Genomic DNA, 67,140 nt, shown 5'->3' with positions numbered 1-67,140 from the left:
AGCAATTAATTAAAAAATATTTTTCTGCTTCACCATAGATGGAAGAAAGTCACACACATTTGGAACGAAAAAAATGAGAATGTCAGAATTGACATTTTTAGCTCAACTGTCCCTTTAACATACCGGTGGGTCTAGAAAATAGAATGTGGATGGTTTGAGAGACGGACTGGATTCACAGTGCCCTTTTAAATTAATTCGATGTGGAATAGCCAATGAGCAGTGGTGATGGTGTCATTTAGCAATCGGCTGGCTTTGCCGTCAGTAATTGAAGGACCAATACAGATGTTTATCTGCCAATTAAAAATGGCAATTTTTGCCATGGAGACACTGTGCTCTGTAGTTCTTTGCACTGCTGTGGGCGGGGCTGTGATGTCATGCAGATGTTCTGATTGATGTCTGCTCAGGTGTGATCAAACCACACCCCTAAAGATGGGGCCGGTTGTCTGAAGCCCCTCCCCTCACTGCCATCCCCATCACACAATCCAAATCTTATTTAATACACATGAAACCGACACAGAGACACTCTTCAATGTAAACCGTGTACACATGCACATCAAATACAGGCACTTTTCAAAAATTGTATCTGCACACGCTCACATGCACATGTACAAAGCTGGCATCCAAGTAAAAAGCATTGCCTTGGAGACCTGGGTTCACTGTGACTTAATAAAAGACTTTAGGGATGGGCTTAAAGGTCAGTAGAATGATGTCATATAGGTTTGCAATTAAATGAAGGTAGAAAAAATCCTACTAACATAACTAGAAATTGCAATGAAAATACACAAAAATGTAGTAGTTAGTGGGGAAAGGTAAAAGACCAAAATCAGAGGGGTGCCTCAGTTCTGCAGACCCCCGGAGATGCAGTACCATAATTTACCAGTAGATGGCAGTGACAGTATAGTGTTCTTCATATGCAGTGCATTCCAGTTTACTGTGTGCTTCAAATAAGTACTTTTGAATTTATTACATTAACACACTGTGTATTACATTAACATTATAGGAATAGTTGACCCACAAATGAAAATGTACTCACCCCCAGGCCATCCAAGGTGTAGATGTGTTTGTTTCTTCATCAGAACAGATGGACTGATGGACTTTTTCACTGAAAAAAAATAATAAAATCAGGGATTATGGATGAATATTTTGGCTCGAAGTGTCAGTTTCATGTTAAAATGACTATGGATTTGTTTCTTACAAACGCCCAGCTTTTCACCTCACAAGGAATTAACTGATGGGCTGGATTTGTGTGGATTACTTGTTAATTTTTGCGATGCTTTTATCAGCTGTTTGGACTCTCATTCTGACAGCACCCATTCACAACAGAGGGACCATCGGTGAGCAAGTGACCTAATGCTGTATTAATCCAAATCTGTTTTGATGAAGAAACAAACTCTTGGATGGCCTGAGGATCATTAAATCACACTCATTTTTGGTGAACTTTTAACGTTTAGCTAAATTCATAAAACCTTAAAGCTGACTTGCAAGGGATTGTGGTCGTATTAGAAAAAAAGCATGCATGGATGTGTATTTTGATGTATCACCCAATAACGCTTTCTAGAATACAATGTATAGTACAAATTGAGATGCAGAGATAAAATCCAGAATTCCATCATGTTGTTATAGTTAATCTAGCCATGTGGCTTTTATAGTTTCTAAAAGCTATAAAGATGAAAAGCCAAAATGGGAATTTTTCAGGTTTCTGGGGAAATCTGAAACCATTCAGATCTTTGTATTGCGAGTTTAGAAGAGTTAGATCTCTCAGTACCAGATGTATATCACTCAACACAATGATTTCCCAGAGTCACATTCATGGAACCTGAAACGCAAATGTTCTTTGATTCATTCTGATTCTAATGTGAAATGTCGTGAAACATAAAATGGTCTAGAATACGGGTTTTTGTGGCATACTTTGAGAATGCTTCGGGGGTTTGTTCTTTTACCACCTACCACAAAAGAGCCAATTATTGTTCCTCCAGAGTCGTTTGCAGTAATTTTCCAGTGCACATATATTTTACCCATACAAAGGGATCTTCTGATATACGAAATGTTTAGTTTCCTAAAAGTTTGAGAAAAAAAATAACGAAAAAAAAATGGGTCAGTATGTATACATCATAATTAAATGATGATATGTAAGATAATATTAAAATCAAAAAAGTTTAAATAGTGGCTGACACACAAACACTCTCATTCACACACAATCTTTTTGCAGTTTGGGGTTTTTGCAGTGTGTAAATATTCTCTAGTTTAATCAGTGGACGCATTTGTTGCACTATGGAAGTGTAACATAAGCACAGTGGTGTCCGAGTGTGTGTGTGTGTGTGTGTGTGTGTGTGTCTCTTTTGCACTCAGAGTGTTGCAGTCTTTACCTTTTCTAGTATTTTTATTTTAGAATGTCAAAAAAAAAGTACAAATGAATAGGGTTTGCTTATTGTATCACTGTTTTTTTTTATTTTATTATTATTTACAGAGTATGACAAAAATAAATACATATGTTTTTGCATATCGCTGTTGTATGTCTAGTCATTCAGGTCTTAAGCTCTCTAACCAATATTCTTCCCAAAGCTGAATTTAATTGACACAGTAAAACAGTAATATTGTGAAGTATTACGATTCAAAATAACTTTTCTATTTTAAAATATTTTATTTAATTTATCTGTGTGAGCTGAATTTTCACCAGCCATTACTCCGGTCTTCAGTGTCACTGGACCTTCAGAAATCATTTTAATAAGCTGTTTTTATGATTTGCTAAGCAATAAACATTTCTTGCTATTATTAATATTTAGAACAGCTGTGCTGCTTATATTTTTTATATTTTAAAACTGTGACTCAAAAAATTAGCATCCCCCAGTGCTAACAATAAAAGTGAAAACAGGCCTACACACTGTTTTGAAAGGATATTCCCAAAACTTAACATTTATACATGTTAGAAACATAAATATGTGAGAATCTAATAACCTTGTCTGGGCAAGAAATATTAAATTTTTAATCAGTCGTGACCATAACTAGGTGTTGTGTCAAATATATTGAGATCCTCACTGGTTGACTCAAATTATTTTGGGTACCGTCAATTTATTTAGTGAATAGAAAGTCCGGAATATTACTTACTGTGCTTTCTTAACCAATAAAATGTCAGTGTTTTAGAACAATTCAAGCAAGCTACCTAAGTTAGCTCAGCATAGCCTACTGTTATGATAGTCTGCTAATTTAACAAAGAATTCTCCTGATTAACATCGCATTAAATAAACTGCCTGATTGCTTAGCTTATCGCCAACGATAACGATAAGCTCAGCTTTATGTCAGTAACCACAAAAAATGCATACGATATACATTTTTTAAATGATATACTTTAGTTGATTTATAGCCTTTATAATATACTTTTATCCACAGAGAAACTGACAATGCTCAATGCACATTTTAAAAGCATAATTAATGTAATGTATTTTGCTTGTAAATGATCAAAACACGTAACAGTTACGTATTTAATCGTGAGTTATCTTCATGAATTCAAGGTTAAATGTTTTGGGCATCAACAACACTGCCAAGATGGAACACAAGATGGCGGTGTACTTTATCCATCCGCTTTATTCTTAAACGTTAGACGATATCACCGTAGTAAATGCATGTGAAGCGCGCCAGTGAGCGTTCGAGCATGCAGTCTGTGCTGATATGAGCACCAGGTGTAGGTTACACGGAAAATATCCTGTCAGCAATCACATACCAGCATGCACGTTAACAGCACACACTTATTTCCTGCAGAGACCGAGTGTCCCATCAGATGTGCATAGGTGTGTGTGACCTCAGGGCAAAAGCCTGTTATTCACTTTATAAGGGCATTCCTTCACTTACACCTCCACCAGTAGAACCTATTCATCCATTCTTCCATAGGTTACCTCTCTTTCTCATTCTCTCTTCCTTTCTTTTGCTTCTGACCTCTCTTTATCTGTTCACAGCATGTCTGTCTCCATCCCTTTCTTCTATTATTTAGCTCTCTTTCATTCATCACTCTCTCCATTTTTTATCCAGCATTCATACCCCCTCCCAAGTCCCCATCAGCAACCCAAAAACCCCATGTGAGTGGAAAAAAGTGAGAGAGTTTGGGGCAACGTGAGGTAAAGGGACCGTTTCCCCCCGCCTCAAACTTCAGTTCTACCCCTGAACCCACTGACCCCCTCATACCCGCCCCACACACACCCGGCTGACTAATCCAGGCATTTATCAGCCCAAATAGAGGCGCAGATAATCATTCCACCCCCATGAGATCACCTCGCTACCACCCCTGTGAGTGTGTGCGGATGCATTTGTGTGTTTGTCTTCCCCTTGAAACTCAGAGCGCCACACAAAGGACACAGGAAGAGACATGACATTTCCCTAAAACAGAGCGAAGGGCCTCCAAATGAGCCTTAGACTCCTGTATGAGTCTGTAGAGAGAGTCTAAAGAACAAAGACGTGGCTTATTCACTGGGAGTTGCAGAATTCTTCTTGGGTGTCTTACTGCACAGAGACAATATGAAGACTCTATTCATACTGGGAACAACATAATCTTACTTTTTTCCCCTAAATAAAACATATTTATAACTAGCTAAATTGAACTTAAATGCAAAGTTGAGATGTGAGTAAATGCAGAGTAATATGTCTTGTTGAGACTCTGTCTCTATGTATTTAATGTCTTAAATAGAAATAATGTAGTTATTAAGAACTGAGATGAGTGCCAATCGTGCTGGAAAATTTCTTAATTAAATAATTAATATGATGTTTTTAATTACATTTAGGCTATTGTAAATAATATGCAAATTTTTATGCGTTTTTGCAATTTATGATTTCATTTATTTGTATTATTTTAAATATTATTACATTATTTATTATTTAATCAATAATCTGAAACATGTATTATTTATATTGTTCATATTTATTATTTACTTTTATATTTATTAGAATGAATAATGCATCATAAACAGGCTACATTTATTACACAATAAATCTGGACTTTAAACACTAAAACTGACTTTTGGATTTGAGAAGATGCATGGTTAGCAAAAAAAATTCTTACATTTTAAGTGTCCTTAAATGTTTCAATTTAATATTATTGCTGTTAAAGAGAAAGAAATTAGATATTAAAAAATTTAGATATGAGATATTTTATCATTTATATATATATATATATATATATATATATATATATATATATATATATATATTTTCTTTCCCACTCATAATGTCTTTCCATCAGTTCTTTCTTAATATTTTCATTCAGTCATTTGTTGAAAGCATAAACCTTACAGTGTTGCACTGTAACTTCATTAAATGCATGATTTTGTTTTTTTATATTATGTTATACACATTGCAAATGTATAAAATACAGAAAAAATATTATATTTTGTCGTATATATAATTGTGTGATTCCCAGCACATTTCCCTGTGACATGGGTGCCATCTGTGCCTAGAAAAATATTTAATTTTAAGAAATTAATATCCACATGATGTCACATATATCCACATATCTTTTTATTTTAAATATCCATTTGTTTTCATTATTATTTAATATGTATTATTAAATTATAATTATTTACATTGTTATACCATAATATAAAAATTCATATTTATTTATTTACTTACTTATTTTTTTATTCTACATTTAATTTAATGATTATCTTTAATCCTAACCATAAAATGCAGTTATTTCAACCTCACTAAAATAACTTCAAACAACCACTAAAAGTTACCTTGGCACCACTTGGTTTGCAACAAAATTAAATTTGAAGTGTCTTAAGTGTCTCAGTGCTTTTTAACCCACTGTAGCCACTGGTGTGAACTGCTAGCTGAGGAAGGGCTATAAAACACATTGGACAAAAGTCAGTGAGACAGTGAGCATGTGTGCATGAGTAAAACGATTGAGGGAAACACTAAAGGTTTTACTTCCACACAAACAAGTCTCTCTGTTGCTCATAAACACAGACACTTAAAAACAAAAACACTCAGCGTTGCCAGCCAGAGGACTCAGTCTTTTGTAAGTCCTCTCTGTCATCTGCTGGCGAGCTCCCTGCCTCGACATCACATTTTATTAGACAAAGCTAACCCCCCTCACACACACACTGTTGAATGGTCTGCCTGCGCTTTGATCTGTTAGGCTGCCAGTGCCACTTGTCCAGGGTTATGGGTGGAAGTAATGACCACAGAGAGTTCACTCCAGGAAGGGCACCCCTCTGCCCCGTCCACACACACTCACATCAGCGGGGTCATACAGGACAATGGGGTCAGCCCTACCACATCCACACACACACACACACACCCACACCCACTTCCAAAACATGGAACTGACTCCCTATAAAAGAGGCTGCGGGCCTTGATGAGGAAACTCGTCAAACACTTCCAGATCCCACACTGAGACTATTTCTTTATCTCATTATGACCAATAACTGAGACAATGGATGCTTTTATACAATCTCAATGTTTCTGGCCTCATAAAAAGCTGCAGTCTAGAATTATCCACACTTTTAGTGAAATAAGGAAAGAAAACACATGTAGAAAATGTGGATGACTGTAAGTAAATGAAACAAAGTAATGCAATATTATAATAAAAAAGCAGTAATACTGACTAATACAATAATTTAAAGCAATATGCTTTTATGTTATTAAAATCATTAAACTATCATTAAAATATAAAATGCACAAATAATAATTAAAAACAAAATGACAATTATTACGACTATTAATGAATATTTAAAAAATGACAAAAAATGACTAATGTGATCATTAAAAAATGTATTATTGACTAATACCAATACTTAAAAAAATTATTCTGTTCATGAAATAATATAAGTTCATGAAATATTTTCAACGATTTTAAGGTGCTATATAAATTCTCTAGAGGCGCCAATAGACAAAAAAATTATTAAATAAAAAATATGACGTTTCTGACAAAATACATTGCTAAAACAAAAATACATCACAAAACTAATCCTAATTCTGAGAAATACATTAAATCTAATATTAAACAATAGAAAAATATGACTCTGAAAAGCATTAATATTGAATACTGATCAATAACTTTTAAAACAAACAAATATTGACCAATAATACCAAAATGAGCGAATGAACGAATGAGTGAATGAATGAATGAATGAATGAATGAATTAACAAATGAGTGAACGAATGAATTAATATATGAATGAATGAATGAATGAATGATTGAATGAATGAATGAAACACTCATTGACCAAAAGCAGTACGGTCATCAGTATTTCACGTTTCTCTTCTCTTTGACTTTTGATAGCAGTGCAGTTTGTCTGATAAGACACTCTCTCTCAGGAGAAAGATCTAAGCAGGAGACTTCAGCAGCTGCTGTCACAGAGAAACAACTGAGATATCAAACATTTCTTTCCTCTGGGACACTGAGACTTTCTCAACACTCTCTTTGACCTTCTTATGTTCAACAAGGAGTATCTACTATCGCAACTAGCATCCTTTCTTCAGTCCTCCGCTTTTCCCATGGTCAGAATCTTCTTACATTTGTCCTCAAAAGCTCTGTGATTCACCTGCTGAATTACAGATGTTTAAAAACACAGACACATCTTCACACCCACCAGTCGGATCCTCTAAAGTGGTGTGCGTTATGTAAGAGCATGTGTGTGTGTGTGTGTGCGTGTGTGTTTGCAGGTCAGTTGTAGCCCGTCTCCACATGGCGTCAGACTGTGTAATGCGTCCTGCCATTCTGTCTGTACTGGGCATTACATCATCCCGAGCTAAGCGGCCACACACAAACAGACTTGCTCATGTCTGCTGTCCGATCATACGTCCAGTAAACAGGACAGCACTTGTTGTTGTACCTTTGAAAATGTGACGCTTGCTCTCGATTGGCGATTACACCGTAATGCACATTGACTAGCAGTCGTACCGCATGGGTTCATGTGTATTTATTAGTATGAATCCATAAATGAAGGTTGTGTTGTGTGTTTGCACGTGCATGTGTATGTGTGTGTGGCTGCTTTGAAGCAAAACACATGAAAATGAATGTCAGAATTAGGGTCAGGGTTCAGAGGTCATAGGTGATGGGGCACGGCAGGTCTTTGATTGGTGTTTCTATTTGAAGCACCATGTGAAAATGCAGAGGAAACTCACACACACACACACACACACACACACACACACACACACACACACACACACACACATTCTTTTCCCATGCTTTCATTGTGGAAGAAAATCACTTAATAGACAGTTTCATATAATTGGCAGCAAACTCTCTTTTTTTTTTTATTTGCTTGCTTGTTTGTTCATGAAATATTTTCAACGATTTTAAGGTGCTATATAAATTCTCTAGAGGCGCCAATAGACAAAAAAATTATTAAATAAAAAATATGACGTCCGACACACATCGTGTCTGGTTTTGACCACATACACATTGATTTTGCATTCACAGAACATATACACTTACAGTTTAAGTATTTCCTTTTCAATATACCGTTCTTGAAAGGATTAAACAGGATTACTTACAAAGTTAAAACATATGCAGAATTCTTCAGAAAGTTCTGCAGATTTATGCCTGAATTTAATGCCCAGTACTAAGAAGTTTTGCTATGCACCATTTTAGGATCATTCATATACTATTATAGTTCTGCTTTTTCAGTTTATTTTTGATAATTTCTTTATTTTTTTGTCATTAAATTTTAATTTAAAATAATATCCATATATATTTTAATTTTAGTATATTTAGTATATTTTTAGTATATTCTTTTCCCATGCTTTCATTGTGGAAGAAAATCACTTAATAGACAGTTTCATATAATTGGCAGCAAACCCTCTTTTTTTTTTAAATTTGCTTGCTTGTTTGTTCATGAAATATTTTCAACGATTTTAAGGTGCTATATAAATTCTCTAGAGGCGCCAATAGACAAAAAAAATATTAAATAAAAAATATGACGTCCGACACACATCGTGTCTGGTTTTGACCTTTATAAAAACTTTAATTATAATGCTTTGATAGCGATAAATGTTTTGCTGCGTATTCCCTTGCTTGATAAGTTTTCAGCACACATAAATTCACAAATTTTGCAATGAATCCAATTTTTGTTTTTTGTTTTAGTTTTTTACATAACAGTTTCAATTTACAAATACATGAAATGGTGAATTGCACATGAAAACATAACAGATACACAATTTACATGTAAATTAATTTTTTTTTTCAGTTTACAAAAAAAAAATATACTCACCCTCAGGTCATGCAAGATATACGGTAGAGGACTTTGTTTCTCCATCAGAACAGATTTGGAGAAATGTAGCATTACATGTGTTGCTTAATGGATCCTCTGCAGTGAATGGGTGCCGTCAGAATGAGAGTCCAAACAATTGATAAAAACATCACAATAATCCACAAGTAATCCACACCACTCCAGTCCATCAGTTAAAGTCTCATGAAGTGAAAAGCTGCATACATTTATACATATTGCTTTCTCCAGTGAAAAAGTCATCTCGTCTGAATCAGGAGAGAAAAATGCACTGATCAAGCACCGCTTACAAGCTGAAATATTCTAAAACAGTTTTATACAAACATGTCGGTGGATTTTGACATGAGAGGACAACAGAGGATGGACTTTTACACTGGAAGAAACGTTATTATGGATTATAGGCTCAAAACGTTTTGATGGATTTGTTTATGACAAACATGAACCTTTCACTTCAAATTTTCAACTATTTCTTCAAACATTTATAAAACTTATATAAAAATGACTTTATAAAATGTATCAATGTTTTAAAATGTACTTTTAAAGAAGAAGGAGAAAAGGTGAAAAAAGCACACAAGCACTTGTGTGGGCCTACTAATAAGTCATGACAAAAACAGCAGTATTTATTAACAGTACTTAACGGTATTTATATAAATGCCTGAGTAAAGACATAGTGAAATCATTGTGTTTCTAGTCATTAGCTGACCGTATCCCTCCATGGGTCACCATCCTGCATGTATTAGCCCATTTATTGAATTCTAACAGTGAGTTTGTTTTTGAGTGGACACGTGAGCATGTATGTGTACGTGCTGGAGGAAGTGTCTCCACCAGGAACGTGTTAAAGGGTTAAAGAGCCGGACTGTGTTGTTGGCATGAAGGTTGTCATGGTAACAGGAGTGGAATGTTGAGACCCGCTGTCCCTGTTGGGGCCACACTCAGAGCAGCCGTGTGTGTGTGTGTGTGTGTGTGTGTGTGTGTGTGTGTGTGTGTGTGTGTCTGTGTGTGTGTACGTTACTGAAGTGCACAGGCCAGGGGTAACACATGCCTGGCGGTCGTCCTGGAAATCGTCCCACCATCCCGAAGGACTCCCGAAGGACTTACACATACACATTGATTTTGCATTCACAGAACATATACACTTACAGTTTAAGTATTTCCTTTTCAACATACCGTTCTTGAAAGGATTAAACAGGATTACTTACAAAGTTAAAACATATGCAGAATTCTTCAGAAAGTTCTGCAGATTTATGCCTGAATTTAATGCCCAGTACTAAGAAGTTTTGCTATGCACCATTTTAGGAACATTCATATACTATTATAGTTCTGCTTTTTCAGTTTATTTTTGATAATTTCTTTATTTTTTTGTCATTAAATTTTAATTTAAAATAATATCCATATATATTTTAATTTTAGTATATTAAAATGTAATAATTTTAGTTCTTTAATGTATTTATATATATATATAATAATTACAATAACCCTAACCATTTAAACATTTGCATATTTAATATTTTCAATAATTTACGTTTTATTATTTTCTCTATAATTCCACATATTTCCCTAGCACAGAAAATATATGTAAAAAATATTAAACAGTCCACGGTTGCGATTAAAAAAAGAGTTGAAAGCACTTTGCAAAATAAAATTACACAGCACAGTCCCAAAACAGATCAAAAACAGATAAAAAAAAAAAAAAAAAAAAAGATTTACTTATTGTGCTTTATGCACAATTATGCACCTTGCTTAATGTGCATTTGTGTTTGTTTCAGAGTGTAGAAATACACAGATGTTGATCAAATATGAAAACAAACCCAAATTTCATTGCATTGTCTTGACTTAACCCAGAGAATATCATGAAATATAATATAAAATAAATTATTTTACACTGAGTGAAGAGAAATGTTTGCATACTTTATATGACTGGATTTTCTTTAGATTTTTATATTTAAAATATTATATTTCTATTCACATCTTCAACATATGTTGAACATTATTTTGGAATTTTCCTCATATCATAGAATGGCAGATATAAACAAAGCAAGTATTATGAATTGTAAAAATGACATCTATTACTATGAAAATGGCATTCAGAAACATGGATAAATAAAAAACAAATACATCAAAGATACCCTCATACCGAAACAAAAGAATAACTTTAATATATTTACACACAACTATAAAACATTCACCATGTTCAAGTCAACCGCTTTACTCTGGCAACATTGTTTGTGCTAACTCCTCCTTTCCCCAAGGGCACCATTAAATGTTTCCCTGTTCTTTCTTGTTCTCATGACACCTTCTTACCTGTCATGAGCGGAAGAAAGTAAACTGAGAATTGCTATAGACACACACTGCATGGAGGGGAATGTACAATACGTTTGATTACAGGGTCTCAAAATAAATTTAAACTTAAACCCAGTGAAATAAAAAATGACCTTGTTTTCAGCTACTTTTAGACCTAGTCTGTTAGCTTAGAGGTCATCTATATGCTAGTGTAGTCTTAAAAAGTTGTCAAAATAAAAGCTTAGCGCATACGTTCGCATGTAAAATTGACGTACTTTGCTTTCCAAGAAAAATGGACCAAAATATTGATGATTCTTGTTCTCAGAAGTGTACAAATATTTTCCAATGGAATGTTCTCTAGAACAATAGCATTAGCAAGAATATGCTTGTTTGATTTATCCCACCCCAAAACTTAACTTAAAAACGTATAACTTTAACTTAAACTTAAAATAAATAATATAAATATTACACAATTATGCCGTGGTGAGTTCGTGCTCACCAAGACTGCATATATTTGATCAAAATACAGTAAATAGTTTAAAACACGTTTTCTATTTGAGTACATTTAAAAATCTGTTTTAATTTTATTTTATTTCATAAAACCCTTTTTCAGGATTATTTGATGAATAGGAAGTTCAAAACAACATGAGTTTGAAATATTCATATTTTTAACAATGTAGCAGTCTCCATTGTAAGTTTTGATCAATTCAATGCATCCTTGCTGAATAAAATGTTTAGAATAGTAGTGCATAAAAGGTATTATAAAACTGATCTAAATATTTTCCCTCTAACATTTTACTTACTATTTATATACTGATATATCTCATGAAACTAAACTTAACCAGTGTTCGAAACGAAATCTTGCTGAAGTGTTTTTGCGAGAGTGTGATATATAAAAGCATAGCTTCTGCTGGCCTGGCTTATACCCATCAGTGACTCAAATTACCCTCATGCTGTTTGACCACAGCCGTCAATCAAATACACCCACACGCTTATACTAAAATTCCCATCTCTTTCTCTTTCTCTCTCTCTCACACACACACACACACACACACATACTGAGGTGTGGAATGTAGCTTGTGATCAGATCAAAGAGTTTACACTCACTCAGCAACACACACTACAGTGCTGTATGTGTTTGCTCTGTATACTTTCTAACATCATGACCCAGAGAACACAAAGGTCAGTAGATCACACCACCCCTTAGATCTGTTATACAACACACGGTTACCAGAGAGCGTGTGTATATTAGTTCATAAAATGTCAAAGGCAGTGCAACATGTCCCAAATGTCACTGTGTGTGTATATGTTTATCTGTGAAGGCTGAGGCTCAGTGTTAAAGTAATATTTAGCTAATGATATACGGCAACCATAGTGCCAAGAATAACAGTATGCTACATGCGCTCATATACGTATGCTGTGATTTCACTCTCATGCCTTGCTAAATTAAAGCATCTTAATGACCTCTCTAGGGCAGAGGTCAATGACTTATAATGCAGATTTTGTTTTTAGTTCTATTCCAGACATTTCGTTTCTCTCGCCCTTGCTTTCTGTAAACTATTGTGATTTATCATGTCTTGAGAATTCTTAAGGAGTTACAGTAGCTTCTGTTTGTAACAGTTACCCCTCTTTCTGTCTCTGACAATTTCTCTTTGTTCAATCTCAGTACAAAAATATCTATACTGGTAGTAATATTAATTACTCCTATTCAAGTAAATGAAAACAGAGGTATAAAGACATGCATTTCTCAAACAATGGTAACCTTAGTAAAAATTGTGCTTGCACTTGTTACATTGTATAGGCAACCTGATTCACCTTCATTCACCTTCATTCACCTTCAGAACATAAATTAAGATATTCTTGATGAAATCCAAGACCCTGACCCTGACCCTGCATGGACAGCAACTCAACTGACACGTTCAAGGCCCAGAAACGTACTAAAGACATTGTTAAAATAGTCCATGTGACGTCAATGGTTCAATCATAATTTTATAAAGCTATACGATCAAAAGCACAAATGATTAAGATTTGACCAAAAACACAAATGATTCAAGAGGATCATCAGTGATCAAACTAGATGGCTTAAAATTGACTTGAATTTTTAATGCAATTTCAACTTTTTCTACATTTTATAGTTCAGTGAACCTTAAATATATTCTAAATAAACTACAAACATAAAATTATATACATTTATTTTGTTCTCACATTCTTTCTTGTAACTCCTTCCTCTCAGCGGCACAGATGACTGAATGGCTCATTATGCAGCTCATTATGCGGGCCTTTGTCTTCTCAGGTGTAAATCACAATGGTATTCATGATAGTTGACGCCTACTCGCATATGACTTTTACCAACAAAAAGTGTCTTAGAAAATGTAAATCAATATATTGTTTTCTGTAAGTGAGTAAACAAGATGATTTTCACATAATTTAGAAATAAAAATTCTAGGCTACAAGCTCCAGTTCTCAAAAATCCCGGGAACCAATGTTTTCTATGTGGTTTTTTTTTTTTGCCTTTTTCAAGTGTTTTAACATTTTTAGTTTTTCACTAACCACGCATAATTTTTTTTTCTTAAAAACACAATCATGTACATACATGCATTTTACATATTATTATAGCCCAGTTTGTGCTGTTTACAGTGAGATTAGACTTTACCCATTCAGATATTGATAAGAAACTGAAAAAAGCACAAATGTCAGGGCATGACAAAACTTCTCCAGGCCCCAAAAATACCCTTAGACTCCAGAGGGTTAAAATAGTTTTTGTCTGACAAAATGCAAGTTTTCCACTGTGCATATATTCACTCAAGATTTTTGATTTGTAAATATATGGATAAGTATTTTGAACAGGTTAAAGTATTTTTTTCTGTAAGTATTATGAAGAAACGTCTCAGTTTACGAATGTAACCATGGTTCCCTGAAAGGGGAAGAGACACTGCGTCCTCTAGGGGTCGCTTTGGGGAACACCTCGTCGTGACCCGTGTCTGAAGCATACTTTGAAAAACGCCAACGTGTTGGCCGGCGACAGCCTCTGACATCACTACCGGCGCGACTATAAATACGCGCCTGTAGGACCCGTCACTTATCTTCTTTGTGAAGCTTGCGTCCGAAGCATGGCAGGGAGCTAGAGGACGCAGTGTCTCGTTCCCTCTCAGGGAACCATGGTTACATTCGTAACCTGAGACGTTCCCTGTCAAGGGAACTTCGAACTGCGTCCTCTAGGGGTCGCTTTGGGGAACAGTATACCCACACCACCATGCTGAGGAGAGTGCAGGCCAGAATCATTGCAAACACTAAGTACCAACTCTACCATTTCACTGCGAGTCGCCCCTGGGACGGTTAGACGACTGTCCATGACATTATCCCTTATGGCCAAAGGCATAAGCTACATACCCAACTTACCTGTAGGGCCTCGGCCCGGGGTAGAGCTGAAGGCTTGGAATCACGAAAGATTCCTTTAAAGGGATACGGCTAAGAACCTAGCATGTTCTTTACCAAGTCTTGCCTGTCACACAGGGGCTACCGCTAGCTTTCGCAAAAACCTGCTCTCAACGGTTGAGCTGTCTCAACAGTTCTCTAGTAGCAATGCCCTGTTCTAGATAGGTATCAGAGGATACCTGGATGGAGTGGCGCTCAAGATGAACAGGGCTTTAACCGACTCAAGAAAGGGCACGAAGCAACCGCGCGAAGCCCTCACCATATAGGATTTTAGAAAGAACGCAGAGTACTAGCGTGCGAACTTACCACAGTGTGGATTTCAGAAAGTGTGCAAAGACTTCACGTGCACACTTACCATAGCATGGATTTACAAATACTGTTCTTAGGAGGGGCTCTCGTGGCACTCTGATAGAGCAGCTCATAGATGGAATGGCCCGGGAGCAGAGCAATTGGAGGAAGAAATGTACAGATGAAGCCTCGGCCACGCCTGTATCATGGCGTCCAGCCCCAGTGGAGCTGGATGAGTCAGAGGAAGCCAGAGGGGATAGTGCGATGCTCTCTCGAGTCGCAAACTGATCCACCCAAGTCTGGCCAACCTCTCCAACTCTGCTTCATCACCTTGGTGCGAAGGCGCCATTCCCCGAGCCTCAGCTCCTGCCTCAACAGGATGTCTGCTCTCACAGTGCATCTCAAAAACAGTATGTAGTACTGGAGCGCTCTGGTGAAAAAACCGAGAATTCAGTCTCATATGAGAGGAGGACTCCGAGCTCAGAGTAGCACGCTCATAGGCGACCCTTTTTCTTTTGTAAAAGGGGAGCGCTGCTAAACTACCACGAGAATTGCCCAAACAGCCCCTCATGTTGAGGGAAGCGATGCTTGAGGTGTATAACAAATACACACTTGCTGAATGAAGCCCAAAGAATAGCCCAGGCCTAATCATCTTAAGAAAGGGAACGAAGCGGAGCGCGTAACCCCTACCGTACAGGATTTCAGAAAGTGCGCAGAGTCTTGCGTGCACACTTACCACTTACGTGGATTTCAGACAGTGCGCAAAGTGTTCACGTGCACACTGACCACCATGTGGTTTTGAGAAAGTACACAGGCTAAGCGTGTGTAATGAAAGGTTCCTAAGCATCGCAGAGGCGCTGGATCGCACAGGAGAGGCCAGCTCCAATTTTCCAAACCTCAAGCGAGGGGAGCATCACCTGAGGCAGTACATACAGAAAGACTTCCGTAACTACCACCTCCACCTTCCCACTGGACGTCGTTAAGCGGCCAGGAGGCCCCTCAGGGTGACCTGGTCGGACATCCATGAAATTCCCTGCAGTGCTGCAAGGAAACTCACAGAGTTTGTTAGTAGACATATAACCACCAGCAATATAACACCCATAAGCAGATAAAAAAAAGGGGCGCCCCCTTTTGGTCCGGACCATCAGTAAGGTGGTTACTATGAATATAGGACCAACCAAAAACATCATAGGTCCAGCATAGGAGACTGTTATGTGAGAAATTTTCCACCTAACCTCGATCAGGTGGAGAGCTGGTGGTTACAGGGGAATTAGGCAGGGGAGGATAAAAGCAGAAGTTAAAAACATCCAAAGGAAGTGAGTAACTACTCAGGTATCGCTCCGATCTGGACGAGAACGCTGCCTCGTCTGAATCACATCCCTTAGGTCCTGCTTACCTCTTCGTGACCCACGATTCCTCTTGCCCCTGCCCTTAGGCGGGGGAGGAGCGAGCCACGACACTAGCCTTCTGTGCCCGTCTTTGATCCTCAGATCGAGATGGGCCAGGACCCCTTTGTTGTTCGGGCTCAGACCTGGACCTTCGTGGAATGAAGGATTTAATGGCAACTGAGCGCTCCCTTGCCTCCCTGAACTTTTCGACCACCTTCTCGACGGAGGTACCGAAAAGCTCAGAAGGTGAGACCGGAGCATCGAGAAGAAACCCCCTTTCTTCCCTCCCGATGTCTGCCAGGTTCAATTCAATTCAATTCAAGTTTATTTGTATAGCGCTTTTTACAATACAAATCGTTACAAAGCAACTTTACAGAAAATTATGTTTCAACAATATTTAGTAGTAGCTAGTAGTTTGTGCACGTTTGACAGGATTTTAGAAAAATAAAAATAATAATAATAATAATACAAGACGTAGTCAGCTAGATGATGAACTATCAATATTATTAATTAATAGTAATTATAGGATGCAGTCACACATGTAGCAATAATTGTTAGTTCTGTTTGTTGATTCAAGGTTAGCATCATCTGGGGTCCTCTGAGGGTCAGCATCATCTCTTCTCAGGTGTTCTGGATCCAGACTGGAGCTTGTGTAAATCCTAGTTACCACGGGATGTAAATCCCGTGGCAAAACATAGAAACAAAATAGAGACATCATTAGCATAGCTGCTGATCCAACAAAGTAAAATTAGTTTAACCCAAGCTAAAGAATAAAAATGCAGATGCAACTACATTCACAATTTAAGAGATACATTATTCGAATGCTTGGCGAAAGAGATGCGTTTTTAATCTAGATTTAAACAGAGAGAGTGTGTCTGAACCCCGAACATTATCAGGAAGGCTATTCCAGAGTTTCGGAGCCAAATGTGAAAAAGCTCTACCTCCTTTAGTGGACTTTGCTATCCTAGGAACTACCAAAAGTCCAGCGTTTTGTGACCTTAGGATGCGTGATGGGTTGTAGCGTGGTAGAAGGCTAGTTAGGTACGCAGGAGCTAAACCATTTAGGGCCTTATAGGTAAGTAATGATAATTTGTAACTGATACGGAACTTAATAGGTAGCCAGTGCAGAGACTGTAAAATTGGGGTAATATGATCATATTTTCTTGACCTGGTAAGGACTCTAGCTGCTGCATTTTGGACTACCTGTAGCTTGTTTATTGACGAAGCAGGACAACCACCTAGAAGTCCATTACAATAGTCCAGTCTAGAGGTCATGAAAGCATGAACTAGCTTTTCTGCATCAGAAACAGATAACATGTTTCGTAGCTTGGCAATGTTTCTAAGATGGAAGAATGCGGTTTTTGTAACATTGGAAATATGATTTTCAAAAGACAAATTGCTGTCCAATATAACACCCAGATTTCTGACTGTAGAGGAAGTAACAGTACATCCGTCTAGTTGCAGATTGTAATCTACAAGATTCTGTGTAGTGTTTTTTGGTCCAATAATTAATATCTCTGTCTTATCCGAATTTAATTGGAGAAAATTATTTGTCATCCAATCTTTTACATTTTTAACACACTCTGTTAGCTTAGATAATTGGGAAGTTTCATCTGGTCTCGTTGAGATATATAGCTGAGTATCATCAGCATAACAGTGGAAGCTAATTCCGTATTTTCTAATAATATTACCAAGGGGCAACATGTATATTGAAAATAGAAGGGGACCTAGGACGGATCCTTGTGGCACTCCATATTTTACTGATGATAAATGAGATGACACCCCATTTAAGTAAACAAAATGGTAGCGATCGGACAGGTAGGATCTAAACCATCTTAGAGCCTGCCCTTGAATACCTGTATAGTTTTGTAATCGATCTATGAGTATGGCATGATCTATGGTGCCGAACGCAGCACTAAGATCAAGTAAGACTAGAAATGAGATGCAGCCTTGATCTGACGCAAGAAGCAGGTCATTTGTAATTTTAACAAGTGCAGTTTCTGTGCTATGGTGGGGCCTAAAACCTGACTGAAATTCTTCATACAGATCATTTTTATGCAGGAAGGTGCTCAATTGAGCAGACACAACTTTTTCTAAAATTTTAGACATAAATGGAAGATTTGAAATAGGCCTATAATTTGCCAGTACACTAGGATCTAGTTTTGGTTTCTTAATAAGAGGCTTGATAACCGCCAGCTTGAATGGTTTTGGGAAGTGACCTAAAGATAACGACGAGTTAATGATATTGAGAAGCGGTTCTTCGGCTACAGGTAACAGCTCTTTTAGTAATTTAGTGGGTACAGGATCTAATAAACATGTTGTTGGTTTAGATACAGTGATAAGTTTATTTAGCTCTTCCTGTCCTATATTTGTAAAGCACTGCAGTTTATCTTTGGGTGCGATGGATGAAACAAGTGTTAGACGCTGTAGAATCTACATTCGCTATTGTATTTCTAATGTTATCTATTTTATCAGTGAAGAAATTCATAAAGTCATTACTATTTAACGTTGGTGGAATATTTGAATCAGGTGGCGTCTGGTAATTTGTTAATTTAGCCACTGTGCTAAATAAAAACCTTGGATTGTTTTGGTTATTTTCAATGAGTTTGTGGATATGCTCTGCCCTAGCAGTTTTTAGAGCCTGTCTATACCTGGACATACTGTTTTTCCATGCAATTTTAAAAACTTCCAAGTTAGTTTTTCTCCATTTGCGTTCAAGACTACGAGTTACTTTCTTGAGAGAGTGAGTATTACTGTTATACCATGGCACAGTACGTTTTTCTCTAACCTTTTTCAATTTGATGGGGGCAACAGCTTCTAATGTATTAGAGAAAATAGTGCCCATGTTGTCAGTAATTTCGTCTAATTCATGTGTATTTTTGGGTACAAATAGCAGTTGAGATAGATCAGGAATGTTATTTGCGAATCTGTCTTTGGTGGCTGGAACAATAGTTCTGCCCAGACGGTAACGCTGAGACATATAGTTAATATCAGTTATACGCAGCATGCACGATACAAGGAAATGGTCTGTAATATCATCACATTGGGGTACAATATCTATAGCAGTAAGATCGATTCCATGCGATATAATTAGATCTAGTGTATGATTAAAACGATGAGTGGGCCCGGTGACATTTTGCTTGACTCCAAAGGAGTTTATTAGGTCAGTAAACGCAAGTCCTAATGTATCATTTGCATTATCAACGTGAATATTAAAATCTCCCATGATTAGCGCCTTATCAACTGTAACTAGAAGGTCTGAGAGGAAATCTGCAAATTCTTTTAGGAATTCTGTATACGGCCCTGGTGGTCTATACACAGTAGCCAGAGCAAGAGATACATTAGACTTCTTTTGCATGTCTGGCAGTGTAACATTTAGCAGAAGTATTTCAAAAGAGTTAAACCTGTATCCTGTTTTCTGGGTAACATTGAGAATATCACTATATATTGTTGCAACACCTCCTCCACGACCAGTCTGACGGGGCTCATGCTTATAACAGTAGTTTGGTGGAGTAGACTCATTTAGACCAAAATAATCATTTGGTTTTAGCCAGGTTTCAGTCAAGCAGAGTACATCAAAACTATTTTCTGTGATCATTTCATTTACAATAACTGCTTTGGGTGTGAGTGATCTAATATTTATGAGCCCAAACTTTAAAAATTGTTTTTGTTCATTTACTTTACATTTTTCTGGTTTAATTACGATAAGATTTTTTCTAGATCCTACATTATATTTTGACCTCACTATTCGGGGAACAGACACAGTCTTAATAGTTTTTACAGCACAAGTACTTTTATCATTTAAGCGGGTGGAACAAAACTCATCATAATAGTTATTAGAGAATTGTCTTACTAGTCACATGGAGCGAAGTGTCCTGGAGATGTTGTCAGAGAGCAGCTCCGCTCCGATTCTGCTGGGGTGTAATCCATCAGCGCGAAACAGCCTAGGACGCTCCCAGAAAAGATTCCAGTTATTAACAAATAGCAGTTTCTGTTCTTTACACCATGACAACAACCATTCATTTAAAGCAAAAAGTCTACTGAACCTTTCGTGTCCTCGTCGATACGTGGGCAGTGGTCCTGACACGACGATCGTCGCCGCGGGCGTCGTGCTGCGAACCGTCTCGATCAGGCTGCTGAAGTCCCTCTTCAGAGTCTCCGTCTGCCGCAGCGTGGTGTCGTTAACCCCGGCGTGAAGCACGACCGCTCTGGGGCTCTCGTCGACCTTCAGGATCGCGGGTATCTGCGCAGAAACATCGAGAACACGAGCACCAGGCAAACAATGAGTGTGCACTTTACCTTCGGCTAACGTAGCACTTACGTGTCGGACGATGGAGTCTCCGATGATCACAGCGTCGCGTCGTGTCTCGCGGAGGGGAGTGAAGCGGTTCCGGATGGAGATGTCAAAGGCAGGAGGGGCAGAAGTCGTCGCCCGGGACCCGGCTCGCGTCCTCCGCTGTGGATGCACCCAGGGTCCGTGGTGTCCCGGCGTCGCAGTGAAGGACATCTGGGAAGATCGCGTCCTGGGTGCACCGGGCCTGTGCAGAGAAACACACGGAGTAGACGTGGTGGGACTGTTAGCAGATCGCTGTATACTTACCCCGGACTTGTGAGCGTCAGCCCGGGATGATTCCAGCGCGGCTCTCCGCTCTCTCAGCTGGGCCTGCCTCACCTCCAGGTCGCGAATCTGCTTTCCCACGGCCTCGAGCTCGAGCTGCACAGAGTGGAGACATTCATCCGCCATTAAAGCAAGTAACAGTGAGTACAGCAGTGGTAATGTGTGTGAATAGAGTATTAGCAATGTTAGCGCAGTTAGCTGCAACCACGCCGCTGATGCTAACGGGCTAAAAGCTAATAGCGAGATCAAAATAAAACTAGTGATAGCGAGGCGCTCTGATTGTTTTTGTTGTAGAATACAATAGAGGATATATTCACACGTTATATAAACGGAAACGATGATGTATAAAATTGATTTTTGAGTTAAAAATAGTCAATGAAAAGAATATAGTGACGGAGCTCAAACGCAGTACAGCCGCCAAATGCAGTACATCTCTGTCATGTTAGGTAAGTTAAGTGTCCTGTGTTTCACCCACAGATGTCTCTCCATTACCACCATGGCCGCCATAGACCTACCCATGGCGGAGGCGGCCTGCTTGGTAGCACGGAGAGAGAGGTCTGTGGTGCGGCGCAGCTCGGCTACCTGGTCAGCTGAAAGGCTCTTGCCTGTATCCAGGTCCTTCAGCAGGTCAGCTTGGTAAGCCTGAAGCACTGCCATCGTGTGCAACGAAGCCACAGCCTGACCTGCTGCTGCGTATGCTTTACCATTTAAGTGGGATATATCCTGGAGGGGCTTAGATGGCAAAGAGGGAGATTTAAGAGAGGATGTTTCCCCCACAGAGAGATAGCTAGCCAGCGTCTCTTCTAGAGGGGGCATCCTCTCATAGCCGTTTTCGTGCATGCCCTCGATATTAGCATAACTAGTATGCTGAAACCGATTGATGCGAGAGGAAAACGGCCTCTTCCATTTCTTTTCGACTTCTGCATGTAAGTCAGTCAAGAATGGAAGGCTCACCTGGGCTGGAGGGCTATGGTCAAACAAATAACGCTCATCGAGGCGACCTCGCGGCGTCACTTTTCTGGCACGCTTCCATGGCTAGTCTAATTTTGCCGTGGCACGATCCACAACCTCTAACAGCTCCCCATACGCAGGGCAGGAGGATTGAGAAGGCTCAGCCTCAGCTTCAGGTATGTTAGAAATAGAACGGAGCATCGGTTTACTGTAAACAGTATCACTGATTATAAAAAATATTAAAAAAAAGATCTCTTGCCTAAAAGTATTAAACACACTGTATATGTTCACATCTTATTCTTTACAGGCTATAGTAATGGAGCCGTAACCGTCGAAGACTTCACTGGCATTTCTACTGCAGCACAAACACATTCACACAGAAGATTTATTGTGCACATGGCCTACTGACTCGGCACCCTGTGTGCCCGGTAAATCTCAAAAGCTCACAACCGCTGAGGAATCCTTTGGCATTACAGAGCTCAGAGAGGAAGTCCAGGACAGAAGGTCTCGGGTATTTCAATGACCCTTAACTAACTAAGATATAGACGCATAACATACTGTGACCTAGTGTTCTTTTACACATTTCGTATCAAAGAACTGATTTTAAAAATATAATTGTTCACAGAATAACACAATGACGTCATATAGCATGGTACTACTCTGTTTTTCATTGCACTATGGTACCACCAGTACTAGTCTTAATCAGCTTACATTTTTGCATGAACCATCAGCAACCATGAAGTAACTAGTTCATCAGTAGCTCACTATAAAAAAACAGTTCAAAAGAATGATTCATTTGTGAACTGAACTTCTGTACTGTGTGTTTCTGCATGCATTTGTATTAATGCAAATTTGTAGTCAAACCAACGAATAAGCTTAATTATATTTCTTGATCCAGATATTAGTATTAATATTAATATTTTATATTGGCTATATTGTGCTGTGATTATGAATGGGAAATGCAGGCCTTTTTTGAGTCCAGAGTATAGATTAATTATTATTCCTATACCATATTAGGTGTATTAAACAAATATATAGGCTAGTAGAAAAAAATAAATAAATAAATAAACACATTCTATTGCATTCTATTTAAAAAAAATAATGAGTTTATACTGTGCAGTACAACATATAATTTTTTCAAAACTTGAAACTTGAATGACCCTTTATGCAGATGCCTTTTCATCCCTCATAATGAAAGAAATTGGCTAATATGTCATACAGCAGGGGTTTAAGGTCAGATGAGTCTTCAGCTACACACAGGATATCTTGGATTAAGCTGGATGGTTTTGTTTCTCTGACCATGAAAGGTAAAAGAACATCCCGTCTCTAGCATATAAGCGTCTTCTGTCCTCAGTGCGATACATATCACCAATTCAGACTACGCACTAATCCAGTGTTTACGATTTGAGCTGAATGCTCGCATTCTACAGCGTATCCCTTAGCCTACCTAATCTGAGTCACACACACTGAAACTGAATTACCCCCAAATGTCCCGCGTCCTGCTTCAGATGAGGGCCGCATGACCGCTGCTGTATTTTTGGACTGTTTGTACCCAAAACGCACCTGATTAGAATCCGAGTTCACCAAGCTATATTTAGAGACAAGCACACAGAAAAGGGAGTTTGAGTCAAAGATCACATACGGGTTGAGGGAAAACAACACTGAGCGAAAGGAACTTCACGACCCACTCCTCCTCTACCAAAACCACATCTAACGTTCATTCAGAGAAAAGCGGCAGCAAAATTACTGGCGTGTGCATGTGCAGCTGTTTCAACTGTATGTATCAAAATGATTTAAAACGCCTGACAGCGCAAATTGTTTTTGTTCCCGCCATTGAAGTGTGCTTTAAAACTAGCGGAGGCCTGCCTCTAAATACGTCTGATTGTTCTGAAGATACATGTGGCTGCAAACTGATTCGCTCCAAACATTTTGACTTTTAAAGCTAGCTAGGAAGCTAGCTGTCAGTGCAGAGATCGGGCTGCTAACTCAAAGCTTAATGACTGTTTATCAGTGGTTTCGGCCTCACTGTTAATGAAAGGGTGGCCTACCACCTCAAGAGCCTTGTCATCTCTTCTTGGCCACTGATAAAAGCACCCGACTCACTCGGCTTTGATAATTTTACCCTAAAAAAGCTAAAATGTAGGACTTGGCAGACAAAGAAGCAGCACAACAGACTTTGTCAGACCACTTGTTGTGCCTTCAGGCTTAAAAGGCATTTTAAGAGGCCAGATACTTGGCTGAATTAATGGTGCATTTGGTGTCGAGCCTCTGAGGTGACCCGCCGACTTACTGGAACTGTCTTTGCTCCCTTTCACGTTTAATTAGCAATTAGCAGATTGGGAATTCTTTGAAATTTTGATCCGATGTGCAATTATGTGAAGCCCGACCATGAAACGCTCAGTTGGTCATAGACAGACGCAAGCACGCAACGCTCTCTCCTCCATCTGAGTTCAGTGCTACCCTTCTCAGAGTCAGATAAGGACACATCTGCTGAGTATTATCCCCCAGACTGCCGTGGGGCCCCTTTATTCATCAACCCCTCACAGTCTGCACACACACATACTTGTACATGCACATACCCCTAGTGGTTTTCTTCCACACTTCCCGTCTTTGTTTTCTCCATTTCTTTGTTGCCTCCAATACATCGTTCATATAAACCTGTATGAGGTCTTTTGCTAGTTAGCTATGTTTTCTCTGCCTACTTTTCATTCTTCCCTCATATCTCCTGCCTCCAGGCCTGGAGGCCCAGCATAGTCCTGGCCCACCCAAACTTGAGTTCGACCCACCCTGACAACCAGCTCCTTCTCTTACAGGAGGTACTGGTGATATCATAACAAATCAAAACAGAACTGAATAGTATTTGTCCAAAAGAAGAAAGTAATATACATCTAGGATGGCTTGAGGGTGAGTAATACATGAGGTCATTTTCATTTTGGGTGAACTATCATTTTAAGCTGACTAAAATTACTCAAACTAAATCATTTTAATTAAATATAAATGAAGGCTAAATAGAAATAATAATAATAATAATATTAATAATAATAAAAACGAATAAAAATGAACTAAAATGAAAATGCTACTTGAAAATATTCTTAAATACTATATAGCATTTAAATAACACAGAAATAACACTGATGCACACTAACAGGAAAACACAGACTCTGACTCTTTCAGTTTTTTGAGAGTGAAAACTTACACAGCTGATATCTGATACAAGTTCTTTGTGTTTATCTGCTGGATAATATAAAGCTAAACAGAAAGATGATTTTGACCGTGTTTAGTTTAACAGCTGGGACCCTCTGCTCTCCGAGTGCTTTAAAACCTTCGATATCTGTGGATTCTGCAGAGTAAGTGTGTGTAAGTAAGTGTGTATGCCTGTGATGAAGATTACATTTTACCACAGCAAAGCAGAGAGATATGATTATAACACCCTACAACAAAGACAACACTGAGAACATGTGCTTTAAAAAAGCCATTGTGTGTCCGCATGTTCTGGTATTGGACCTCTGTCATTCTCTCTGCCTAATGAGAGACCTCAACGACATGTCTGGCATTCCTGTCAGTCAGCTACCTGGTAACCTATAAACACTTAATAAACCAGGTGTGTGTGTGTCTGTGAGGAGGAGGGGGTTTAAAGACTTGCTTTGTTACTGCATGTCGGCTTGATTGTTTCAATATTGCCCATTGCCCTTTGTCAGATGCTTTTGCCAGAAATGTCTTTGAGCACCAAAGCAGCATATTAGATCCTAGCAACATGGCAGTGAGTTTTGTACAAGCGAATACCAAACTTGCATTGAAATACTGAATAAGGTTACGAATGGAAGTAAACTAATAGCTTTTATTTGATTATACTACCAAAATATACATAGACCAAGCAATTGAGAAACAGTTATCAGTTTGAAGTGCATCAGTTTCGCTTCTATTCACAGTTGCTTTAATATGTCTGAACCTGTCCATCACTAATCTGAAACAGTGAGTGGCACATAGACGAGTTTATTGAGGCTAATTGAGTTACAGGGGGGTGTCTGAGGACACCATCCTTAGTGAGAGCACTCACAATCTGGGCGGATGAAAGTAAGGATACAGCCTTCTCAAGCGGGACTTTTTGCCAGGCTGCATGCTCCAATCTCATTAAATACTAAATGCAATCAGGGTAAAATCCCAGCAGCTAGCAGGTTAAGGTCTTGAATGTATATCTACCTAAGTTTCTCCACATAAATAGATCCTCTACACACACACACACACACACACGCAGAGTAAGGATATCCTTTTGTCTGCTGCTGGCCCGTCACTGAGCTCCTGCTGAAGGAATGTCTGTGAAGAACTCCATTGACGAGGTACAACCTCATGTCATTCTTTCCTTCTCCACATTCTGAAAGACTTTCCATATGTTGCAGGCCTCTAGAGTCCAGTCTATGTGCCGCAAATCCAGACTCTCCCGTTGAGCACCTGACTATGGAAACAAAAAGCCAAGACGTAGTAAAATCTAACTACAGATGTATAGGTAAAAACCCACTGTTATGCCACCACCATTGAAAAGTTTGAGGTCTGTAAGATTGTTTTTGAAAATGCTTATCAAGGCTGCCTTTCTTAGATCAAAAATCAAGAACAGTAATATTGTCAAATTGTTTTACTTTAAAATAACATTTTATATTTTTATAGCAAAATTAAATGTTCAGCATCATTACTACAGACTTAAGTGTCATATGATTCTTCAGAAATCACTACATTATGTTGATTTGCTGCTCAAGAAACATGCTAAAAATGTTACGGCATAAAAGTTAACTATGCGATGCATCGATTTTGAAAAAACTGTGCTAGGAATTCATAGTTTCTAACATATTTGCATCAGTAAATACAATTTATTTATATATAAATATTAGTAGATGCACTATGCTTTTATTATTTAAAAAGTGAACAACAATTTATATGTAGATTGATTTCTCCTGTTTCGTGCGCATTCTCTCATCATCACTCCAGCTACATGAATATTACATAACACTATGGAGACTGAGGCGTTAGAAGTCAGAAGGCACTTAATTTATGATTTGCTGTCTGTCTTAAGCAAATAAGTGAAATGAATATATGTATTATTATATAGCATATGTTTTTCCATTGGATTTGAATTATACTGAAATAGTGTTCCTGTAGCTCAATTGGTAGAGCATTGCGTTATCAAGCGCAAGGTTGTGGGTTCGATTCCCTGGGTACACATGATAGGTAAAAATTGATAGCCTGAATGCACTGTAAGTCGCTTTGGATAAAAGCATCTGCTAAATGCATAAATTTAATTTAATTTAAATAGGGTTGAGCTGTATGGCATCACATCAGTAGCAACTTCATAGGCATTTTTAATGTATCACTGTTGGCTATGCATCAAGATGTGTATTGTCTCTATATTTATATATGTATATATATATATATATATATATATATATATATAAACACATATATATACATACATACACATATATATACATACATACACACTTACTTTAGAAAGAAATCATTTTAAATATAAGGCACTCTGAGCCATGCTATATTGTGAATATGATCATGATGGAATGGGTTACTGCTCTTTAACAAAAAACCCTGTTTACAATATAGCCTCTCATGTTGCATGCCATAAAGAGCACAGGAAACAAGAGGTTCAGAAAAGATAAGCGCTTCTACTTTATTACACGTCAAGGTTCCAGAAGATACTATTCTTCTAAATAGGGGGTGGGGGTTTACACAGCCCTCTTTACTGCTGGCCATTTCATTCATTGAAAGCAAACATATTTGTTTACATGTCCATTCATTTGTACATACACTCATATTGTTTACATGTTTGAATTCATTCATTCATTCATTCATTCATTCAAGAGGACCAATCATTTGCTTGCTTTGAGCATCTATAAAACCAAACATCCCTGGTCAGTCCAATATCCACCAATCATCGGTTTTCATTTATACAATACATTATTTACAAAGGAGAACAAGTTTGGTTGAGATGTTGAAGGTTTGGCCACTTAATGGTGGGAAGAGTGATGCCCCACACCCTGTATCATAACACAACCGCAGGGTGCTAAATCGACAACTGTAACATATCGAATGACAGGCAACCTTTAGAACAGCCTATCAGGTTTCAGGGACACCACTGTCACAGCCAATCAGAGCTCAGGAAACCGCAAGTGTAACAGGTTTCCAAAAGCAATTCCATCCGGAGTTGGTGGGAAAAGTGAAAAAGTCCCTGATGTGCATGTTACATTAATAAGCATCTTTTACAAAATTAAGCAAACTCTATAGAACCGTACCATTCTCTCAAAAAGGTTGGATTACACATTTTACTATAAAAGCAAATAATCCCCACAAAAAAAGATTGAACTTAAGAACAGTGGACACATTTTAAAAACATGTCGAGATTCTGAAGGCAAAAAAACTATAATGAAACACCAACCATGAAATGTTAAATACTTTAACTCTTAAAAGAGAACCAAGAACATTTCTATATATTCAATAATTTACAGATTGTTCATTGTTTGTTTCATTTCAGCAGCACACATGAGACGTTGAGTTTTTTGTTTTTGAAACCTGTTGCTGTGAGCTTACCATTGCCCCAGCAAGAGTTATTATAAGAAAAAATAAACCATATGAAATAAAGATATAACTGTAATGAAATAAAACAGCCTAAAAAAAAGTTGCGAGCAACTTTCAATGGCTTCCAAGGTTTAACAGCAGGATGCTTGAAATTTAAAAAAAAAAAAAAAAAAAAAAAAAAAAAAAAAACGGTACTACTGCCTGTAAAATCAACTTGCACTACAAGGTTTAGACGTATGATACTAAACTGTTACGGCACATTCTTGTGCAAGATTTTTCATTCAGTTTGACCAACTACTGTCGATACAATCTGATCAAAAACTTTAGTTCAGTCATGGGATTTACACACCCATGAATGTGATTGCTTGAATAAGCTCTTTATTGAGCCCAACCAGGACTGTAAGGCCTCAATTCGTGTCGATAATAATAATATTAAAATTTCCACCCCTCATCATTCACAAAATCCCAACTGTATTGTTCTTCAGGTAATAATGTAAAATTAGATTCACGCTAAGCACACTCGTGAAAATATCATAAAAAAAAAAACCCAAAAAAAACTTAACACAATTATTCAAAATAAAAATGGTTTTAAAAATGTGATAAAAAAATAAAAATAGGAAAAAAAAAAAAGAAATAAAAAAAAAAGTATAGTACCAAAGTATTTCATGGTTCTGTTTGGAAGCCATATACACTCTATATGAGATATATGCAAATTATATATATATAAAAAATAAAAAATATTGGGGGTGTAGTTCTGTTTGGAGGCCAATATAAACTCCATGAGATCCATGCTTATTATTACAATTGGACGGGCTGTAATGTGACCAAGTATGAAATGAAACATGGGTTTGACAGACATCACAGTGTGTGTTTGGCAGCATGAGGTCAGTCATGGCTCACAGTGCTGAAACACAGTGTGTGTGTAAACTCTTTCAAAAATCCTGAGGTGAGGTCGGGGTGATTGAGGTTGTTCGTACTGGGTGTATAAAAAAAAAGTCTAATTGAGATCTGTATAAAAACGTGGAACCCCATATGTAATTGAAATATCTGGCAGTACTGAAGGAAATGGGAACAATCAACACTGTTGGGGACTGTCGTACAAACCCAAAACAATATGGCTGCTTCGTAAAGCATCCCCGTACCAAAATTGTTGTACATTGGGTACTAGTTAGGTACCATCATTTACATAAATATTATTAATGTAACATTGCTTGAAAAACTACAACTACTACTGCAGTACCATTGCCCTTTACCTCAAAAGGTGCTGTTTTACCACATTTGATGGTAGAAATCGATTTGTACCGAGTTGGACAGTAATGTCTGAAGAGGTGCGCACAGTGAAAGTCCGGTTGTGACAGATTTATGGTTAGTGGAATCCAGCATTTGTGAGGTCTGGATATGTGATGTTATGAGGTCTGTTTTGTCCATATGGTTTTGGTAGCGTCCGGGTGATAATGTGGTTCTGGAAAATGAGGTTAGTGAGTTTACTGAGGTCCAGTTTTCTGAGGTCCGGCTTGTGGTGAACGGGGAGAGATTTTGAGTCTTGATGCTGAAGAAACGGCGGCTTTCTACTCTTCATTCTGGTGGAAAAAAGGAGAAACGAACGTTAGTCAGATGATCAAACACAAAATAAAACCTAAAAGCACTATTTAGAGTAGAAACACGCTGTTAATCTGCCTTTTTAGGAACGCGCTGGTCTGTAGCGCCCTCTCATACACTTAAACAAACAAATCCTCCCTTTCTTTGTTTATTTGAAAACACAACTCTTTCTAAGATCTCTCCTTCGGCCTGAGGAGTAACTGACCTTGCCAACGATTGATAAACAAGCATCATTGTTTCCTTGGAAACATTCAACACAGATTTGAACAGCCTGAGAGGAGCCAAAAGCTTTATGACATCATCGCTCGGCACAAATACAGAGAGTGAGCGAGCGAGCGAGCAAGACCTGATGCAGACAATCTGCTCCCTTTCCGTTTGCCTCTCTTTACCCATTCACAAGCTTATGTGAGCCTCATCCGAAAGTGGTGCTCCAGACTCCTGCCCTGTTCAATCGCACGTCTAATCCACTCAGACGCACACAAACAACTATGAGCTGTTTTCATTATATAACACTCTCACTGACTGTGATTAAAAGATCAGTACGTAGACAGTCAGCATTAGTGCACACACACACCTGTTCACCATCAGTTCTGACAAAAACAAAAAGGTGACAGTATTAAGACGTCACTCATATGTGCAGTGATTCTGGGCTTGTGATTGGTCATGACTTCAGACACAGGGTTTAAAGTCAACATGAAAAGACATGTGCATTTCTAAAATGTGATGTGAAACTGGATATTTGATATTTGAAACTGGACAACTTGTGTTGTTTTAAACTTGTAGTATATAAGGTGCAGTCACATTAACAATTGCTCTGTGAAATTTTAGAGGCTTAATCTAGTCATGAATCCACACAACTGGGAGTTTAAAATTAGGAGTGAAAAAGTTCTCCATGCAGATTTCATTTGTTTAAATTGGTATCGCAAATCTGTCATGTTTACCAACAGATCGATTCATTTGCCATGCAATTAAAATAAATAGGGACTGGGACTTTCAGGGTTCAAGACAGACATAAAAACACCTTATAAGCAGTGTTGGGGAAAGTTACTTTTAAAAGTAATGCATTACAATACTGCATACTCCCTAAAAAAGAAACTAATTATGTTACTTTTGAGTTACTTTTTAAATCTGGGCAGGGCTTGCTTGCTTGTTTTATAATATAAAAAAAGTTATTCTTTTACAAATTTAAAAGCCCTTTTACAACAAAAGTTAAACGTTCAATTCAATACTATTCATCAATATTAAAAATTAAACATGAATGTTTCATTGGATCATCGAAGTTCAGCAGCAAAGGCATTGGTTAATAAAATGGGATTAAATGAAATTTTTCTTTTCTTATTTAACACTGGTTTTATTTATTTTGAGGAATAGAGACGAGTAAATGCATGTTGACATTTAGTCTAGAACTACAGTATCATGTTCACAGCGCACACAACACCTCTGCACTTGATTTTTCTCAACATGGCAACGAGAGAGCTGTCAGTCAAGACATGGGAAACAAGGTGACGGGTTAATTAATTGAAAAAGAATGCAGATATTTCCTTCTAAATTAAAATGTAATGTTACCAATCAGTTTTTAAGAACCAATCAGTTTAATTTGTTAACAGAATCATTCAGTTTGTGTGAACTGAATTAAAAGATGCATTCAAGGTCCAACTGAAAAGAATGAGGTTTTAAGAGCCGCACAAGCTGAAAAGACTACTTCGATGGTACATTTGCACCTTGAATGCTCAACTCCCTCATCTATTTATTAATTTATCACAGAAGTCCAGAAAGTAAATTAGGTCAACTGTGACGTTCACTTTTACTAAGTTTACAAGTGTTTGTATCTGAGTGCGTATTCCTGTACAAACCGCTGCCCTCTTTCCATCCAGCTGACATTATTCTGACACCCGCTCTGCCCTGGAATACACAACCTCGCCTGTATCGGAGTGAGCTTATTTGTTTAGACTGGTCTGATGTTGTTCCCAAACCTTTTACCTGAAGCAGTCGATGCTTTGGACGCACTTTTTATGATGTCATACATGAAAGAGAACTAGCCATAACAACACGGAACGACTGACCTGATTTGTTATTTACTTTCAAAACAAATACAGCTTCAATTCCTCACTTAACCTCTGAAACCAATCCTGTGATACTTTTCCATTACTTACTTTAATTGCACACAGAAAGCAAGACAGTAGGCCCTGTGATTGAGCTGAGGACAAGTAAGCCCCAGCACGGAGCTCCACAGTTCCGATCAGGCCCCAGTTTAAATCTACGGGAAGGACCAGGCCTGAGCTCAGAGCTGAAGAAGCAGTGGCTTGAGACAAACCTCAGCTATAAATACAGCTGTGTGCAGCAGTGGAGCAGAGAGCCGCAGGTCTAATAGCGCAGCTCTGAGAACATGAAAGGCCCTTCTCATCTCCGCAGCAACCCCGACGTCAAGCGCTTTTATAGTGCGGCCATTTTTAGGGCATCTTTCCTCTTTACTTAGAAAACCAGAGAGATGGAGAAAATTGCAGAGGGTGAAATTATAAGCTGCCGGACTGTGCAAACATGTAGCGTGGGAAAAAAAAAAAAAAAAGAAGAAGAGAGGGAGCTCAAAAATGCCGCTCACGGAAGTCGCAGCATCCCGGAATGAAGGGGGAGGAGCTACTGATAATATTCAGCATTTCCAGAATTCAGATTCTAAAATTCTGTTCCTGGAATTAGTGCACTACAGTGGCCATGATATGTCAAACACACAACCATCTTGATTAGAGCCCGGCCGATATTATCGGCCGATATAAGCTAATTGCATTTAAATCGGCATCGGCATTTATAATGGCCGATGAAACATGAGAAACAGAGTCTCATGCTTCACTCATGTTATGGGTGTTGCACAGTGTGCCCACCAGAGGGAGCTCTGCAGCTCCAGAGTTAACAACAGCGCCAGAAGTCCACTACAGAAGAAAGTGATCAACTGTTTTGACGGTGAGTCTGTCGTTCGTCATGTGAAATGATTGTAGATTTAGTTCATACCCTGTATATAAAAACTGTGTGGTAGTTCTAGCTAACGGTCCTATCATTATCACTTCTAAATATTCTGTAACATCACTTACAGCCGCTAATGCATTGCTATATTAGATTAGCCACAAAGCTAATACCATGTTTATCAGTGGAAGAGCGCGAACGTTAATAGGAGGTCAAACTATAACGTTAGCGTTTAACTTATTCTTATTCTATTGCGGTGTTTCCCACATAATGACCGCGTAATTGGGCCTTTCACACAGTACGCGGTATGCACGGCGCTTGCCGCTGGGCTCAGCGTTGCCCTTCAGATACAATGCGATTTGCGCTGCGCTATGGCATAGGCGGAGTTTTAAAAACGTTTAGCGGGAGCTCTTTCATAGTCTGTTCCTCCTCCTTTCGGTCAGCAGCAAACATGTATCTGTCCCGTTGTAAGAAGCGAGCGATAGCGCTAGTCCTGCTGATGAGAATTAAGAGAGAAGCAAGGAAGAAGAGGCTACCCTCAGGTCCAGAGAACAATTTGGTGAATTCAGGCTGGTTACGTTACTCTAACGCTAATAGCTTCCTTTTTAGCAGGCCCCTTAAATGCTTGCTATTAACTTGTTTGAAGGTGGTTCTTCTCAAAATTGACAGCGGTGTGTTCATGACACTAACGTTAACCATTCAACTTCGAATTGATTCCGTAATCTTCCGGTAATAGTAGGCAAGACGATGTTTTGATTCAGACTGCACAAAGAGAAGAGGAGAAGATATACGGGTCTGTTGTGAATGTGTCTGTGAGAGCAAATATAGTGTAGTTACAGTAACTACAGTAGGTGCGTCAGAAATGATTAAACCAGAGGGGACATGTAAATAAATGTGAGCTGAACAAGCGCTTTTTTTTATTTATTTTTTTACATATTGTTTCAAAGCAGCTTTACAGACATAACAGGAAAATGTTGAAATAATATTGTTAAATATAAGTAGGTAATACCTATTGCTTGACAAATAAAAAAATATATATATATTTCTCATTTTTGCCTATGTAGGAGATCCCAGTTTATTATTATTATAATTCTAATGATGACATGAGTAATGATACATGGTGATATTATTAATACACATGCTCATTCTTTCTCCGTCTCTCTTTCTGCCTACAGATGGCTGAAAAAGGTGAATGCTGTAGCAGCAAAGTGTGGGACTACTTCTGCAAATACTTTAACTTTAGTATTATAATTTATTTACAGTACACACACAGACTGTTAAAACCAGCTTCAACTGGAAGAAAGTAAAAGTGTTAAATGTTTAAAACCAGACTGTTTTTTGATCATTGAAAAATATATACTTTTGATGTGCAATTGTTTAGTCATTGAGACTGTAATCTAAGGCTTTTTTTTTAACATAATCCATTCTGGAAAATGGTTTATACAGCCCACATACATAGAACAGGCAGATATTTTGCTATTGAATGTTGTGTAAATGCAGTTTATAGGAAATGGGTCTAATATCCAGATTATTTTTCAAATCAAAATATCGGCTTATAAATCGGCTCTTTTCGAGTTAATATCGGCATCGGCCCCCAAAAATCCATATCGGTCGGGCTCTAATCTTGATGTCAAAAAAAGACAAGACTAAAGAACATAAAGGATTCCAGTGTATGTTGCATCACAAATACAGATTCATTTTGACAAATTGCACATAAAGACCCCACGTTATGTCCTATGTTCAATGATTTGTCCAGGCAAGTGTTTACTGGTTGAGTTTTTTATGTTTTATTTTATAGAAACTGCTATGGAAAATTTCCACTTGAGTTGCCAGACATTTCACACATATAGAAATCACAGAATAAACTGAAATGCAAAAGTAATATCATGACTAATATGTTTTATCAAAAATGATGGATTCAATTATAAATTTACTGAAAACAAATTAAACATTTATATTTCCATATAAAAAATATACTACCAGAGCTGGGTAGATTACTTTCAAAATGTAGTCCATTAGTGTTGTCACGGTACCAAAATTTCAGTATTTGGTACCGATACCAGTGAAAATCCACGGTTCTCGGTACCAATTTCGGTACCAAAGCAAAACACAAAAATATGCTAATTAAAAAAAATATAACTTTTTATCACTAAAAATAAAACCAATGCCATTCTTTATACTTATTTACAATTGTGTTTAAAGTTCCTCTAGAAGTAATATAATTATGAAAAACAGTAAACAAGTTTCACCCAAATTTGATTTGTCTTTTAATTTATGAAATTTAAACACATTTTATTTTTTGTTAAATAAAGGGGATTTGCTATTAAAATTAAAACATGGAAGAAATATTTTTTGATTAATTTTTAATTAACAGTAGTAGCAGTATCACATACATTTTACAAAATAATAGTAATATTTCTAGCACAATGCCTTTATGTAAAAATGAATTTGTAATGAATGCATATTTGTCATTTATCTGAACTTAAGACTGGTGGTGATGCTTAAGACATTTTTGTTCATTGAGGGTTTCTGTAAAAAAAAAATAGTAATAGATCATAATTATTATTATTAAAAGATAACAATACTACTAATTCTATTACTAATTCTACTACCATACTAACAATATACAATGCACTATGGATTGATGAGCTGCTGGGTTCATGAATATTAATCACGTTGTCTGCGTTCGGTCGAACTGATTTGCTGAAATCAAAATAGGGACGGTAAAAGATGAGCGCCAGCCAATGAAATTGCCATTTGCGCATTAGCTCCGCCCACTACCGGAGAAACCGGCACATCTTCTGCCTGTTCGAAAATATGAATAATTCTAAATGAACTACATTATTTTGACAGGAGAAGACAACAAAGAATATAGTTTACATGTAGCATGTCGATTCAGCGTGGTAAGACTCTCGCTCTCTCTCTTTGCATGTGTGAGAAACAGAGCTATCAGCAAAGCGACGGCGAGTCGTGCTCCTTCACACAGAGTTTACAGTTTGGCAAATACCATAGACAGTAAAAGAGGCAACAGATGTACTGTGCGTCCATTGAGATGAATTGAAAAGTACAGATCGCTTGATGGAGAGAGAACTCTGAAGCGCTCAGAGCTCAGCGAGTGTAAATATATCTGCGGCAATCTTATAATAGCCTCGAACACACACACACTGGCGAGTAAAATCTAAGAATTTATTAGCCAATGGCTAACAATAGACATAATTTACTCGCCCTTAGTAAAATTTATTCACATATGCGAGTGATTTACTCGCAATGTAGAGGCTGTTTTGACGGTTTTCCGTGAATACCTTTAAATTGACACTGGTTTTACTCAAATGGAACGGTAAAATGCTTGTGAAGTGACTCAGAACAGTTCTGGTGATGTTGTATGTCCTCATTATTGCAAGCGTCATGGTGCTTCAGTCTATGTAGTAAACAAACCATTCATTCATCACACAGAGACGCGCAAAACATGCAGGATGCAGATTTCAACCAACTTTTGCGGCTTAACATTTACAGATACTGGTCCATATGGAGATTTGATTTGATTTATTTATGCTAACCTTGACAAATTCCGTGACTGTCCATATTAAAATGTAAGTTTCATTTTCATGACTGGATTTTGAGATTCCGTCCGCGTGTTCTGCTTTGCGGAAATCATAGCGCTGTATGCATCCAGAACCAGGTTTGAACGGGTCCTCGGTACTACCGGTACTTAAAGAAACCTGGTACCGTGACATTTTAATTTTTTTAGTACCGACTTGGTACCGAAGTACCGGGTCTTTTGACAACACTAAATGAATGCATTCATCACAAATTCATTTTTACATAAAGGCATTGTGCTAGAAATATTACTATTATTTTGTAAAATGTATGTGATACTGCTACTACTGTTAATTAAAAATTAATCAAAAAATATTTCTTCCATGTTTTAATTTTAATAGCAAATCCCCTTTATTTACCAAAAAATAAAATGTGTTTAAATTTCATAAATTAAAAGACAAATCAAATTTGGGTGAAAATTGTTTACTGTTTTTCATAATTATATTACTTGTAGAGGAACTTTAAACACAATTGTAAATAAGTATAAAGAATGGCATTGGTTTTATTTTTAGTGATAAAAAGTTATTTTCTTTTTAATTAGCATATTTTTGTGTTTTGCTTTGGTACCGAAATTGGTACCGAGAACCGTGGATTTTCACTGGTATCGGTACCGAATACTGAAATTTTGGTACCGTGACAACACTAGGTATGACAAACAGTAGGATCTTTAGAAAGGACAATTTAAAAAGAGAAAAATAATTAGGGTGAATCAATAAATTAAGAATAATTTACTGCCATAGTGTGAATATGTAATCATGTAATCCATAAAAATGAACTGTTATCTGATTATGAGCATTATAAAATGTAATCTGATCCAATGATTTTTTTTGTAATCCAGATTACATGTAATCAGTTACTACCCAGCTCTGTATACTACACTACTGTTCAAAAGTTTGGGGTCATTATTATTATTTTTTAAATACTTTTATTCAACAAGGAGACATGAAATTGACCAAAGATTTCTCTAAACGTGTAATATTATAAAAGATGTCTATATCTATATGTCTATATCAAATAAACGCTGTTTACCGGAATAAATATATATATTTTTATATTACAACAGGAAAAAGTTATTTTGATTTATCTTAAATTATAATAAGAATAACATTTTTAAGTAATAATATTTCACAATATTAGTTTTTACTGTTTTTTAGGCTTGAAAAACACCTTTTCAATGAGGTAAAACCATGAGTGTCACAAAATTTAATTACAAAAATTATGATTGTGTCCAAACAGGTAGACCCACACCAAAGCACCGTTGGTGTAGCTCATGTTATATAAGCTCCAAGGGGGCTACTAAAACATACTACAACTCCATTTGGTGTTGGTATTGATGCAGATATCTCACACCACACCTTTAACAACCCCTTACACTTCAAGGTTTTCCATGATCAGGACTGTGGGAACCCTGTGGGACTGTGGGAATATTCAGGTCTCTTTACAGTGCTGATAATAATATCAACAGCTTGACTTTCTCAAAGCTGGGACGTGTGCCTTTTCCATGCCTCTAACATATTACATGTATCACATGCATGTGTTAAAATAAGCAAATGTAATAGAAGCCAGCATTACAGCGGACTGTAACGTCACACACACTCCCACACTACAGTAAGTTATCTGCACACTCATACAGCGTCTGCAGAGGTGGGATTTGGAGCTTTACTCTGCAGAGAACCTTATAAGGCCGCGAGTGAGGGGTGGTGCTCATCTACCATCAGCTCAATGAACTAACGTCATTCAGCCTGTGAAAACACACACACACACACACCGGCAGACTGTGCCAGGACCCGGGAGAGCAGGGCCATTTTTAGCCCGCTGAAACTTCCACACACATCCATCCCCACTCACTGCGAGGGATATGGTTACAGATGTGTGGCGCAGTGAGTGCTGTGATTCGGCACGACTGACGTCAGTACACAGGTCGTATTCGCTGAGAGAGAACATTTAGCGCCGATGCCAACACACACACACACAAACACACACACACACACACACACACACACACACACACACACACACACACACACACACACACCAGGCTCTTGATGAATTCAATGCCAGACTTCTGAAGTGAGAATTGCTTACTTAAAGGTATAGTTCTCCCAGAAATGCTAATTGTCATCAATAACTCACCATCCTGTCATTTCAAACTCATAAGACTTTAGTTAATTTTCTAAATTAAGGTATTTTTAATAAAACCTGGGGAAAGTCTGGTTAACCAAAATGTTAAAGATACAAAAAGGTTATAAATAGGAATGAACTGATATATTAGCCAATAATCGGTAGTAAGTATCATTCGATAAAAGCAATTAACTGTGAAATAAAGTTATTTCAATGAAGCCTAAGAAAGTCCAGGTAACACAATGTAAAAGATCCTAAAAGGTTATAAACAAGGGTGCACTGATATACTGTATGAGTCAATAATCAGTATTGGTCAATAAAAGCTCAGTTCTAAAATTATGTTCACTATTGGTCATCGGCTAAGTGTTTAAAAAAAGCTGGTGATCAGGGCCAATTATATCCTGTCAATCTAAAGGGGGCAGAAAAATTTGGCTGAATGCAACTTATGTGTGAAAAAATGTCCCTTTTTGTAAATTTATAGCTGCTTTTAAGTTAATGCAATAAAGTAAAAAAAAATAAAAAATAGCTCAGTTAATGCAGGTTCTATTTGACGGTATGAATCACCCAGAATCAACTATAGATCACAATCGGAAGTTATTAAAAGCACTCAATGATGTGATAAACATTATTAATTAATGTACATTAGAAGTGCCGGTATTTGGTAATGTGATACATCATGGTAATGAATATGCATGATATTGTTAACGTGGCCACTTCTAAATACCGTGAAAAATTATATATCACAAATTATTCAGAATTTGGAATGCATTGAGAATAATTTTCCCATTAACTGGTCAAAATGCATAACACCGCTGTATGCTGCTTGAAAGACGTGTTTGTGTGTGTGTTCTGATGTAAACAAGCACACATGAGAAGCACATGGGGGAACACGTGATAGACGCGCTGAATGAAAGCACATTCACTCTCTGACAGCAGATGGCGCTAAACTGCAGAAAATGCAGCCGTTACCCTGGAAACCCCATAAATAAAGCAGCTGCTCTACTTTCTAAAAAGTATTTAAATAGATTTGAATAGCCATTCAGATTTGTGGATTTGCTGTGTTGTTCATCACAGCTCCATATACTTAAATATTTAGACTTAATAGGCTATTTATTTTAACATTTTTTTTTATTTCAACTTATTTTTCCCCATTTTAATCTGAACTACAACATGCCCAAGATATTGTCTGAAAGTGTTTTGATTCTTCATTGTTCGTTCACACTTTACATTAGGGCTTCATTACTTAACATTAGTTAATTTATTAGTTAACAAACTGTCAATGAATAATTCTTCTGAACATTCATTAAACTTAGGTATTCCAATATTTAATAACACATTAAAAATCGAACGTTGCAACTGTGTAAAATAATGAGCTAATATGAATCAAGACTTGTATGAACTAGCAAAAGGCAATCAATCGTTTCGTGCTCATTGTGAAAGCAACATTTGTCGGCAATTCATCTTGTTCACATCATTTTTTAGATGTGGCATTACAGAAAACTGTAGCCATTAAAGATGTAAGAAATTTTACTTAAGTGCGCATCCGATGGACATTCTACTATGACCATGGGAAAGGACTTGTGAAGTTATGCAACTGACAATGTGGGGTCACATGACAACAACAACATGGTGAATGTCTGGATTAAATTCATGCCATATAGAAATTTTTTTTTTTGCAATTATTTATTCAAAACAAGTATCCATTCAAAGAGTATGAGATTTTGGATGCAGCCCATATGTATGCGTCATTCATTGTGTAAATGTAAATAAAAGCCTCAGTGTAATATTGCATCATATAATGAAATCATATCTCTTTACAGGATTTGGATTAAAGCGCTCAAAACATATGGATTCATTTTACGATGCATTTAGAACCTTTTTTAAGTTTTAGTTACCTGGACTTTCAGTGGAGGAACAGAAACCTCTCAGGTTTCATAAAAAATATATTAATTTGTGTTTTGAAGATTAACCAAAGTCATATGGGTTTGGACCAACATGGGGGTGAGTAAATCACAGAATTTTCATTTTTGGCTGAACTATGTCTTTAACACAATCAAACCACACTGACAAACCTCCACTCATACAGTCATAAAACAATGACTAGGAACTTCCCGACTACTGGAGAACTTCACGTTCTCACAGCATTGGGGGAGAAACCACATGCAAGACCACATCAGAGGTTTCCACAACACACCCTAAAGTAACACACCTATGCGGAATTCAGATGCAGTTGTCTACTGGAGCAAAAACTGATATAAGGAATAAATCAAAGGTTGAAAAGATCCCAAAACAAAATGGGGATTAAATGTTGGTGTTTGTGACAAGCGAACACAATGGTGTGGCCCGTTTTGGGGGCCAGTGAAAAACAAATCGGCTGTATCAGCTCTGTGTGTGTGTGATGTGGAAGAGACAGTGTGTGCCAAATACCATTCCCTTTAGCAAAGGAAAAACTTCCATCTCCCACACACACACACACACACACCAGATGTTTTGCCTACTTCAGCAAGTTGAGACACACACTTGGTTTCTCCTCCCCTCGCTGCCGCACACATCCTAGGAGCAGTAAACTACAAGACTCAAAGCAGATTTTCCCTCTGCCCAAGATGGCCGTCAACTGCTGGCCTCTCTTGATACAGATGTAAGGTGAAAGTGGCTGTTGCTGTTCACTGTCTCTGACTCCTCACATTATCCCAGACGTGAGAAATGGCGGATCTTCAAAGAACTTATCAGAGGAGACTAATGGAGACCCACTTCACATGGCTCACAAAGGCTCTCTTGTGTTTGGTCACACTTTGAACATGTTTACATGTCTTGATAGAAGTCTTTTAGAGGGGGAGGAAAGATATGACTTATGACCTTCACAAAAATACTATGGTAAAACAAAGTTTTTTGTACATGGCATACAGAATACCGCTGTATTACCATGATATCATGTCCAAAAATCATAGTGTTTTTGCACATTAAGTACCATATAAATACCATGGTACTTGAATCCAGCAAATATATAGTTAAATTAGTAAGTTTAGTTATATATCAATGTAAAATTCAATTTCCATCACTTGACTATGGTATCTGCTGCCACTGCACTTTTTCTGTAAGGGAAAATACTAAAAACTAGATTTTTTTTATGACATGTTCACACAATGATTTTACACTTTACCATGAAAAAAATACTTTAGTATAGGCCTATATAAACATTCAAGGATATTCCCATTCAATGCCACATAATGCTTTTTTTAATTTGTAATTAATTTATTGACAGATTTTTTTTTTTGTTCGGCATCTGGGGATTGTCAGTTTATCTGAGTGTCCAGTGTTCCTCATCTGGTGTCCAGTCAACTGCTCTCTGAGTGGTGGTAGCCAGTCTCTAAAACTAGACTTACAGTGGTTTAATGGTTCTATATCACAGCCTATTTAAATCGTAATAATTTTTCACAATATTACAGTTTTGTTATGTATTACTGATTATCAAAATGTGGCTCTAGAGGCATTCTTTTAGAATTTTTTTTATAAATTCTTGACTGTAATATAACAATTGTGTTAATTACCAAAAAAAAAAGTATCATGGTTTTTGGGCATAATGCCATGGCTATAACCACTACCAGTGTGGGACAAGAAATACCATGGTATCTTTAAGGATGTTTTTTGGAAGTACTATGGTACACGAATACATGAAACAAGCAATATCTAAGAACTACAGTGTAACCAAATGAAAAGGGAAGGGAAAAAAAGTATTTTTGGTGAACACAGATGTGAGAGAGAAAGGACACGATGAGAGAACTTCACCTGACAGGAATCAACTCTCAATCCATGACCTTTCATTAGAAACTCAGTGTCCCTGTTGACTCACTCACACATTTAAACGTGATGTGCCCTTAAACAAAAGGCGACTGACAACAAAGAGCTGTAACACACAACTCTAAAACTGTGTTACACAGAAAAAAAAAAGAAAGAAAGAAGAAAATAAAAGGCAGCCCATTTGAGACGCAGGCATGCCTGAGCGGACTCAGTTGAGAAACTTTCCACTGCGCTCTGACCTCAGCGACAAGGGCGCTCACGCTCACACACACACACACACACACACAAACACACACACAAAAGACACACACAACAAATCCAAAACTGACAAAGACAACCTATAAGCACTCACACAGTACATAAGCCTCCCTGTAAAACACATCCCAGAACATCTTCCCGCTTCATGCCAAGGACATATTTACCGCCAGAAACGCAAACACAAACAAAAACAAATGTCAGTCAGTGAGTTTGCCACAGCTTCATTTGGATGGCGTCTACTATGTTGTTGTGGGGAGAACTGAAAGGAGAAATGATTTACCGCCCTCCTCTAAAAGCAAATATAACGTCGTAAAGAAGAATTCGGAGTTGTAAATATCACACATCACCTAAAACAAGCGCTCTCGCTCACACACACACTGACGTCTTTCCTGTCATATCGTTATGAACTCTCTGTTCTTGCATTGGCCTTGCCCCAACCCTGACCAGAGAGAGAGAGAGAGAGAGAGAGAAATAAAAAGAGGAGAGCGAGTGTGTATGGTTGGGGTGAAGTGAGGACATGAAGCTGACGGATCCAACTGGGCCATGAGGAACTCATCCAGACCAACGGAGCTGGGCGGAGTGGAAGAACAGTACTGTTTCTCTCTCTCAAACACACACATGGGCTAAAAGACAGTTCCAATGTACATAGACTCAGCACTTTTGCTCAACAGAACGAAACATAAATATAAGACACATGGAAACACATACTATGGATGTCATGATGGTACTATAATATCAGTAGTCAATGCAACTGCAAAAACTATTATGCTATAAACAACCATTAACAAGCATGAATAAATAATAATAATAATTTTAGTATTAAAGCATTGAAACATTTGACATCCTAACTAGAGATCGACCGATACGGGTTTTTTTATAGCCGATGCCGATGTTTAGAGGTCAGGGTCAGCCGATGGCCGATATGTGCTGCCTATTTTTAGGGCCGATATCTTGAAGTTTTCCTCTTCATTTGCATGCTAAAATATCACACTAATAATAAGTGGATGCACAACATTTCTAAACTTATCACCATTTTTTGAGCACTGACTTGAACCATCTCTTGAATCTTAATTTTGTGCACTGCACGGTATTAAAATAAAAAATTTATCCAAAGTTAACTAAACAAATCAATAAACTAACCAAGTATTAAATATATAAAACAGGTTTTATATATATATATATATATATATATATATATCAATCATTTACATAAAAGTTTTTGAGCATTTATCAAGTAGAATTTTTCAAGTTTGTTGGAACATAACTGTAAACTTAAATATACATTTAAATAAATACAATTTTAGAAATAAAAATCAATTAAACTGAAAAATATAAAAAAAATTTATATATAAAAAATAAATAACAGTAGTGCTGCAAACACACTAAGTTTGCTATAAATGACACAGAACATCTAAAGTGCATTCTAATTTCAAACTTACATCGCAGTCTGTTCATTATTAAAATAAAGTACAGTCAACCAAACATTCACCTGACACATAGCTTCCCGTCCCCCTGGACGTCCACCCTTCTGTCGTGTGCGCAACAGAGGATGCTCGGGATAGTTCATCCACAACTTTTTTCTTCTCCTGTTCATAAAGATCTGGCACAATCTTTTCGCTGAAGTGGGTGCGCGCCGGGATGTCGTAACGTGGCTCTACACATTGTCACGGTTTTACACTCTAACCTCATCCTTCATCATTATATCTGACAGGGAAGCCAAAATGCGCGGGGCGTTCAAGCTCCTCTGTTCCTCCGCTCGCCATGACCACTCCGCGGGTCACGTGTGTGCCGAACCAAAGATACTGATCCGAACGGATCACGGGTCAATGATGATCCGTTGCACCACTACTATAGTGTCATTTGAAAACATTGCAGTTGCGTTTTAAAATACAACAACGAGCACCACGAAACCATTTAAAGAGACGCATTCAGTGGTCTCCTTGACGGGAAACGTTCAACAGAGTAAAATGATCTCAAACGTATGGCGTTCTCTCTTCATTTTATCAAATGATCATAATCACATCTATTCATTTTACAGTCCTGCTACTAGCATTTTATTCAGACTAAAACCCCTTTAATTTGGGTGAGAAAGCTTTTTTTCCAAGTGGCTTTTGCACATAATAATAATACCGCTGCAGACGCATTTTGCAGCATTATTAATTGATCGTTAATTTAAACGACGATCATTGAAATTATCGAATATTGACATCCCTAAATACAAATGAGTTGGATGGAAACTGATTATTGTCTGCATCAAACCATGCTTCCGAACAAATATCATTCACCGTTCTGGGCAGCTCCAGGACAGCGGTCTCTCCGTGCACGGTGCTGTCTGTGAGCGGGGCTGAGTAACGGAGCCCTCAATCACGCTGCAGTGTTTGTGAGCTGCCAACTTCTCCACCCCCTTTACAGAGTGAGATTCTCTGACTACCTTTATCTCCCAGGACTGTTGTTGATTCTTCCAAAAGTTTTGGCTTGGGGTGCTTCACATGAGGCTGCAATAACACAGGGCTGCCCGCCGACGTGCCTGACTTTAAATCGGCGCTACTAAACACGGATATCAGCCGATGCCGATATATTAAAAAATTACAAATATCGTCTCGATATATCGGTCAACCTCTTATCCTAACATGTTTTGGTGGCATCTTTGGAGCGAGCACATCTAGCGCTGTCAAAGAACAAAGCCTGCTCTATTAAAGCTATTGATAGAGGAGGTTCCACTTTCGCCTTGTCAGTCCAGACATTGTGATCTCCTAAAAACAGACACCTATGTACGTGCCGTCCAAGAGACCATACCATTCCAGCTTGCGGCCGGCACCTACCAGTGCCTGAAAATGCAAAACACCCTGCTTTCATTCACCCATCCGTCTGGCCGCACAGTCGGTTCAAATGGTTGTCAAGCATTGGTGGAATAGTGGCACGGATCATTCTCTTCTAAAACCCATGGCTCACGTCCACCTGTTTGATGCCAAGTCCCATGGTGGGAGCATGAACACTCTGATACCTGGCCAAGCTCACCACATCCTTCCGTTCCGATCCTCACCCTAAATAGTCAGCAGCACATTAGCAGTGTGAGTACTCTGTGTGAAATTTCTGACAAACTTAGACGACTTTGAAGAACAAAACGGGATGAAGGAGTTCATGTGGTTCTATATTTGGCGGATAAAGCTAAATGCAAAGCTCTTATGTGGAAATGATACAATAACCACATAATATTCAACATTAATGAGATAAGCGAGATGAGTAATAACATGGATATTTGACTTCACAACACCAGATAGAAAAAGAGATATTTTGTTACTTTTATCAGCCCTTTGGAAAAAGCCAAAAACTTTTTGTTCTCCACTTACGTCAATTGGAATGAATAATTCACTTAAAATCAAAATCCTGTAATTTCTTTCTCTGCCAAAACTTCTGCTAAGCTCTTTTCAAAGTGAATGGGAGTTTGAAAACGGATGCTGTCAAGCTCCAAGAAGGGCAAAAATACACAATACAAGAACCATAAAACATGTAGTGCATATCGAACCTTATGAAACCAAACAATGTCTTTGTGAAGAAAACTTAAGCCATTTTAAGTAGTTCATTCAATCATATCTAGTTCTCAAAACTGACATTCATATATATAGAATGCTGCAGCCATGATGTCAAAAACCAGAAGTCTAATTGTCCATGGGTTCCCTTGAGATTTTCCTATGGGTTTTTCATTTCATGTGAAATGAGGTCTGCGGTAAACAATTTAATCATATTTGGATCTTTTCTTGTGCCACAATCTGCACACACTCGCACTCCAAATGTTTCTATGTCGTCATTTATTAGAATCATATTTTTTTTTTTTAAATATACATATCCTAAAAATTTGAGTTTTCAGTATGAGTGTGTGTAATTTACATGTAGACCAATGTCAAAGTATCATCGATTTATATTTCCCAAAGAGCTTATTTCGCTCATGGATTAATTGAAAAACCCCATTATAAAAACCCATAGGGAAATCTTGAGGGAACACTCAAGGCCAAAGTATACATTTGTTTTTACATGTACACAAGGGTGACGCAAATTTCATCACCTGAATAGCATGCACGTACTGTATGCGCACAATCCGATTTTTGTAAATGCGTATTCTTTGTATCTTAATTTCTACTTTCTTTCTTTCATATAGGTCATATGTTTGGAACATCATAAATGTTTAAACATTTAAAAAAAATCAAATTTAGATAACTAACTTTTTCCATTTAAAGGCAGTCAATACTAATTCTTAGCGATTAGTTACATGCAATATCAAATATGGTTGGGCGGATAGACGATGCCATCATCCATTGTCTATGTTGCGCCGACATAGTGATGCCCCGCCCCTTTTTGAATGCACAATCACTTTTTCATTTCACTATCACTTCGCGATTGCACATACTCTGTTTATACTATGAAGCGGCAGCACTTACCATACATTTTACAAGATTATATGTTTGTCAGTGGTACTGAGGATCTGGAAATCATTCGCCATCATCCTCAGTCATCTCTCCTTACAGTGTAAGTGTCTACACCGGACTCTAAAGTTGTCGTGTGTAGCGCAGGGACTGTATAAAGATTTGCTAAAGACTGTCTACACTGGACGTGACAAAGCAACCGTTGAAAATCATCTGAATTTTTTGTCAGAACGTCATAAACAGAACGCAGTGGCAGTTTACTGTCAGGGATTTGTAGTGTCATGCCGTATCACATCCAGAGTAGACAGCATCTCTGATTATAATGAGTTCTATTGACTGATCTCTATACAGTACAATGAACCTCTATTATAGATCAGTGGTTCTATATTATTTTGTCGCGCCGTGCCGCTTGCATCCGGTGTAGACACGGTTTTAGGAATCATTAGTTGTTAACCCTTATACGGATCCACGCTTCGGGAACACCTCCCCTAATTCCCCTGCCGTTGCCACTAAAAACTCCACCCCCCCAGCTCGCCCCTGTCGATGTAATCTTCCATCGCGATGTTTTACAGTAGACATTGTCCGATGCCAAATTTGAAGACATCGCCCAACCATAATATCAAATACAGAACTATTAAATCTAAAGACAAAAACAGTATGAAACTAAACAGAACTAGACAGACTAAACTAGACAGAATTAGAATAGAACACTTTAAATATTATAGATAAAGAACAGAGGAATCCATGCATTTCACATTACTTAAATATTTGTCATTTCTGTTGGCATGTGTGCTCTGAGCATCTGCTAATATTTGACCTTGGGTACTAATAGCCCAATTTGTATGAACACACATGAGAGCATTTACTCTATGTCCTTAATGCTGAAAGGGATAGGTTATGCCTATTAAGCAAACATTTTACTTGCTGCCTTAAAAGCAAAAACAAATCCTACGTGCTATATGGATTTAAATGCCAGGGTCGTTCTACATGAAACACTGATTGGAGAATTTCTGGTTCCCCTTATACACAGCCTTGATCAGTTAATCTCTTAAACCCTCCTTATTTCTCTCTCCTTCTCCTGCTGTGTGCCCCTTCCTACCTCTCTCTTTACTTCCTCTCCATCCCTCCATATCTCTGCCTGTGTCTACTTTAACAAGCGGCTCTGTAAAACAGGCACAAATGCTGCTGTTACATTCCAACCCTGGAGCTACACACACACACACACACACACACACACACACACACACACACACACACACACACACACACACACACACACCTACCTCTCATTTCCCCGTTCACACACATTCCAAGGATCTCATCAAAGAACAGAGCACCAGACCTGCCAACCTCATGCCACTACTGATGACCTCGACAGTGTGATCTCTAATATAGCCGTTTTTTATGAACCTGCTTCCTGCCTGATCCATCTTCTCTCATGCATCAACTAGAGATTTTGATGAATTTCCATATTAGGTTGTTATTTTAATTGATGATCTATCAAGTTGGCATTCATACAGAAAATTAATTGCTAATATTGCTCAATGGTACTAATTTTATCAACTTAAAAACATTAACATAAAATTACCATTACCAATAGATTACTGATTTTGAGGAACAAGTGAAGAAATCAACCATTACTTAGCTTCAAATTAATCAATGATAATTAAACAATAGCCTGAATTCAACTGAATACCCATGATTCCTCTGATCTGATCCCAGAGCTCCGCCCCTAACCGATCACAATGCTGCACAATACTTGGCACTTCAAACCTCCTAAAGGATGCAAGAAAAGGGAGGGAAAGACAACAAAGAGGAAAACGTGGTTGAAACAGAGCTAGAGGGAAAAGGGGACAAGAAGCCAGTCTGCAGGGTGACCCCATCATGGTGGCCTGAGGTGGGCAGGGCTTCTAATCGTCTCACTCTGACCAAACCCACCGAAGAACTCGGTCACCCCGCCCCACCTCACCACTGCCCAATGGTAATGCGGCTTTCTGAAGCCCCCGGCATCTCAGTCTGTGGCCCCTTAATCCACTGTGACATGGGGAAAAAAGAGCTGCGGCGACAGCGTAACCATAGAGATGGGTGGCATAGGCGCGGAGCCACACAGGAGCATGCCATGGGCAGAACATGTGCCAGAGGCGGCAAATTAAATTAGGTACTGGAGCTTTTAGATAGACATCCTGGCAAAAATGCAACAACACCACATGCAATAAATGCACCAAAAATAACCCCCACACCAAGAAGTACGTCACAAAATGCAAAAGTACAGGTGAAAATAAGCACATTAAGAGGAGGTTTTTTGTTTCCTGCAGATGATGTCCACATCATCACAGCTCTTGTCTCCAGAGGAACACAGAGGGTTTTACTACGGAGCACACACACACACACACAAACAGACACACACACAGGGCTTCCCAGAGTCAAAAAACATTGGTTACGCAACACTGAAGCCCCTGTGTTCGCTCTAAGCCTCCTAAATATGCCAAGCCAAACTCGACACACACACACACACACACACAGCGACCAAGTCAAGGAAGCATATGAGTGCAGGTTTTTACTAGGGGTGTGCACGGATAGTCGAACATTCAAATATTCGTTCTGCTCTAATTATTCGATAAATAAAAATGATATTCGAATTTCGCAAAAAAAAAAAAAAAAAAGTTCACAATAAAACCTAATTTGGTCACTTTCTGTGATTCTCCATGGCATATTTGAAGATGTATGCAAGTAAAAAATAATTAATGAATGAATAAGGGACCGTTCACATATCGCGCCTAAAAACGCGCGGAAAACGCTAGGCACGCCACTTTCTCCTTCTCCAAAGCGCTCGGGCAGAAGCGCTCCTGAGGCGTCTGCCGTTGCGAAGCAACAATGACGCGCTTCCTCCATGAAGACGCGGAAATTTTAGCAAAGGATAAATGGATTTGCAGCACAAAAAAAAAAAATCGCTTTCAGTAGCTCTGCTACTAAATTTATTTCAAAATGGCAATCCATATACAGCTATGATCAGCTGTTCCTTCATCTTGGCTGAGCTTTCAACGTTGTTACGGGAAAGGATGAAGCTGAATGGTTAGTTCTTGTCACATGACATGCAGTGCGCTTGCGGCTCTCTGAAAAGTTGAGATGTTTTTAACTCGATGCGGTGCGGACGTGCCTGGAAAAAATGAGCGAGTTGCACCGTGTGCGCATCGCGACCGCATCGCTTCCATTATGAGCGCGCATACCGCGCGCCTACATTGGAAATAACGAACTTGAGAGGGCAAAAGATGCGATATGTGAATGGCCCCTAAGAACTGCAGTCTTCTACAGTACTTCAAATATGCCGTGGAGAATCACAGAAAGTGACCGAATTCAAGAACATTGTTGCGGCATCTCTCAAGCAACGAATAAACACTGCTAACTTGGAGAATGCAGTGAAAACTCCTCTTCTCACGTCTGCCTTAGACCCTCGGCATGAGAGAAGTAAGAAGAAAAAAAACTTTTTTGAACATTATCAGAACATTTTCCTTGATGCTAGTGGTGCGGATGCAGCCGCCGTCACCAACGATGAAGAGGATGCAATGCCCACTCGTCGGAAAAGGCTGAGCCAGTTCTTCAGCAATGATTACAGAGTCCAGCCGAGATGAGTGGGAACAGTTCTTGCTGGAGCCATGTATTCCACCAGATGAGGATCCCATTCAGTGGTAAAAAGAAAACACGAAGCGCTTCACAAAACTTATTTGCTTAGCACACCGTTATTTGTGAGTCCCGCCAACGTCTGTGCCGTCAGAGCGCGTTTTCTCCGTGTCCGGCCTTATTGTTAACAGATTAAGGGAGCCGACTTTCCCCCGATCATGTTTACATGCCCGTGTTTCTTAACAAGAACATGTAAAACAACAGAAAAAAAGCAAAAAAGATTTGCTGACAGTTTAAAAGTTTCAAAGTTAAGTGTAGGCTACGTTCTACAATAGCCTAATTGCTGCAGGCTGCTTTACGTTTTTTCTTTGTTCACTTTTTTTTTTTTTGCTTTTAATCTGTACTTTTGTTTGTTTGCACGCATTGTTAAAGGTTTTCAGCTACAAAACACGACGTGTAATGTTCAAGCTTATTGTGTGTAAGCTTGTTTAAAAACAATAAATGTTGCTGAAAAATAACGTCTGTCTCATTAAACTTAATTTAAATAAACGAATATTCGAATATTCGTTTTTTGTGAGCTCAAATATTCGAATGTGATATTTGCAGAAAACGCCCATCCCTAGTTTTCACCCCATCAAAACAACTGCTTCCTTAGAACACACTGGGGTGAACTCACTAAACAGTTGCGCAAAAACAATCTGAAAGAAATGGTAATTCTGTCATCACTTACTTATCCTCATGTTGTTCCAAACCTGTATGACTTTTTATCTTCCGCGCAACACAAAGAAGACATTCTTAAAGATTCTCAGTGTTATTAGACCCCATTGAAAGTGTATGAACAAAAACTGTTTAAACATTCTTCAAAATAGCTTTTGTCTTCTACAGGAGAAGAAAAAAAATCATACAGGTTTGGATATTACACAATTTTCTTTTTTGAGAGAACATCCATCCCTAACAATATCCTCAATTCTTTTTGTGGAAAACATAAAACCATTAAAGGCTAAAACAAAAAAATCATTAAATAATTGTCTATAAATAAATTTGCACTTTAGTGTCCACCACGGTTTATGCCATATTGAACATTTGTGCTGAAACAGATTACATCAAAAATTATGATAATTAAACTGATCACCAAATCATTAATACTGCTAGACTGAACACAAATGAATCTCTGAATCTATCCTGAACAGATGGTTAATAGTAAACATAAGTTAATGGAAAAATACTATCAATAGTAGTAGCATTATCATCACTTGTACAACAAGTTTAAATGCATCATGGGAAACCCACACTGCTCTGCTAAGACTTCATATGCAAACTTTATGATACACACAAAAAAACATTTCACATAGGGGAAAAAAAGAGAAAAATAAAGGAAGGCCAAGAGGGTGGAAAACCCTTCACTCGCTGAAGGGCAAGTAAATAAACTAAAACAACGATGATACAGAGTCAGCCAGGCATGACACACAAACCCTTGGGCGAAGTGGAGAATGCACAGTAGTGGCAGCTCTGTAGACTTCTCACAGCGCTTGATTAATATCAAAGACAACTCTGAAGAGTTGACTCACACACTAAGTAAACTTCCATTCAGGAAAAAGACATCCTATAAGCTGCTTAGTGACTCACAAATGCATATATGTGCTGTTTTTTCCTTTTGTCGCATCGGGAACAAGTGTAGACATGCTAACCCTTTCTGCCTCCATTCACAAATATGTCCATTTATCAGCCTGAAGAGGCCCAGTCATCATGGGAGGGATTCTAAACCCCCTTAGCTCTCTCCTAAGATTTCAGAACGGGATTTTCCAGCAAAGACTCAAACTACACAGATAAATGGGGGCTGATTTTATAAATAATAACAACATGATATGCACATTACCTATTAAATATTCTAGACAGGCATGATAACACAAAGACACTAAGAAATGTATAGCTCAAACATGCCAGTACTCAAGAACACAGCATTCTAAGGTGCTCTTTTTGATAACCATTCTTAAACAAGCACTTGGTCTTACCTTCTCTGCTTGTGAGATTCCCTCTGGTCTCATCTGATTTCGGGAAGTTTATACTGGCGTAGGCACTGAGCTCTTCTATGCCTTCGACAGCTCCCAGCTCCACTGGCCGAGATTGGAACGCATTCCAGTCTGGAACATGCTGCTCTCCATTCTGCACCAGATCCAGATCGATGTAATTCAGGCCGTTCTGGTCATGGTTTGTTAATGTGGGAATTGGGCCTGAAGTGTTTTCCCTTCGTCCATTGGTTACTGTAGATGCAGGTGGACCGGCAGAAGCAGCAGAGGCCTCACCGGGTCTTAACCACACATTCTCGAAAGAGGCGGAGCTGTGGCGCTTCACATCACCTGATTGACAGGTGGCCGACGTGTCAACTGTCCCTCTGGTTGCAGTAGAAGCAAAAGTTTCTGAACTGTGTCGTCGTCGACCCTGTGGGTCAGCCCGGATTACTTTAGCCCCTTGGTTCCACCCAGAAGTGGAGTTTACTCGTGTGAATGCACTTAGACCTGACAAGGGGCCGATCAGAGCTTGTCTTCCTGGAACACCACTTAATGTAGTCACATCATGATTGGGTGATACAGAACAAGGAGGGGCATCATCTGCATCCGGCAAGGCCTCGGTCATCAGCATCATTCGAGCATCTGGAAAGCTAGTGCAGGATGATAATTGCATGCTGATATAGTCACGGCTACATATGCTCTCACAGGGCAGTGGAGGGGAGGATACAGAGTTTGATGGAGTGATTATGGCATAGTCCGAACCGGAAGTGGAAATCTGCATTTCTGGGCACAAACGCCCAGCTTGCCTCGACCCCAACTGCATGTTCATGTACTCCGATGATGAAAGATCTGATGGGGCCTCAGCATCCACTTCCAATGATGCCAAGCTCGCCGAAAACGCCTTGCTGTTGAATTCAATGTTGACATACTCGCCAGGACTTTTGGGCTCTGTGGGGAAGGGACTCTCACGTGTTCGTGGAAGAGTACTTGCTTTGCTAGCGTCCAGTGACAGCCGTGTCGGACGTGTCAGCCTCCCGTTGCCCTCTGTCCTTTTGGGTTTGACAGCAGACTGCTGCGATTTGCCTTGACCACCCAAGCTGTCGCTGCTTGCTGAAGACGAGGAAGAGTCGGCATACGCCAATCGACTTGAGCCCAGTGATATCCGAAGAGGGCTCTGATCCTGCTTTCTGTTGGCGTGTTTGAAGGAGCGGGGCAAAGAGAAGTAAGCATACATTGGCCTGGGAGGATCTTCTACAGGGTTGAAAAAACAGTCTGGAGGCGTGCTGGTCGTTGAACAACTAGCCGGGGACATGTTTATGTAATCTCCACAAGATGACACTTTACCTTCCATGCTCTCTATGGAGAGCTTAGGGTTGACGCCATTAGTCCAGATCTTGCCATAGTTTGTTGTGCCATCTGGAGAGCAGCTGCCACTTGGTGACATCATCATGTAACCATTAGAGTCAACATGCGAGTGTTGCCGGGGGTTGATAATTTGCTGTGGTGCAGACACACTTTTTGGACTCATGGGCATGTAGTCACTGCACTTCGCCATTGGGGTCGCAGGCGCAACTCCAGGCAGCATGGGCATGTATCCGTCATCTTTGTGATCTGGTCTACTGTGGTCTTTAGCTTGTGGAGTGTCTATACTTTCCTCTGGGTATGAATGTGTTGGCATAAAGAAGTGCCTGTATGTTGACGATGATGACGATGCAGAGCGGCTTCTTGAGTATGTGGGCATCATTACAGTATATTCCTCCAGAGAAGTAGCAGATGATTGTGAGGGAGTTTTTTGATGGCACGGAGTTGGCGGTGATGCACCAGAAGAATGCGTTCTCTTCCGGAAACATTTCTCCAGCTCGGGCTCATCCAGTCTTGATGGTGTTTCCCTGGATTGGCTTCGCGATTGGCTCCCGGCACCAGGAAGTGAACCAGGCTTGGCCATGCAGATGTAATTGTTTATCTCCTCCTCTCTTGCAGGCGGCGTGTGGCCAAGCGAGTCTGGAGTCACACTACGGAAGGAGCTTCGAAAGTCACATGGGCTGGATCCATATTCATCCGAGGAGATGAATCCGCCATCACTGGGCGATCCAGATATGGAGGCGCTAGAGCGGCGTGGAAAGAGGCAGTCAGATGTGGATCCATGGCCGCTGGTGCTGCTGGAAGACAGGCTGACAGGGCTGATGGCTGAGGGGGAGCACCGTGAGGTGGGCGTGGGGATTGATCTGCTGTGATTGAGTGGCGGGTGAAGTCTGGAGGATCCACCCCTGTGTCGCTGCGATTGAGGTCGGGCTGTGCTCGGACTGCTTGGACTCCCATCCACAGACGCCGGCCTGGACATGGTGCCCTCCCCATCACTGGACGCTCTCACTCTGAACGAATGGCTGTGTTTGCCAGGTCTAACAGGAGAAGTGGTCGTCACACTCTCTGCCCGAGAGCGCCTGCCCAAGCCAACTTGACTTGGGGGAGGATTGTTGTTATGATGCCTCCTGACAGGCACTGAGATGGGGTTTGAGCAGTTGGAAGATGACTGACTTTTGCTGCGGGGTCTGAACTCCTCACTCATGGCTTTCATGGCTTCTAATAGAGTTTCATGCATGTTCTGAGCCACAACGGAGTCGTCCACTTGCATCCAAAACTCCCCGGGCCCCGTCACAGCCGATCTCCCGACTTCAATGAAAAAGAAATTTTCAGAGTGACCACATCTTCTAATGTTCATTAACTGCAGGACCACAGCTGCCGCATCAGAATTGAGTTTCACAAAACTGATAGTCTTATTGGTGAGGCATAATCTGTAAACACCAATCAAGTTCTTTGTGTGACCCAGACCCTTTGGTTTCAAAATAACCTGCCAAACCTCTTTGAAGGCAGGTCCCGGCGTGGCTTCGCCGTAATTATCCTCGCCAACTCCGCTGGCCGCGGCAGTTTCGTGGACCTTACCTCTGTTATGAAGATCAACCAAGGTTTGATACCACGACTCCTGCTCTACCTCGCTGTCAGCAGCGATGGCGAAGTACTCATCCTTGGTATAAAGCGCGACGAGATGTTTGTTTTTAGAATCCGCTCTTTTGTTGATGTTAAAGCAGTTCTCCAGCGGAATGGACCTTTTCGGTGCTCCAGATTTATGTCTCCACTTCTTCTCGTTTTCATAGTACTCCAGTCGGGACGGCCCGGAGGCGCTCGCCGCCCTCAGTACAAAAAACCTTTTGTGCATGCTTTTGGGTTTCCTTAAATAACCCACCTTCTTCACGTCTGAAAAACATCCTTGCTCCGTGGTGGGGCTTGCCATGGTATAAAAAATTAATTATAGAAAAACTGCAGGATCTAAAGTCAAAGCCGTATGCATGTAATCTTCGCCAAATGTGAGCGCGGAGACAAAAATAGTTCCATTTAGAAAAATAGCACTTTAAACAGGTCACAATTGTGCACTCCGTCAAGAGCTTCAATTATAACAGTTCATCGATACAGTAGTACACTAGATATTTTTTCAGCAGCATTACATTGTTACAACTAAGTTTAAATAATCCATCGGACATCCTCAAAAATATTGCAAGTACCGGGGAGCACCAAGTTTAAACACAAAACAGCAAAAATTACAAAACAGTGTCCTTTTCAGTCCGGAGATCCGAATGCATTATCAAAACAAGCGCAGTCAGCAGCGCACGACCCCATTTACCCGAGAGATCAAAGCGTTGTCTGCAAAAACCCCAAAAGTGCAATTACACAAAGCACCGACGCAAAGTGTGCATCTGACCGTTATTTACAACGGAAACGTACCAAGTCCGTTTGAACCGCTGCATAAGTTCCTCCAAAACTCGCTGAGTTTTCTCTTTTTGCGATGCCGTAACAGACCAAAACAAGGAACCGCTCGTGTATATTTGTATGGAGGAGTTGAGACTGGGGGTTGCAGCCTAGCTTGTTGCGATACAACTAAGAATCCCGCCCCTTTTGGAACTGTCCTGTTTGATTGGAGGGATCTAATGTCAATCATCATAGGGGGCTGTGAGAGACGTGTGATTCAAACATAGTGGTGGGATATTTGATTCTCCCCAGTTACTCGATTCTTTTGAATTAGTTCACTGAAAAGATTCATTTTCACTGACTGTTTCAGCGAACATTTCTGCAGGATGCGTCGTGAAGCCAGAGTGATTCGTTTATTTAAAAGATTCATACAAATGATTCGACCACGAGCTACACCACTATAAAGTTTAATTTAGAGGCGGTGATGAAAAGACACGATGTAACTATGCGCTGCAGTTATTTATAAACACACAATTGTAAAATAAAAAGTCGGTCATACTTTGCAGTGTTCATGTTACTGTCTATTTACATTGATAAATATAGCGACTAGTGGACAATATGTACTGCAGGTGTAATTGCATTGCGGAGGTGCTTTGAAGTACACATTGTTATTGTTATTATTACTATGGGGATTAATTATAGTTACATGCAGTGTAATGAAATTACGAATCACAGAATTGTCCACCCTGAAAAATGGTACTGGAACTCAATGGAAAAATGTAGCCTATTTTCATTAGAAAACAATGTATATACATATATATATATACATATATATATATAAACATTAACATCAATAATCATTTGAATAATCAAAACGAATTCTACGAACGAATTCTACTGCAAAATGTGGTAACTTGCAATTGTTACATTAGAGATTTATTTCTACCTTGAATAATTAAAAAGAAGAATCTAATTAATAAAATGAATTTCAAATGAATGAATGAATAAATAAATAAATATACATAGGAAATTCATATATAGGTTAACTGCACAGGCATTTCCTACATAGCATGATTCTTCCTTGATCCTATTAAGAACCCTTACAATTTTTTTCCAACTTAAGTAGAATCCAAAATCCAATTATAGTACTGTACACACTCCTTATGTTTTATTCCCTATGATATCTCTGAAAATAACATTGAAAAATCTTTGAAAATTGATTTTGTAAAAAGAGCATGGGTTAAAGAAAAATTGCAGTGAGGATTTGTAATTCAGTTCATACTGAACTGTATATAGCTAAATGTTCTCTTACAAAGTAATTGAAATGAATCGCAGTTACTTTTGTTAATAAACCATAAAATCACATTATTTGCACTGTAAAGTCATTTTCACATCTATCTGAAAGTATTAGAAAACTACAAATGCACAGTCTATCTCTGTATTCATTGAGCAATACCAGAGACAATTTATAGGACTTTGGCAATACTGCCATCTGCAGGCAAAATACGTTTCATCCCATGAAAACAACTAACGATACGTTTATCTTTGTGTCGTTTTGTTCATGCAATTATAAAAAAAATTGTAATTGACTTTCTTATATAAATTACTGTATTAATTAGCTTACTGCTTGAGTACAGTTTTAATAACAGAAAATTAAACGAAAATGTAATTAAATTTAACACAAAATATTGTCTATTGGTTTATATATATATATATATATATATATATATATAGTCTAAGATAAAACGTTATCTTGATAATTTTCAGCTGTACGCTACATTCCAGGTTAATTTTAAGTTAAAATTGCTAATGACTAATGCTTAAGAGACCAATCAAATCCTGTGTTTTGTTGTGAAACGTATTAGATATGTTTGATAAACTATGATTTGATTGGTCTCTTAAGCATTAGTCACAGGGCATGAACTTTCAGACAGTTCACTTCTAGAAAAAACTACAAACGTCAGCAGCGATGAGGTCACGCGACCAGAAGCCACCGTTGCATCACATCCGTGTTTACCACCTGACTGACGAAACATGGTGAAATGAAAGTAAAATCTGACGTGTCCTACTGTTGATAGCTAATATTAGGACTCGGGAACGCTCCTTTTACTCACAACACAGCATCCAAACCAAGCGAAGGAACCTCAAGCCTGCCAACAGATATCATGGTAAGCGATTTGATCCTACAGAGTTATTGTTTATGCAGTCTAGTAACTTTACATTTACATTTCAAAGTCATAATATAGATTTTATGGCACATATAGTGCATTCATGACAGTTTTTTTTATAAGGATAATAGATTATTTATTTATAGAAAGCGATAGATTCTAAAAGGTTTTTGTGTGTGTAACGTTACCACCATCCATGCATGATAACGTTACTAGTTTTATTACCAAATTAAACAAAACAATTCTTGTTATGATATAATACCTGATTTTTGAATTCACATGAAATACACAACTAACGTTACATTTAATTAACGTTATCGTATGAAATAAAAACGAGAGGTTTAGTCTGTGTGTGTTAGCTTTATGCTAACGGTATTCCAGAGTATTTGTCTACAGATTGCAAATACACTACAGCCTACACATTTACAATTCAGTTGGAGGTAGACGAAAAATTAATCCAATCAGATGCTCTCAAGAATGGGAATGTCCCTCTTCAGTACTACCTGCAATTGGTTTGTCAGTTTAAGCAGCAGTCTGTCAAGAAATATAAACCATTTTTATACAGATAAAACACTGGTTCTCTTTGTTTAAGGATGTGGTTGTGTATTTTAGTTGCTAATAATCCGCTATATGTGTTTCAGATGCGTAACAGACATAGGGGATCCAATCTCGGCCTGCTCCTGCTGGCCTCTCAGGTTTTCCAGCTGGGAATCGACAACATCCCACCTGTCACTCTTGCAACGTTGGGCCTGAACGTCTATTTGTTTCTGTTTCCTTTCAAACCCCTCCTACAGGTACATGTTATTATGACTCCAACAATAAAAATGGGTCACATCTGCCAGTAGTGAGTCAGCGAAGAAAATTTGCCAGCCTTTAAAATAGAATTAGGGCAAGTTGTAGACAGTACTTAACGTTTTTTTTGGTATCACAGGCATGCTTGAGTGTTCGAGAGGCATACTGGTACAGAGACTGGAGTCGTCTGCTGCTGTCGCCGTTTCATCATGCGGATGACATGCACTTGTACTTCAACATGGCCTCGCTCCTTTGGAAGGGCATCAGACTGGAAAGGAAACTGGGAGGCGCCTGGTTTGCGTACCTGCTCTCGGTCTTCTCTGCGCTCACCGGATTGGTCTACCTGCTCCTGGAGATGGGTCTGACACACATGACAGAAGACTCATCATATAGTTTGCAGTGTGCAGTGGGCTTCTCAGGTGTGTTGGATGGATTGCACATGCTTTGAATTAATTATTTTGTATTTTATTATGTTTATAAAATGTCATGTTTTCCTGCGATGCAAAGCTGAATTTTCACCAGCCATTACTCCAGTTTTTAGTGTCACATTATTACTTTGATATGATGAAAATGTTGATTATTTGATTAAAGAACAGCATTTATTTGAAATAGAGATTTTTGTAACATTATTAATTGTCTTTATTGCCACTTTTGATCTATTTAATATATCCTTCCCCAATAATAATTATTATTATTTTTTTAATCTTTTAAATGGTAGTGTAGATGTAGCTTTTACGAAAACATTATTACTGTACAGTACATGTAGTTGGTGGAAAGAATAAAAAGGAGTAGGCAAGAAAAATAAATTGTTTCGTATATGTTATTGTTCTATTTTTCTACTAAGAAACAATCTGTTTGTGATTGGTTTCAGGTGTTCTGTTCGGGCTGAAGGTGGTGAATAATCATTATCATCCAGGAGGGACCACATACATCCTGGGGCTGCCTGTAGCCAATCGCTACACCTGCTGGGTAGAGTTGGTCCTTATCCATATCATGAACCCTGGGTAGGTATTAAAGATGCTAGACTAAAGATTTAATAATTTTTTTATAAACCTTTTGATTAGTCACAGCTTGTATTAGCACACATTCACATACATGTCTTTGCAGGACGTCATTTGTCGGACACCTGGCTGGGATCCTGGTCGGTCTGCTCTACACAACTGGACCACTAAAGAGCCTCATGAAAACCTTTGCAGGTATCAACATTTTCAGTGTTTTTTTTTTTTTTTTTTTTCATTTTTATTAAGTGTGTTTGACATTTTCCCTGTTAATATGTGTATACACTACCATTCAATAGTTTCAGTTCTGCATATTTTCTTAAGGAAATTAATGATTTCATTCAGCATGGATGCATTCAATTGATCAAAAGTAACAGTAACCATATTTTATGTTACAAAATATTAATAAATGTTCTATAGAACTTTCAGAGTCACAGTTTCCACAAAAACATTAACTGCTTTCAACATTGATAGTAATAAGAAATGTTTCTTAAGCAGCAAATCGACATATTAAAATAATTTCTCAAGGTTCATGTGATACTGAAGACGAGTAATTATGCTGAAAATTCAGCTTTGCATCACAGGAATAAATTCCTTTTTAAAATTAAAATAGGAGCATAAGAGATTTTCAAAAACATTCACATTTTTACCAACCACCAACTTTTAATTCAGCAATTAATGCATCCAGCCACATAAACAGCCATGACTGTGTCATTTCAGGCTTTGTGACATCTACTGGGCAATATGGAGGGCAACAAACATACTACAATTCATCAGGTAAAAGCTCTAGGGAAATATTAATTTACTTATAAAGACTGCAATCTGTTTTGAATCACTTCCATCCTAGAAATGGCTCCGATATTGAGAACCAGTAAAGATTAAATGATTTAGGGATTGTTAAGTAGACATTTGTAGCATTGCTTTGTTGACGTCCTCGGGATCCATTATTTGTTTGTCTGTGTTTACAGGATACAGTGGATATGGCAGGCCGTATCCACCAAACTCCCAGTATGGACAGCAGTCGTTTAATCGCAGGCACTATGGCGCCCCCTACAGGCAGCAGAATGACATACCGCCCTCTGCACCACCACAGCATCCATATACAGCAGGTCTGTCAGAAGATGAGCAGTACGAGGCAGCTCTCAGGGCCAGCCTGAATGACAGAGGTCGGGTGGTCAAAATGACCAGTTGATACTTTTAAAAATGCTTTGTCATAAACTATTTTGTAAAGAAAAGTATAATATTTTTGATTTATTTTGTTACACAGGTGCATCTCAAGAAAATTGAATATCGTGAAAAAGTTTATTTAAAATGTGAAACTTTCATAATTGTAGATTCATTACATGTGAAGCAAATCATTTCAAAACTTTTTTTTTTTTAATCGAATTTTAATGATTAGAGCTTAACAGCTCGTGAAAGTCAAAAATCCAGTATCTCAAAATATTAGAATATTTCCTAAAATCAGTAAAAATATTAATAATAATAAATTAACAGGAAAACGTAACTTTTTCACGATTGTTGAGATGCGGCAACAAAATATTTGTACAAAAATATGAACATCTCGTGAGACCGAGATTATTGGAAATAATCACAACACAACTAATTTATTCCCATGTGTTTTTGCTAACACTAAAGCTGCAGAAGCAGACTGATTAAAGGAATACTTCACCCAAAACTGTATTCATCCTCAGGCTATCAAAGATGTAGATGAGTTTGTTTCTTCATGGGAACAGATTTGGAGAAAGCATTATTATATTAGCATTACATCATGTACAGGTGCCGTCAGAATGAGAGCTCAAACAGCTGATAAAAACATCATGATAATTCACAAGTAATCCACATGATTTTCATACAAACACACAGCTTTTCACTTCACAAGATGTTAATTGATGAACTGGAGTCGTGTGGGTTATACTTGTGGATTATTGTGATGTTTTTATTAGCCATTTGGATTCATTCTGACGGCACCCATTCACTAAATAAAATCCCCTTGTGAGCAAGTGATGTAATGCTAAATTTCTCCAAATCTGTTCCGATAAAGAAAGATACTGATCTACATCTTGGCTGCCCTGAGATTGGGTAAATCTTAGGTGAACTATCCTTTAATTCTTTAAAATACTAGAAGGTACAATGTGTAACATTTTTATTTGATTTGTAGGTGGTTTTACGCAGGCTAGATCATCACATGACACTTATGTCCACTCAAACCCAACTCTTGAAGAGATCCGCCGGCTACGGCTTCAGAGGTTTAACAGCTGAACAATTGGAGAACGTGACGCAATGATAATACGAACAGATTTTTCTTTACATTTAAAAGAAAACAGTAACCGCTCAGAGCTAGCAGAGAAGATTCCTCCACTGCTGACTAGTTGTGTCATTGAATAGCTTTTATGATGTCATCAGGGGGAGGTTTCAAAGGCCGTTCCCTGTATTTCTAATTGCAAAAATATATGCACATTTGTATTGGCTCATTTGTATTTTTATCTCTTTGTATGAACGTTAAAAGTTGAACATTAATGGTGTGAACATTCATGACATGGTTGTGGATGAGAGTGCCTTTTGCAACATGTTGAATGTACAGTAATTTGATTTTGTCAGTGTGCCATAAAGTCTTACTAAATGTATGTGAAATCTCTCAACCTTATAGCAGTTGATTATTTCCAACATTTCTTCCTAAGTTACTTATACTTTGTTTCTTAATAAAGTATATTTTGTAAATAAACAATAAATCATTCTTATTCTGGTCTGTTGTAGCTGGTTTTACATTGGTTCCAGGACTCGCTCTGTTCATTTGGTAAATTATAAAATATGTAGTAAAAGTTAAATTTGTACTAATTAAGATTAATAATTACAAATGTATCATTAAACATGTATTATTCAAAACACTGTGTAAGAGAGACTTACTGTATTTAGATGCATAACATATACAATATACTTCTTTACAATTTTTGAAGAAATTAATACTTTTATTTAGCAAGAATGCATTAAATTGAGCAAATTTACAGCACATATACTTACAATGCTACAAAATATTTCTTTATCGAATTTTCTGGTGTTTTTAACTTTTTATTCATCCAAGAATCCTAAAAAATGATCAGTTCCACAAAAAAAGAAAGAGAAAAAAAAGTGTTGCAAAAAAAATAAAATAAAAAACTTGCACCAAACTTTTAACAGTACTGTATAATATTTTTTGTGTATAAAGTCCAAAAAATGTGTGTGTTTATATATTTTGGGATGCTGATGTTCTCTTTGTCAAAAGGTGTTAGTTTGAATTATATGGAGTTACGTTAAGAAAATAAAAAAAGAATATACAGTGGGTTTTATTAATGGGAAGACTGCACCAATAGTGAATGTGCTTAGCACAGAGTGTCTCCTAAAACTCAAAAATAGTGTATAAAAGAAGTGTATAAACAATAAACAATGTTATGATGTGAAACGTCATTAGATGTCTCGGTTCAGTAGGTTTACATATTCTTTTTACCAAGGTATTTTTAGCATGTTTTACAAATATCACAATTTATTAGACGTTTAATACACAGTAAGAGTTAAACCTGATTGTTAAATGTAAAAATGCATGTGACACTGAACAAGATCAAACTTCTTCGGAAATTTGTGTTGTACTTAGGTGTATGTCCATGCTCAGTTGTAACAGTACAGTCCTCAAGACATCAAAACGTCCCCAAACAGTAACAGCGAATTGCATTCCAACCACAAAATCAGACAACAAAACTATAATCACCTCTTTTAAAAGGGAAAACATTTTTCATTCACTGTTAAGTTTTTAATTTCCATCCAAAATAGCACCAAAACATCTCTAGCTAAATAAATACTCTTGACATTTAGTAAAAATATAAAGCAAAGCTGTTTTGTCAACAGTGCAATCATATGTAAAATATATCATGTTCAAAACAAAAAATGCGTAGGACCCCTTATGTTGACTAAAATACTGAAGGTGTTCGTTTCATTTAATGGCTTGTGTTAGTGGGAAAATATATATATAAGCAGGAAAGACTTTCAAGTGTCCAATAATGATAAATGGGAAGTTGAATGGCAACAGTCTTCTCACAAACACCAGAAGACATGGAAATGACTAATATATATATATATATATATTAAACACAAGATGTGCCTTGTGGCAGAAGGGTCTATTAGGAACTGTATGTATAGAAAACAAGTGTAGGGGTTCAATCTTCAATTGGCTGACAGGAGCCGCCACTGACAGTGGCTGGCTGGCAGTGACGATCAGCTGCCAGTTGGGATCATGGCCATTTGGACAATTTATTTGTAATAAGCCTCTATAAAATGTCGACAAATTAAAAGACTAGATCCTTGAGAATATTCAGGTCTATCTCAATTAATTAGAATGTCGTGGAAAAGTTCATTTATTTTAGTAATTCAACTAAAATTGTGAAACTCGTGTATTAAATAAATGAAATGCACGCAGATTGAAGTAGTTCAAGTCTTTGGTTCTTTTAATTGTGATGATTTTGGCTCACATTTAACAAAAACCCACCAATTCACTATCTCAACAAATTAAAATATGGTGACATGCCAATCAGCCAATCAACTCAAAACACCTGTAAAATTTTCCTGAACCTTCAAAATGGTCTCTCAGTTTGGTTCACTGGGCTACACAATCATGGGGAAGACTGCTGATCTGACAATTGTCCAGAAGACAATCATTGACACCCTTCACAAGGAGGGTAAGCCACAGACACTCATTGCCAAAGAAGTTGTCTGTTCACAGAGTGCTGTATCCAAGCATGTTAACAGAAAGTTGAGTGGAAGGAAAAAGCGTGGAAGAAAAAACCAACCAAGAGAACCGCAGCCTTATGAGGATTGTCAAGCAAAATCAATTCAAGAATTATAGTGAACTTCACAAGGAATGGACTGAAACTGGGGTCAAGGCATACAGACGTGTCAAGTAATTTGGCTACAGTTGTCATATTCCTCTTGTTAAGCCACTCCTGAACCACAGACAATATCAGAGGCATCTTACCTGGGCTAAAGAAAAGAAGAACTGGACTGTTGCCCAGTGGTCCAAAGTCTTCTTTTCAGATGAGAGCAAGTTTTGTAGTTCGTTTGGAGACCAAGGTCCTAGAGTCTGGAGGAAGGGTGGAGAAACTCATAGCCCAAGTTTCTTGAAGTCCAGTGTTAAGTTTCCACAGTCTGTGATGATTTGGGGTGCAGTGTCATCTGCTGGTGTTGGGCCATTGTGTTTTTTTGGAAACTAAAGTCACTGCACCCGTTTACCAAGAAATTTGGAGCACTTCATGCTTCCTTCTGCTGACCAGCTTTTTGAAGATGCTGATTTCATTTTCCAGCAAGATTTGGCACCTGCCCACACTGCCAAAAGCACTAAAAGTTGGTTAATGACCATGGTGTTGGTGTGCTGCGCACGGTATACGCATGAGCACTTTGCGCTGCTCTGTATTGGAGCCATACCCTTTCGTATCATACTTTTGCGTAATGAAAGCCTGAGTCTTTTTTGTTCTGTTCTATCATATGTTGCTGCCTTCATTACTATGCTATGCATTTAAAAGAAATGTCTTTTTTATTTTATAGTATATATATATATATATACACACAGTACAGACCAAAAGTTTAATTAAAAATTACTATTTTTAATGTTTTTGAAAGAAGTTTCTTCTGGTCATCAAGCCTGCATTTATTTGATCAAAAATACAGAAAAAACAGTAATATTGTGAAATATTATTACAACTTAAAATAATAGTTTTCTATTTGAATATACTTAAAAAAAAATAATTTATTCCTGTGATGCAAAACTGAATTTTCAGCATCATTACTCCAGCCTTCAGTGTCACATGATACATCCAGTCTATCACATGATCGTTTAGAAAGCATTCTAATATTCTGATTTATTATGAGTGTTGGAAACAGTTCTGCTGTCTAATATATTTGATGAATAAAAGGTTAAAAAGAACTGCATTTATTCAAAATACATTTTTTTCCTAATAATATATATTCTTATAATATATTTTCTTTACTAATCACTTTTTATCAATTTAACACATCCTTGCTAAATAAGAGTATTGATTTTATTTAAAAAAAGAAAGAAAAAAATTACTGACCCCAAATTACTGACCAGTAGTGTATATTATTACAAAATATTTATATTTTAAAAACATAGCTGCTTCTTTTTTTTTTACTTTTTATTCATCAAAGTATCCTAAAAAAGTATCACATGTTCTGAAAAAATATTAAGCAGCAGAACTGTTTCCAACTTTGATAATGAATCATCATATTAGAATAATTTCTAAAAGATCATGTGATAATCATGTGAT

The 67,140-nt window shown here is 38.1% G+C and overlaps 2 protein-coding genes across 3 annotated transcripts; one reads left to right on the top strand and one right to left on the bottom strand.

The window, feature by feature from the left end:
• Positions 1-29,372: 29,372 nt before the first annotated feature.
• irs1 (insulin receptor substrate 1) lies at positions 29,373-57,021 on the bottom strand. The gene is made up of 2 exons (XM_059514007.1): positions 53,140-57,021; positions 29,373-30,340 (listed from the first exon to the last, which is right to left on the bottom strand). The coding sequence occupies exons 1-2, from the start codon at positions 56,423-56,425 to the stop codon at positions 30,336-30,338; spliced, it is 3,291 nt and encodes a 1,096-aa protein (XP_059369990.1). The 5' UTR covers positions 56,426-57,021; the 3' UTR covers positions 29,373-30,335.
• A 1,797-nt stretch (positions 57,022-58,818) lies between these two features.
• On the top strand, positions 58,819-63,280 carry rhbdd1 (rhomboid domain containing 1). Of its 2 annotated transcripts, none has more exons than XM_059514005.1 (7): positions 58,819-59,839; positions 59,977-60,256; positions 60,709-60,841; positions 60,945-61,033; positions 61,556-61,612; positions 61,804-61,944; positions 62,994-63,280. In XM_059514005.1, the coding sequence occupies exons 1-7, from the start codon at positions 59,639-59,641 to the stop codon at positions 63,092-63,094; spliced, it is 1,002 nt and encodes a 333-aa protein (XP_059369988.1). In that variant the 5' UTR covers positions 58,819-59,638; the 3' UTR covers positions 63,095-63,280. The 2 variants fall into 2 exon arrangements, with proteins under 2 accessions (XP_059369988.1, XP_059369987.1); XM_059514004.1 differs by having other exon boundaries at positions 61,804-62,001.
• Positions 63,281-67,140: the final 3,860 nt, after the last annotated feature.

This window comes from Carassius carassius, chromosome 28 (genome assembly GCF_963082965.1).
Source record: "Carassius carassius chromosome 28, fCarCar2.1, whole genome shotgun sequence".
NCBI classification, from domain to species: domain Eukaryota; kingdom Metazoa; phylum Chordata; class Actinopteri; order Cypriniformes; family Cyprinidae; genus Carassius; species Carassius carassius.
Note: the sequence above shows the minus strand (reverse complement) of the source record. Positions and strands in the feature narration are given on the sequence as shown.

Bases quoted from the DNA above. Each gene is read 5' to 3' on its own strand.
- irs1 (XM_059514007.1), bottom strand. From the start codon at position 56,425: ATGGCAAGCCCCACCACGGAGCAAGGATGTTTTTCAGACGTGAAGAAG.
- rhbdd1 (XM_059514004.1), top strand. From the start codon at position 59,639: ATGTGGTTGTGTATTTTAGTTGCTAATAATCCGCTATATGTGTTTCAG. The intron at 61,034-61,555 runs GTATCAACATTT...GTGTCATTTCAG, and splicing joins CCTCATGAAAACCTTTGCAG to GCTTTGTGACATCTACTGGG. The intron at 62,002-62,993 runs GTCGGGTGGTCA...TTTGATTTGTAG, and splicing joins GGCCAGCCTGAATGACAGAG to GTGGTTTTACGCAGGCTAGA.